This window comes from Cariama cristata, unplaced genomic scaffold, assembly GCF_000690535.1.
Source record: "Cariama cristata isolate BGI_N322 unplaced genomic scaffold, ASM69053v1 scaffold650, whole genome shotgun sequence".
In the NCBI taxonomy this organism is placed as follows: Eukaryota; Metazoa; Chordata; class Aves; order Cariamiformes; family Cariamidae; genus Cariama; species Cariama cristata.
The window spans coordinates 3241-75329 of NW_009595034.1; the positions used below are offsets into that span (position 1 = coordinate 3241).

The 72089-nt window shown below is 36.6% G+C and overlaps 1 non-coding gene across 1 annotated transcript in view; it reads right to left on the minus strand.

Moving 5' to 3' along the window:
* Nucleotides 1–72037: 72037 nt before the first annotated feature.
* TRNAM-CAU overlaps nt 72038–72089 on the minus strand; it is a 72-nt gene continuing 20 nt past the window's right edge. The window contains exon 1 of the tRNA in view: nt 72038–72089. This exon is cut by the window's right edge and continues 20 nt beyond it. This is a non-coding gene — a tRNA (tRNA-Met).

The window sequence follows — 72089 nt, forward strand, 5'->3', positions numbered from 1 at the left end:
CTTTAGTGTTTATGATAATAGCTGTTAATTATGATTCAAGATATTTCACATGAAAAGTCAAACCCTAGTAACAAGAAGATTTTCTTGCTGTGTTTGTTATTAATTCTTTGCTGATTTGAAGTGTGACATTATGCAGGTTTGTCAGATTTTAAAAGACATGGATTAATGTTATCTTCATGAAGAAAACAGGCTGGTTTGTTTTGAACATGATAATGGAATGATCCATTATATAGAGAATTTCAGAAGACTAAATGATTCTTCTGAGGAGAAACAAATAAAAATCCAATCTATAGATACAGGACAGTGGAAAAAACCTTAGATTTTCTCATTTCCTATTATAAGTGTGCATAAAGAGTAGAAAAGGGTAGGAATTAAGATGTGGATAATTTTGAGTGTTTTGGATAAAAAGCTTCATTCTAATCTGTCACTGTCTTCTGTCTTACCAAGCGTGGATCTTGACAGTGGTTTAATGCAAATGTGAATGTTGCTACTGTTCATTGTACATACTATGAATGAAGAAGCTACTGTAATTTTAACGTTGGCTTATATGCACAACCGTATTTGTACTACGTGTACATATATATATACAGGAGGGAAGGGGAAGTAAGGGGAAGCTTATGCTATTTCCAGTGCTCTCTGTCTACGTAAACTCAGAGTAAAAGTCCAGATATTATTTCCATGAATGCTGGATCAGGGTTCTAGCTTAACTTCCATGGCTACAGGGAAAACCTATATACTAATAGGGAAATTCATATAGGACTTCTTAAGCAGAATATTGATAATGTTTATCAATGCTGCAATTTAGAAAAAAGATGACAGCAATCAAAGTCAGGTTAGAATTCCATTGAGGAAAAAAGTGAATATTGGTTTAGAAACTAAAATAAATTATTAAATTTCTGCTTTTTCAGGTTTCTGTAAAAATATAAATGTAACAAATATTTCCACTGAATGTCATAGGTAAAAACCTTTTTTTTTTTTCCCTTTGATTCATGCTATACAGAAAGGTGAGGAAGTTACCCAGTCACACTGAGCAATACATTGCTATTAAAATATGAACATTGCATAGGTTTGTAAAATTTTTCTTGTGGCTGCCACAAAGTTTTATTTTAAAAGAGATCTTTTATTCTGACAATAAACCTTAAAACCCCCATGAACTCAGAAAAAAGTATGAAGATGTTAAAAAGAAAAACGTTGTTCAAAGGGGATGAGAAGTACCAGCTGTAGGTCATGTAAAATGACTGAGAGTTCATGAAATCTTACTAAGTGAAAATCTCGTAAGAAATAAGGTATTTTGTAATCTACCTCCTAGCTTCCTAAACAGTGAAAGGATTGACTGGGTGAAGCCCAGTGTTTCAAAAGCTGTTGCTTTACTTCATCTCAAGGTTAATTACTTTTTCCAAAACTAAGTTTATTCTGCTTTTCAGTTCAATTTTCTTGAAAGCATATTGAACACAACACCTAAGAACCCAACTGTATCCTCAACGAAATGTGGTGTTTCATCAAGTCCAGCGTTGAAATAGAGTAAGTCAAACATTCCCAAATTCAACCCTATAAAAGTACTTTGTCACACTATATTGATCTTGTTTCCAATTACAATAATTAAAACTCAAAAATCACATCTACATATCCTAAAGAAGCTTCAAACAGATATAGCAAAAAGACCTTTTGCAGTTTTCCAACAGTCTTGGGAAAGACATTTCTTGATGAACAGAAACTTGAGTAAAAAAAAAAAAAAAGGGAAAAAACAAAGGACAATAGGGATACAGTATTTCAGCATAAATAGATATGTACTTTAGACTAGATTTTGTGCAATTTCCTTGGAACAGAATTTTGTATACACATAATTTTAAATTCCACAGAGTCATGAGTCTATAACAGGGAAAAACGATTCAGGTTTGGTTGGTTGGTTGTCCTTTTTCAAACTTCTAATGGTTTCTACAATGGAAAAAAGATTCATGATGAAAGACAAGAACTATTTAAAAAAAATAATCTTACTTTCCCCCCCCAAAAAACAGAAAAAGTCTCAAAGAACTGCTATACACAGTAGATGAAGTTTCAGAGATGAAAAGGTTATTTACTACTACTACTACGACTAAGTGCATTGTTTGCTTCACAGTAGTGCCGCTCTTCATTTTCAAAGCACCTGCAGGCATTTGACCTTTATTTTCCAACAATCGGCTGAATTTCAAAAGAAACACTTTGAAAAAAGTTGGAAGGTATCATCACCAAGAGCACATCTTTCCTCATTGAGAAAAGTGATTTAAAATGTAACTAATTAAAAGCATTAATCATCTTCCTGCTCTCCTTTTTTTGTCCTTAACTACAATGCAATCATTTTAGTGATTGATGTCTTCAAATTTGTGTGTTCAACTTAGTCATATGACTAAAAATTAGTTAAGTGATTATTGGATAAAAAACACTTCAATGAATGTTAGAATATTATCATGAGATATATTTTGTGCATTCTTTCAACTGTTATAAAGTTAAGTGAAAGTTGTATTAAATTTTCTCTTGAAATACAATTGCTAAATAAGTTCAAATGTAATAACTTGTACAGAATACCTGCAAGTAGTATATGTAACATACTATTTCAGTATCATCATAAATTAAGGTTTTAAGGATTTAAGGTTTTAAAGTATTGATGAAATGGTTAACGCCCCAATGACTGCTAGCCACTATTAGGACTGAATGTTATAGACAACTTCCAGAGAATGGCTTTGTCTCCTGAGTAGTTCTTTCCTTTTTTTTTTCTTAATATGAATCACCTAATAGTCATAGCACTTTTAGCATCCAGGAAAAATCTCAGCTTTCCCTTATTTGTCCAGAAATACATCGCCTCCAGTATTTATGCCTGTTATCTCCATTCTGCTCTCAGAGAGAAGAGATTCCCACAACTTCTACTGTAAAATGCCAACTTCTAATTGCTGCATGCTGAGAAGGTAGATACAACAACCACTTCTCATACAGTTCAACTGTTTCTCTCCACTGAGTTGCCCATGTCCATTTTGCCCATGATTATGTTCAAGCAAGTTCTCAAGCTACCCTCTATTACAGAGTTGATTTGGTTGGAAGAGACCTCTGGGATCATCAAGTCCAACCTTTGTCCTAACACCACCATGTCAACTAGACCAGGGCACTAAGTGCCACGTCCAGTCTTTTCTAAACACCTCCAGTGATAGTGACTCCACCACCCCCTCCACTGTACAAAATCAGTGAAAGGCTTTGGTAGAAACAAAAGAGAAAGATAATATAAGAATCTCAGAATATTTTCTTTTGACATTTTCAAATTAAATACATGAAATATAGAATACCAAAGAAGCTCCTGCAACATTTTGAAAATTTATTTTTTCCAAGTATATTTTTCCAAATGTTTACTTCTAATTATTTTTCAGAGAGAGTAATAAGACTTTAAACTGCCCCATTAAACTATACAAGTAGACTCAAGTGTGTGTGCTTACATATGTTCATATTATTCACTCAGATCAGCTAAAAAATTGGAAAAAAATCTCAAAATGTAATTTTTATATAATCTACATTTTTCTTTGGTATTTCATTTTGGTCATAAAATCGAAATGTACATTCTTTGAGTAGATGGGACCTGAAATGGAATTACAGCATTGCTGCAGTCAGCCATGCTGCTAAAAGATTAGTTTTATATTTCTTATTGAGTACACACCTTTGATCACATTAGTAGTCTCAGGAAATAAAAAAATACTGTTATATTATCATCTAATTCTTAGCAATTAATTACATGCAACAACAATATGAATACATTACTAAACTAATTCACAGAGCGTACAATGAAAAATACCAACAAGCATGTGTGGGTATTGACATAATGTGTGGTTATTGACATAAAAGTAATTAATAGTTTTAAAATAACACCATAAAATCTCACTTTTTTTTACTTTATTAATGCTACAATCATATATATAACATACCTTTTTCTCTCATTCTATCTAATCATCCAGTCACTCAATTTTGTTTCAAATATAGCTGATGTAAATATTGTACTTCTGTATACGTGCTGTGTCTTAACACACGCCTATTTATATATATTACAACATTTTATCAATGTATAGCACATAGATTTTGTATAACAGATATAAATATATGAAATATAAATACATAGTATTAAATTAAATTTAAACTAACTCTTCTTCCAAATCTTTATAAATACCCGGTATGCACATAAGAATGATTGCATAAGCATCCAACATGCAGTCATATTGTGCAAGTAATTTTGCAAGAGAGAATGCTAACATTTAACAATCTATCTCATGTTTTACAAGGATCAACCCAATGAGAATTTTGTTATATACACATGTAAATTATGGAAAATAAGGACAGACAATGAAAATACAGGAAGACCTTTAACAACAAAGTGAAGTGTGATTTTAGGTAACATTTACTTCCAAATACAGGAAAGAGCTTGACTCCATTCCAGATTAGATGACATGTTTATCTTACCTTGTGCCCTCCTGGTCCCCAGCAGTCTTCGACTTACCATATTGTGACCTTTATAATAGCCTTATAGAGGATCAATCAGGCCAAGACAGAACACTAATACAAAGAAGTATTCATTATTTTATATTGGCTTAAACTAATAGGCATGACAAGTAAAACACAGGTGATTGATTTTGTGACCTTTAAAGTGTTTTATATGTAAAGTGCATAAGTTTCAGCCATACAAGATATTTAATGTTAAAAATGAATTTTAATATTTAACTATATTTGTTATATGCTGCCAGTGGGACTCATGATTCATGACAGCAAAATCTACTATTTCATCCCTTTTTAATGCCTCTTTTCATGAACTTCTCTGATACCTTTCCAGTTCTTTAAAGTATAGTGTGAATATCCAAAGAATAAGTTCTCTTTTAATAGCTATTCATTTTACGTGACTATGTAATGAATTGGAATCAAGCAAAATCAAGTTCAGGAATTTTTCAGAGGCTAACTTTCCAAACAGCTATATGAACTACTAATGTATCTTTGGGATTGAATACAAAATGACAGCACTAGAAATAGTGTGGGAGTGGGAAAAATAGGTGGAAAATGCATGTTTTCCTGTTTTGACAAAAATCAGAACCTGTTTCAGAAAGAAATTCATGATCTAACTAATATAAAGAATTCCTTGAATCTTTATGTATTTGTTCACTACAAAAAGTAAGTTTTATTACCCACTCATAGCTTGTTTATAGGAGACTTAGCTAAGATTTTCTAGAGTCCACTATGGTTTTAAGTATGTAAAATGATGGAGATCAACTTTGAGATGTGAATCAAGGGATCTGGTTTTCAATTACAATAGAAAGGTACTGACCTTCTTAAAATCAAATGTATTTGTAGGGTCTCCTGTCAGATGCTCTCAAGTTCAAATGCCTCTTCTTTAAGTACCTTCTCTTTGAGGATATCAGTTCTAAGAATAGAATCAACTTAAAATCACAGTGATTGGAAGCAACTGTTAAACCTTCTATTTCAAGTCTGTATTTCAGTGTCCTTTGCATGTAGTTCTTTTACTCACTTCTATATCCCATGAATCTTAACTTTCATGATGTTCAGTGCTTTGAAAAATCTATAATTGGCCCAACATGTCGCTACCTTGATTCTGCCTAGAGACAAGAATATGGATCTAATCATGAAGCAAATAGCCAATAATTATCCTGTTTTGCTTCCTAGGGTCTTCATAGTTAAAGAAATAATTTTTGGATTTTTTTCTACAACTTCTGTGAATCTGCATGGAATCACCCTGATATATATCTTACATTTTTTGATGCATACATTTCAAAAGTTTGTCTTTTTTTTCACTCTCTAGTGTCAGCAACTATTTACCCTTTTGATGTTTTCATTAAATCAGTGGAGTCTTTGTTGTGTTGAAAATACAGCACTTCTTAACAACAGCTTTGGTGGGTCATTTCAACACATACCTTATCAAACAACACCAAAAAAAAGTGACATGGCCACAGGTTAGAATGAGTTCTTCTAGCTCCTGAATTATAAGTTTCTCAGACACTAAGATAAGTTGTGGACACAGAATGAGATTGTATTTATCTTCAAAAATAAAAACTGTTCACATTTATGCAAAAGGAAAAAAATTATCACTGTAAATATTTGGGAGACTGGATTTAAGTGACTTTCCTGAACTTTCTTATCATTACTTTGTGCCAATGTTCATATTTGTAATAAAGATATATTACCATGTCAAGCAATAGGGGGTAGCCATACTGCATAATTATACAAAATAAACATACAGTTAGCAGTTCTGACATTTAGTTTGTGAGTAATTCTTAAATCATAAATGCTAGAAATTGTGTTAAATTTGTTGATTAAACGCCACTTCCTAGGACTAATTGACATGCCCCCCTCCTACACAGTAGTGAGAGAATATACAAATAGCACAGGAAGCCTGAAAGTTCCTATGTTCATCCTGTTGGATGACTAAATGCAGAAAAATAAAGCACCGCAGGCAGTAGGGTGAAATTAGCATGATTTTCTTCTTTCTGCATCTCCTGCAACTTTCTTCCTCCTTTGCTTTCTCTTTTTTCCCTGATTTTCCCTATTTGAAGTATGTTCTAGTAAAAACAAATAAACAAAATCAGTAACTCCTTTCTTGAATTCTGGCAGGATTTGATCAGAAGAATTATTAATTGTTGTTCCTTTAGAAGTGGAGAAGACACGGGGACTTCTTACTTCAACACGCATCTTCTATTCCCTATTGGGAAAAATAAGACTTCCTGGAACTCCCCGTTGCAACTATTAAGTTGACCTGTCCAAGCTATCTTGTCCTAAGATCCTGCTCTCTTTCAAGATATCATCACTCTTCTCATAGTAGCCAAACGTTATATTTTCAAAGAAGAATGTGTAGCTGCTACACTTGTACATTGCTAGATCTTCTAACAGGATGCTGAGTTAACTGAGTATCCCTTATCATCGTTAACCTACTATTATTGCTATCTGTAACTTTCAGATCCTACAAGTAAGAGTAATGACAGCAATTTTATTTCTAGAAGAGTTAATTTGAAAGATGGTACTTCTGGAAATGACATAGTTGGGAGTAGTTTTGATTCCTGATTATTACAAGATCAGAATGCCCAAATGTAAGCATCTGAACAATGCAAGTGTTATTACAGTTATCCACGTTTTTCTTAGTATCTTAGTCTGTGTTAAATTAAATTCTTTAGTCAGTTCACACTTGAGTGTAGGCTAGAGGACAAGATTTTTCGATTTTATCTTCTTTAAAGAAATACCATGAAAAGCATTTTAAAAATCACTGTCATTAGATCACACAATGTATGATTCGGCAGTGCAAATCTTTAGTGCCTCTAACACTAGATGATAGTAAAAAAAAAGCCTGAGGACTGATGTGTGAGGAAAAACTTAAACAAAAAAACAGAAAAGAGAACAAAAAAGAATGGTAAGGGATCATATCTGCTGTTAAAAGATCTAAGTATTCAGAAAGATATAAAATCTTGTTCATATTCAAACATTCAATATTACTATAATGTAATTGATACTTCTCCATATATGATGCAGTTTTATCAAAGAACAAAGGAAATAGTCATGGAAGAATGAGTAAGACTTTCAGTGTTTCCCCAACTGCCATTAAGATTCAAAACCAAGATCATCTTGACACTGCAGATCATTATCAAATATACGATGCAAATTATACTAATAATAAATCTTTAGTTTTACATTTATATGTATATGTTTATATAGATGTAACACATACTTCCTCTTTGCCCATAACACAAGACTTTGGGCATAACAACTCCAAGGAATTATTTTTTATTGTACATTTGTTTTAGCTGAAATACTGGTGTGCCTCTGCAGCATAAGTATTTCCTGCACACAGAGCAAGTTCAAACAAAACTGTCAGGGAGACCCTCCCGTCGAGTCATGAGGTTCAGAGAGGACCCCTTTGCTCTCCAAACTCCTTCTCAGAGTCTAGGTGTGGCTGAACCCACTTCTAGTCCCAGACATGGTCAACAGCTTATGTCTAAAGAATTATATATAGGCAATCAAATCAGGCAGATGGCCAACTGAGAAGGGGAATTTATTTGTCTAACCAAAGCTGAAAATCAGGATAAAAACAAAATGTGCTCTTGACCAAAATAACTTCACACTTCAGCAAACATTAAACCAAAGGTTCAGGATACCATGTGGAATTCATGTACTACACAGCTCACTAAGGAATTCCTAAGCTTTGGAATGATGATTCAAAATGCACAATCACTCACCTGTAAGATGACTCTCAGCCTCGAGGAGTTTCCTTACCCAGTGTCCCAACCTAAGGGGAGAGTCCCCAACTGCAGACCTACTACTCCAAGGAGGACCAACTCAACACAGGCCCCCAGCAGGGCTCCATTTATCCTGTAGGCTAAATCTGATCTGTGGTCATAGATGGTCAGTTGTCTAGAAACTTCTCTTGACTGAGGCATTTTATTGGCTAAGGGTCCTGTCTATCAACTGGGGGGGGCCTGCCTTTCCTGTCCCCTGGCTTAGGGGTCCATCAGTTGAAAAGTTTCTGATGTTGTTAAGGGTGGGGAGTACACCTGCCACAACTTACAGAAGCACAGTTTCAAGAAACAATATGGTGGTACTTATTCCCTTTATTAGTCCTGTTCAACACGATGTTTTCCGAAAAATAAGAACTGACTCAGATGTTTATTTTGCCACCTTATCAGAATAGATCTAGATCATGCTGTCATGGGCTTTAAAAGAAAGGTTGAATATTTATGACATATACATATATGTTGTGTAATACATGACATGAAGTATGTGGTGTATCTTAACCACCTTTTCATCCATATATACTTGCATATCCACGTATATATACATGTATATGTATGCATGTGTATATATATGTGTCTGCGTGCAAATATATACATATATATGTATGTCTATATACATGTGTTTGTGTATGCACACAAGCTGGTGTGTGCATACACACATAATCACACTTATTGCAAATACTTTTCTACATCCTTCTACAATTCTTATTTTTATCTATTTCCAAAGCCTGGGTGCCAAAAAATCACACAAGATATTTTCTCAGGATTTTTGGCAGCCCAGTTTCTACAGATTCAAATGCCTTATTTGGGAGTCTCAGACGTCATCTTGTTTGTATTATTAGTTTTTTTAATTGTAAATCTACATAACCTAGCACTGGATTTTTCTCTTTACGAGGTTTATTATTATTATTTTTACTTGAATACATTTTAAGTTATGCAAACTGAATTTTACAAACCTAGAAAAATTCACTCGTTATTGATTACAAATATTACTACCAGGTACTTTTGGAGAATAATAAATTTGAGGAAAACCTGGAGAATAACCTCAACCAGTGACTTTTTAAAATAATTTTCTTAAACATCATGTGAGAAATACCTATTCACTGTATCTGAAACAACATAAATTTTCTGTAACAAGACTGAGAGCACTCTCCTGAATTTCAAGGTGAAAGATTGAGATAGAATTTTCAGAAAAAAACTACTACTTATATTTGAGATAAAGCTGATTTCGTAACTTTAAAGTCAGCATACACCAATTGTGTAGTTTATGACAATCAAACCATTGGAAATAAAGACTGAATCTCTTGATGGTTTTTCATCTCTCTTTACCTAAAAGATTAACTACAATAAATAATTAAACAAAGCAACTATATCTAAGCAATCACAGATAAAGCTAAAATAAAAGTTCATATTTGTGCTAACAGTATTTCTGTTGAGAAAATTTAAGTAAGAAATATCAATTAGTCATTCAAGAAAGAAAGAAGTATAGAATAATGCAGTATTGGAACAGAATGATCCACCCAAAATCATGTAAAAAGGTGACATCAATCTTATTCAAAGGGAAAAAAAAGGTTTTAGTGGTTGGCTATGCCTGAGCTAATCATGATAGGCTCCATTCACAGTCAATAGAGAGAAATAGACGGTTCCAGGTATGATTCATTTCACCCCAAATGAAATGTCTAAAATTGATCAGATTAGCTGTGCCCTAAAAGAAGCTTCTTTCTCCATTAATCAGAAAGGGCACACACAGAGTCTGGCTTAGCTGTCAGTGTCTACAGTGTGGATGGTCAAATATAACTGAAATGTAACGCATCAAATTTCTGTAATAAATTTGCGCTGTTTTCCATATATCTTGTCAGATCCTATTTTCAGTAATGTTTTAATAGTAGTATACTAGTTTAACACTGATTAAGTCTCTCAGACTGAATAAAATGGCATTTTAAATTTACAAAATTGTGCATAAGCCACTGTCTGAAGAATATGCCATATGCTTAGTCACATAACGTAACTGACATTTGCAATAACCAAAGTTATACTGATTTTAGCAGATACTCTTGTAAACTACATTTAAGAACACTCAATGCACCACAGTTTGCTAGAGAACTGATTTCCCTCGTTAACTGGTTGGGGTTGTGCATACGTTTGTTTTTTTCTTTTTTTTCTGCTGTTAGCAAGATACTATCTTTCTTAGTGTCTGTGTCTATCTAGAAGTTATCACCATGATGTATGAGTGTACTAGACTAATAAGGAACCATTGATTTATAGAACAGTGTGGCTATAAAAAACTTTAAAAATTCATTTTCAAAACTGAGTTTACCCTCAACATGCCTGAAATTTGCAATCTTTGAAACTGGATGTATATAGAAGTTGTCCTTCAGAGATTCAGGACACAAAGGAAAATTAGAGTAGCTGTAGAAAAGTTACGTTAATTTAAAGTCTGGCTTAACTCCGGGTATTTGGGAATTTCATTATATTAGAAAATGCTTGGGGGGAAAAAAAGCCTTTTTGGGTACTAAGTAGATGCTGCTTTGTTCATCTTTAAACTTTACCAATTTTGGTTTAGTCTGGTTATCACAGTGAATACCAGGTGGGCTGGTTTCAGTTACGTAAACATAAGTTTATAGGGTCATTAATGACTGATTAGACATTCTTGGGGCTTCCAGCTGCTGCTGCTGAAATCTGTTGGCTTGCTTAATTCACACTTGCCACGTTTGCCAGCCCCACATCTTTGATCACTGTAAATGTCTGTGAATCAAGCTGCATAGGAAAAAATCAGGTTTATCTAAAGGTTGCCATCTAAAGTCAGGCATCTAGTCTCAGTTTGTCAACAGGAAGAGAATTTAACTGTGCAAACTGTTAATGATCAAAATCTTTTTTATGGGTAAGGAGGAATCACCTTATATATACAATCAATAATTTATTGTTAGTATAATGGAAATTTTAACAGTCTAATCCAAGAATCATTATTAGTTCAGATCCAATTGTTACAGAGAAAGAAAGAATAGTTCTATAGAGAAAAAGTCTCAATAAATGCCCATGATTTATAGTTGTGGGTTCTCTAGTGTTAGCCTGTACCTCATCCCTTATCATCCCATAGCTGTGTTCCTCTGCACCACATCCTGTGTCCCCACTTTTCAAGGCCTCTGTCATAGTACCAGGCCTCTATTTCTTTATGCTATCATTAGGTTAACATCTTAAAATATTGGTGGCACTGTTTATGAGATATGCAAAAGGAAACCAAATTGTCTGGTCAATTAGAAAAATTACTTTCACAGATAAATCAAGTGAAACAAAGATGCAGGCAGATCAAGAAAAGATCAGACAGAGCAGGTCCGACAAGCCTGTGTCCTGAGGCTTTGTACAAAGCATATGTCCTATTACTAGCAGTGTCAATATGATATTTCAAGCTACAGGGTAACAAAACTTAAGTTTCTAATGCTATTTCAGGTACTAAAGAACATCCTGCTTTCCTCCAGCTGTCTGGAGGAAAGCATCTCCATTTTAGATGCCCTAGGATGTCTGAAAATGGAAATTTGAAGGCCAGTTAGAATACTGATGATGACAGATATGCTACGATCTGTGTAAGATCCATGTTCTGGAGCAGCAGCTGGAGACCAGGTGGAGTTCCCTAAGGCAGCTAGGATGGCATAAAGTGCTTATGTTAAACTTGTTATATATGCAATCAGTGAAGAAGAAAGCTCTTCTAAGATGGCAGTTCATCCCAATCAGAGATAAATTTAAAGTGAGGAAGTGACTTACAACAGTCTGCTCTCTTCTGATTATAATGGGAGAATACATAGGTATCTTAGACTTGAAAGTCTAACTTTAAGATGGCAAAATTAAAAGAGAAGAAATAATAATTCTTGCTGCAATAGCAGCAAAAATTTCTGAGTTGTCCTTCATTATGTGTTTGCTCCACCACTATTCCAACTCTTCAGGGTAAAAGACTTCTCTCTGAAGTCACATGCTTACACTAAACTGGCAAAACTTGCAAACACAGCACAGTGCCATGCTAGTAAGTCTACTAGTCTTCAGTCGGTTCCAGAAATAGACTTTATGCCTTGTTGAGTACTCTCTGTATAAGCATACCCCCTCTTTTTAATTCTAAACAATCCCACTTGATTACATTTTTCTTTTAAACATAAACTGAAAGTGTGAAATGCAGACTTTAACTGTCACACTTCTTAATTAATTTTCCTTTTTCATGCTTTGTGAAACAACTGTTTCAGTCCTAACTCCCTCCTGTTCCTCACTTCAAAGAGCTTCTCTCTTAGAAAATAAAACAAATTCTTAGACAAGTGGAGTAGTTAAACTAAAGCATACTATACAGGTTGCAGATAATGACATTCAAAGAATTTCCTCTGTAATCATCCCTAAATGGCTGATCAGGGAGTATATATGGAGGGGAACTGATTAAATAATGAAAGCTATCCTTCAGCTAGTATAGTTAGCTGAACTGAATTAATAATAAGTTACTCTTTTTGAGTTCAACAAAGATACTAGTCTAGAGAGCTTGCATCAAAGATCAGCATGCTTTTTGGGCTCTCTGAAGTCCATTTATTGTATTATGGTTCTGAATGGCTTGCTAACTGTCTTTTAACTATAATGAGGATGAATTCTGGGTCCTCTAAAGTAGGTTTTGGGTCAATTTTTAAATTGTTGTTATGGCATCATGAATTCCCATCATCAGGGACACATACAGGCTTTTAAAAAAAGACATCTGATGACTGCAAGACATATTTTGAGTGCCTTGAAGATTCTCACTGTAATAATTAGTTGTATTTGATATAATGAGCAAATGGCTAGTTGCTGTCCTGCACTATGTTTTTTGTAGCTTTATAACCTGAAGGGAGACTGGGAGATTTAACTTATGGAAATTTTATCTTAAAGAGGTTTTTTTCTCTGAGCAACCAGTATTATATTCTGACCTCGGTAACACCTCCAGAAAATGGATTAATACTGCCTGATTTATTAAGCAGTTTATGCTTATCCTTTGTTTTATTCATCTGATACCTAAAAGAATCACTCCTAGATATGCTAACTAAAAATCTACCATTGGATCCAGTACACCTAACTTGCCTAATTTGAGACTTACGTACAGAAGTTCATTTATGTCTGTAGTAAATTTAAACTAGTAGGTAGGCTTCTTCTAGGATTTACTGACACTGGTACTTAAGTTCAAAAGGCATCTCACAAGTTGTCTTGGAATTTTCCTGAGAATATAACTTCAGATACTCATGCGCCATATTATGTGGAGAAAGGCACAAGAATAATCATTTGCATGCTAACCTAGCAGTAGATAATGCTCAGGAAGTCAGAGAAACTGGTTGTATGTCTGCTTTAATCTAAAGGAGCTTGAAAACATTTTTTTATGTCCTAAGAAAGTACCACAACCACCTTACCGCAGAATATCCTTGGTGCCACCATTCTCTATTCCGCCTTCTGAAAGCAAACCATTGTGAAACTAAGAATGCAAAAGTTCAGATACAGAAAAAATATTTTTATGACAACTGGTTGAAAAGGGAGAATGAGATTTTGTATCTACTCTTTTAAGGTTGGGGGGGGTGTTGGTTGTGTTTGTTTGCTTGTTTAATTTATGAATATTCTAATATTTAACATATATGAACATCAAATAGTTAAATGACCCTTAGAGGAAGTAGATAGGGTATTCTCTTGAGGCTGAGGTGATCATGATATTGGCTTATCAGAAAGTACACATTTCAGTCAAAAGGGGTGATTAAAACAGAGAGGAAACTGAGAGAAAGAGTTGAAATTCAGCATGATAATAGAGGCTTCAAATACACAAGGAATTTGTTGTGGCAACTGGGTGATCTTTCCAAGGCTGATAACTGAGTTCTGAAGGCTTTGTACTTCTAAAAGGTTTTCCTTACAGAAAGAAGTAATTAGTAATGCCTGGCTTATATATGCCAACTAACTATATCAGGTATTGAGGAAGGCAAGGTCTGCAACAGAAAATGAGAGCTAGTCTATCTTAACTTACTCAGTCACTGGAAAACAATGTTAATGGGGTATGCAGCTTTTCTTTTTTTTTAAAATATTCTTTCACTTTTCTCTACTTTTTTTTGAAAGCTGTTACATAACACTTGGAGAAAAGGCAAATTGAGAACAGAAGTGTTGGAGAAGGTAGTCTATTCAGGAGATTGATTAAAGCCAATGCATTTCCTTTTTGAAATTTCTTTTCTTCATTTCCTTTCCTTTCATCTTCCACATGTTCCTCTTTCACTGTGAATTTAAATTCCATATAGTACAACACTACTTTCTGTCATATTTCAGAATAGGGTAAAGATATTCCAAATTGCAAGTCACAAAATGATACATAATTTTTTTGTGTGTGAAAAAAATATATTGTACTTTTGAATTAATTTCTTTAAAGTATACTGCTTTCTAAAGTGCCTCCTTTTTGTGATTTATTTTTTGTCTAAATTGTCTACTGTAAAAGATGACACCAGGTTTCCTGGAAAACAAATAACGTTGATACATTGGTAACTTTGCAAATTGTTTTCTTAAATATCACAAAACTGTGAGGTGAGCCTGATTCTGATGAGAATGGACTTTTTGAAGTAAATCTTTTGGAGTCAATATTTATTTTTTCATGTTTTCCAGCTGGTAGGACAAAGCATGATCCATGGGTACCAGAATACCCAATAGACAAAAAAATCTGCTGAGTTCATACAACAAATAAATGTTTTATAAAACTACTTTGTTGAAAAAGTGGACTTTCAGAGATTTTCGTCAGTTCAGTCAAGGACATGACTCAAACACTTTACTGACAAAAAATACTTTTTACATGAAAAACCATTCTCAAAAATAGTATATGTCCTATATCAGAAGCAAAGGTTAAACTCACAAAGAAAATCAAGCGTCAAGAGGTTAAAATGTTAGAGACAGATGCTCATGTCTTGTGGCTATCTCTGTGGGAGGTAGGGAGAAAGAAATCCTTCTCCTCCTGTGGTTTAACAGCTTTGGAGTTTCTTTCTGGCCATTATTTCAGTGCTAAGAGTGAATCTTTGCTCTTACTTTCAAGCTCCTGGCTTTATCATATGTGAAACATTTCTTCTGCTTACCTCCATTAGACTTTGGCAAACTCCTCTGCAAATTTTGCTCTGTGTAAAGAACTGTTCCAGAGCAGAAGTCAAGGTCCTGTTCCTTGTGATGGCCTCTAAATTTTCGTCCTCGATTGAGATGATGTACATTGATGAAAGGTACGTCATGACCTCTCTAAGGTGGTGAGAAGGCAAGTCTTTGTCTCATAATGGAAGAACTAAATAATTTTGAATGGGAAAGTTTGGGCTGAATTTTTGGATACACAAAGATATTACTAAGAAGTGGCTTTTATTAGGCAACTGTTGTCACATTAGAATACAAGCACAGCATGTAAGAGGAAGGAAAAGAAAACAGAAGAAATGCAACAGAGAAAGATAAAAGAAAGGTAATGTGCATCAAAACAATGCTTTAAAACATGCTGTGAACTGACCTTTTCCCTAGTGTGTCCTCATACAAACTTTACTAGAGATCAAACCTGTAACATACTGTGTAGCAGTAGTGATGTGTGGGTAGCACCTGGATGCTTTTCCAGAGGTGAAAAAAAAAATGTGACTGATGCATTTTACAATAGTGACCTAATCTTTAATGAAGTGTATATTGACTTTTCATCTGCATCAAAACTGTAAATATTACTGAAGATGCAGCATAATGAGCGGAGAGTGATTTAAATTATATAAAACCAGTGTGAATTTCTTAATCGAATGAAGAACTTACCTTTTAATTATGAGAGCACATATATACCACCAAAACTGGTATTCGGCTTAATGGTGTCTAGCTGTATGGTAGTGGCACAACCTCAGAATATGTCAGGGTTTGGAATAAAAGAAAGAAATATGAATTTCCGTTCCTCTATTTTGTCTTTAAATGTTACCCCAGAAGCAAAAAAGAAGATATGAAGTTTGTGACATATCTAAATGACCAGAAAATATTGGCTGTCATAGACATGAATGTTTTCTGTTAAACTCTGGACTAATGAAGAAAAGGAAGCATTGTTGCAAAATACTGTATTGCACTTGGTGAATTAACGTCTTTCTTAATTCTTCTGGTTCTACTTTTTTCTCTTTATATCCTTAGAGACAAAGTTTGGTATGATCCCACAGAACTCATTATGTCTCCATAAGTGTGCATAAGAGTACTATGACAACAAAAATAAATTAATTTAATCTAAAAATACGGTTAAAAAAATCCAGTCATCTGGGTCTGATTTAAATTAAATAGACTTATTTGTCAATTTTAATTTTGAGATAAGGTACACACAATGCTACAGAGATTTGATTATCTCTTAACAATCACAAGTTTCAGCACTTGGAGCCCTCAGCACAGGAAAGACATGGACCTGTTGGAGCAGGTCCAGAGGAGGGCCACAAAAATGGTCAGAGGACTGGAGCACCTCTACTATGAAAACAGTCTGAGAGAGTTGGGGTTGTTCAACCTGGAGAAGAGAAGGCTCCAGGGAGACCTTATTGCAGTCTTTCAGTACCTAAAAGGGGGTTTATCAGAAAGATGAGGACAGACTTTTTAGCAGGGCGTGTTGCAATAGAAGCAATGGATTTAAACTAAAAGGGGATAGGTTTAGATTGGACAGAACAATTTTTTTTTGCAACGAGGGTGGTGAAACACTGACACAGGTTGCCCAGAAAGGTGGTAGATGCCCCATCCTTGGAAACATTCAAGATCAGATTGGATGGGGTTCTGAGCGATCTGATCTAGTTGAAGATGTCCCTGCTCATTACAGGGGGATTGGACTAGATGACCTTTAAAGGTCCCTTCCAACCAAAATAGTTTTATTCTGTGTTTCACCTGATGACTTTAGCTTGACTACTGTCAAACATTTGAACTGAATGCATGACTTTCTTTTTAGATTCTTCATCCACTAAGGCCATTATACAAATAAGTGTATCTCACCATCTACTAGCAGAATATGTAATTTCAATGAGTTTAAGAGTCTTCTCCTGGGCTAGCTTCAAAAACTTATGTAACTGAACTGAGATTTTGCACATCTAGAGAGTGTTAAAAAACCTGAAACATTTTTAGAAAATAGAACATGAATTCAGAGCTTAAAACCATAAAATATTCACATTTTAGCCGCTATAATCTACTCCCTCAAAATGCAAATGTTAATACTGCTGTAAGCAAGACAGTTGAAGGTTGTGAGACAAAGTTTATACAGAAAAATAATATCCTTTATTAGAAAAAATGTTACGAGTGGATAAAACAGACTTTTTCATATGCTATTTCTTATTCATGCTTGGTGCTTGCCTTTCCAGCATGTAGTTCTTGTTTCAGTCCAAACAAAGCTGTTTTTTTTTTTCTCCTAAAGGCACTATCTCTTCCCACAAGCCATATCTCATGAAATATGTGAGATGGCAGCAGAGCTGTCTCTGTTATAGCACAAAAAGTTATAATATGTTGATGGTGTAATATACAGTAATGTTACAAGATGAAAGATGCAAAGTATTGCTTTTAGGTTGCAGAAATAAGTCAGGTTTCATGTCTTGGGACTTAACTCTAGTGTACAATAAGCCTGTGTAGGGTCTACCACTCTCCCTTCTTTGAAATACAGTTGTTGGCAAAGTCCTAGAAGCATAAACCACAATGATTTTCATATACTTCCTGACCATTAAGGAGAGATTGAACATAAACACATTCTCTAGCTACTACCTTCATTGTGTAACTACATGAATTATGAATCAGTGCCAATGAAAGAGAACGACAGCAGGTTTGCTAAGGTGTCCATCTCAAGGGCCATATTTTCATTCTGGGTTTAGCTGTACCACTTGTGTCTATCATAAACTCAGGTATCCAGCTTTTAATATTCTAGTTGCTTTGTTGTAAGGTGCCTTTTGAAAGTGAAAAGAACCAAAAAGGGACCAGCTAAAAAATCATAGACTTCAATAGTATGAAGTTTAACTGTCCCCAGTGATAGCCTTAATCTCATGCATCTGAAGGTCTGCTTCCCATGATATTGCTTGCTATCCAGTTACCACACATGCACAATTTTATTTTATGCACAATTTTCCCTTGATGATTTGGTCTTTTTATTAACTTTTTTAAGTTAATGGGAGACTTTTTAATCACTTCAACAGACCTTCCACAGATTAGACTGAGCACAGACTCATAAAAGGCAAGAAAGTCATCAGGAGGAGTCAGCATGGATTCACCAAGGAGAATTCATGCTTGACCAACTTGATAAATGTCTGTGATGAAATGACTGTCCTGGCAGATCAGGGGAGAGCAGTGGATATTGTTTACCTGGATTTCAGGATGGCCTTTGACACTGTCTCCTGTAAGGTCCTCATAGACAAGTATGTTGATGTATGATCAGTGACATGAAGTCTAGTTGGAGTGTGGTAGCTAGCAGTGTACCCCATGGGCCGGTATTGGGTCCAGTTCTGTTTAATAATCTTCATTAATGATCCGGATGATGGGGCAGAGTGTACCACTCAGCAGGTTTGCCGACGACACAAAACTGAGAGGAGCAGCTGCTATGCCAGAGGGTCGTGATGCTGTCCAGAGGGGCATTGACAGGCTGGACAAATTAGTCAACAGGAAGCTCATGGAGTTCAACAAGGGGAAGTTCAAAGTCCTGCACCTGTGAAGGAACAACCCCATGCACTAATATATGCTGGGGCCTGCCCAGCTGGAAAGCAGTTTGACAGAAGAGGCCCTGGAGGTCCTAGTGGATACCAACCTGAACAGGAACCAGCAATGTGCCCTTGCTGCAAAGAATGCAAATTATATCCTGGACTGCATTAGGCAGAGCATTGCCAGCAGGTCGAGGGAGGTGGTCCTCCTTTATTCAACACTGGTGAGGCAGACACCTGGAGTCCTGCGTCCAGTTCTGGGGTCCTCAGTACAAGAGAGACAGGGACATACTGGAAAGAGTCCAGTGAAGGGCACATGGGTGATGAGGAGACAGAAGCAACTCACGTATGAAGAAAGGATGAGAGGGCTAGGACAGTTCAGTCTGAAGAAGAGAAGGTTCAGGAGGGACCTCATCAACGTCCATGAACACCTGAAGGGAGGTTCTAAAGAAGATGGAGCCAGGCTTTTCTCAGTGGTGCCCAGTAACAGAACCAGAGGCAACGAACACAAAGTGAAACACAGGAGATTCCATCTAAACATCAGGAAATACTTTTTTCCTGTGAACGTGATTGGTCACTGGCACATGTGGCCCAGAGAGGGCCATTCTCCCTCTTGGAGGGAGGTTGTGCATTCTCCCATCTTGGAGATATTCAGAAACTGTTTGGACATGGTCCTGGGCACCCAGCTCTAGGTGGTCCTACTTGAGCAGAGGGGTCGAACAAGATGACCTCCCGAGGTCCCTTCCAACCTCAACCATTCTGTGATTCTATGGTCTAAAATCAGGATAAATACAGAATATTGCCATCCACTTTTTGTTTAGCATGAAAGAGATTATGTAAATTTACAGTGAAATATTGTTTTGAGTATTACAAAATAGATTTACGGTTTGAAAGTAGACATAAAGAAATACAAGTGTCATTTTATTATTAAAATTTCACCCTTGAAATATATCTGTTCATCACCTCATCTCAAAATTCTGTCATCTGTGTTCATTGAAATGGACAGTAAATAATTCGCTGTATTGTCTATCTTTTCTTTATGTGTGGGATTTTTTTTTCTCATGTAAAGTTCAGGAAAACAAAATACTAATGTCACTTACATAATTCCAGGAGAAGACCATAATGATATTGCTGGATTTTAATTAATCCTTATTATTTCAGAATTTTTGCATAAGAAGAAAATAATTGTGCACTGCTATCAATTCTCATTAGAAGTCTTTCATATGAAATAGATATCATGATTTCCATTCCTTTATAACATGTAAATTAAATTAATGTGGTCCACAACCATACACTGTCCCTAGTAGCTATCTGCGTTTTGATCAGCTGGACATTTGTTGTTTATACCTTGATAACCTGTTGGGAAAAACCAGAATTGGCTAAACTGTTACAATTCAAAATAAGGCATAGTAGTACAATATATGAAATTAGTATCTGATTTCACATAATGGACTAGGCATTGAAAAATTCCAATACCTCATTTTTGGACACAGATTTTAATGAAACAGAAGCTGGCACAATATAAGTCAGTATGGCATGATTTCTTAAACATAAGGGAGATAGGAGAGGTGAAATACTAAAATCTCAAGATGTTCTCATTAGTCTGAAGACTGAAAAACTATGATTATATTGCATCACTGTAATCTAATCCAAGCAGAAAGAACGCTCTCAATTTGCCAAGCACTTTGAATAGCAAAGTAAACCCCTCATTTGCAGAGAATTGCAGAGATTTTTTTTTCACGTTACTTACGTGAGACAAACATGCCATGTTACCAGTTTTCATTTACAGTGGCCTGACCTGGAATGGGATCTGTGTCCTTGAGCAATGCATCTGGGTGCTCTGAGCAATACATAGGGCAAGGTCACTTATTAATGTTCCTACATTAGTAGGAAATACTTCGTTTATTTGAATCTCCTCTACCAAATAGAACAAAAAGATTAGGAAGTTGTTAATAAAACATTATCACTGTTAAAGAACAAGAGATATTTAACACATTTTATTCTTACTGACAGGAGAATTGTCTTCTCTTATGGTGTTGTGGAAGGAGGGATGCACTTCACTCATAAGAGAGAAGTAACAATATGTTTAAAACAATGATTTAACAAAGTTTGATAGTAAACGGCAGTGGCTTAACAAGATTGATTATTTGCTGTATAGAGGACAAGGTCAGACAAAACTGTCAGGAAGGCCCTCCCATTGAGTCACGAGGTTCAGAAGGGACCCCTTTGTGTTCTAAACTCTTTCTCAGAGGGGAGTCTAGGTGTGGCTGGATCCAGACTTAATCCCAGACTTGGTCAACGGTTTATGTCTAAAGGATTATATGTGCCCAATCAATCCTTTATATCACTGTTGCAAGTACTAATTTTTTACACGGTTTTGGTTTAACAGAAATTTAGGATTTATTAATATATTTGTACAAGATTAGGGTGTGTAATTCTTAAGAACATTTAATCATCAGCCAATTTAACAGAAAGATTCAATAGAATTTGTTACAATCAGAATAGTGACCTCGTTAAAGATTTGAGAATGGCAAGGTCACCTGAAACTTACAGTAGGGTTGCACACACAGATGGAAATTAAATCAAATCACACACAGATAGACAAACAGTTCTGAGTCAAATTACACACACACACATAGGTTAACCTATGATTAAAATTTCCCTTTTTGTGAGTTTCATGAATTACTCACTTTTGTATGCTGGCATTCATCTATAGACAGTCTGCAAACCTCATGAAATCAGTCCTTTGAGTCGTTGCAAAATCATCAATAAGTGATCTTTCAATCCTTGTGAAATTTACCCTGATAATCATCCCAATTCAGGGGGAGATACTGGGTCACACAGCCTGCTGTGGTCCCAGTGGGCTCAAGTCTCACTTTGGATCGCTGTTTATAGGATCTCAGGATGATTGACTTTTAGTCAGTATTTCGCATTCTGGCCACAATTTGTGCTGAGACATCTGGTATACCATTCAGGCCGAAGACGGCCCAGATGTGGCCAGGGAGTGCCTGACAGCTCAACCTCAGGCTACTGCACTTGTAGCCAAGGTAAGAGCACAATGGGGGCTTATCCTGAGACCTCAGAGTGATGGCTCAGGTGTGACTAGAGAGTGCCTGACCCCTCAACCCAAGATAAGACCACAATGGGAGCATGCAAGGCTTATCCTGAAATCTGAGTGGGCAGGAGGACTGTACCACCACATGTGGTTCTACAAAATAATTTGTTCTAAATTATTTTACTAGAACACATTAAAATTCTCTAACTAACATTACTTTATGCTTATAAAATATTATATCTATTTTTGTTATTTATAGTAATATTCATTAATTGTCATGAATTGTTGTATCAGTATGGTTTTACCAGTGATCTTTCTTTCTTTAATACCTTAATGGAATAAAATGTAATGGAAGTGAATATAATTTTGAGATGCATATAATTTCTTATGAGCAGTAATTAATGATTTTCAGGCAGAGATTAGGTAATGATATCTGAAATTTATTGTATTAATGTTGGGATTCATGTTGCATTGCTAAAGTGGTAACAGACCCTCACTAACATTACTGAGTGTTTCCGGGTATTATTATTTATTGTTTTCAGTTATTTATTCTTTCAGTCGTTTATCCTTCTCAGCTCTTCTTAAGATCTTTCAGTTCTGTGCAGTAAGAGATTCTAATAAATCTATTTTTCAGTTGCTTGAAATTGTCTGGTATTTTCTAACCCAGATGACTTTATGCTGAGTTTGTTTGTTTGTTTATTTATTTTCTGCAAATGTAAATCAAGTAAAACCTTATGGTGTCTGCAGGAAATATAATTTGTCTAGTTCAAGTCACCTATTAAAGACACGTATCTCCATTGACAATGGGGAAAGCCTAACATGGTAACACTGCTCAATTTAAAAGCAACATTTACATTTTTAAAGTTAGAGAGGACGAGGCCGTAGTCAAAAGGCTCAAAGAGAGAATAAAGTTATTATGTTTTAACTAGTTGAGTATTAGCTGTGCAATCAAATTAAATTTATTTCCTTAGCACTACAACCAAATAGTGTTAAACTGAATTCTACCAGTTAGAATTTGAATTGACTAAGCGCAGATAAATAATTATTATAGCTCAGTCCTTACTGGAGACTGACTGTTAAACAATTTAAAGCTACAATGCAGACTGTCTGCAATATTTGAGAGAGTAAAGGAGCTTTTCTTTAAAGCGTGGTTTCCAACTTTATAGGGTGGATTGACAATACACACCACAAGTGACAGATGGAAGCTGAAATATTCTGTGCTGTCAATAATGATCTTCCAACTGGTACTCAGGAGAACCAAGAAGAAGAAAAGGAAGGGTGAGAAGATGAAATAGTTGAGGACAGCCCTTAATACATAATTTATATAATTTTTAAGCATAATATAAAGTAACAACAAAATAAATGTGTGCCAAAATACCCTGTTTGATTTAGTATTTCAAAACTTCTAAATTACTAGATTAGCCATAAGAAATCATCATATTTTCTTATCTTTTAAAAATTTTTAAGAGTAAAATAATTATATAACCCATTACTTTCTAATTAATAATTAATAGTACTGTAGGAACAGTCTGAAACAAAACAACTGCTAACAATGAAAATAAATATTTAACATTAATTCTAACATTCAACTAAATATTGTCTTAAAAAATTGTGGTTGTGCAAGTAACCAACTGACTTGAGCACAATTATAGTAAGTCTTTGCAGAAGTAGTCCCTAGGTACTTTTTTATAATTCTGCATCTTGAATAAGAAAATCTATCTTGAAGAAAAAGGACCCTCAAGTGTCACTGTAATCCATTTTATTTATCCTTTTCAGGTCTTCTTAAGGTCTTTCAGTTCTGTGCAATAAGTTTTTTCATATCAACTTCCCAACTTTTTGTTTTTTTCTTTTCAGATATAGATAATATTTTAAACCTTTATAATCAAGCACAAATTTTTCTATATTGTCAAAAGAGAAGTTGTGAGAGTTGGTCTTCTTTAGGCTCATGAAGAGCTCTGATAACCTCTTAAAGCGACATCAAGAGAAGTTTAAAAGACAACTGAGCCCTTTTTTTACCTCAGTGGCAGACAGCTATGGCCACTGGTTATGGCTTGGGAGTTTCAGACTGAACATTTTAAAAAAAAATTGTTAGCAAACTAGTGCAGAGCTGGAGCAGCTTGCCTGGAAGTTTATGGAAACTGCACACTTGGAGGTTTGCCAGGCTTAGAAGCCAGTGACATGGCCTGATATAGTAGCAGTAGGAAGTAGGAAGTAGTTGAGACGCGGGACCCTTCTATGATTTTAAACAGGTCCTGTTATCTGTCAGGAGACCATTCACAATGCATAAACCTTAGCTTATTATTTAGCTTTGATTTTCTAACAAATCAGGTTATTCCAAAATGAAACTGGAGTTCAGCAACGGTGACAGTATGATATGAGGAATACTGGGAATGATATTGCATGATTTCTAACTCCTTTCATTCCATACAGTTCTTTCAAATTATCTTGTCAGGTTTTGAACCCTCAGGGTACTGTACCCTCAACATCATGATGCACATCTTCAAGATGAGTAAATCATACTCTGTCATCATGTAACACAGACAGCATACTGGTACCTACTACACCTCCCACATATTATTACAGGAGCTTTAACTGAAAAACAGAATAGTTTTCATCATGACCTAGCTGTATAAGAAGGCTAAATGTGGCCGGATGCTTAACATTGAGTAGGTGGATGTCATTCCAAATCAGTTGGTTTAGAAGCTAAGAATTACTTTTCTGAATGGATACTGTTAACAGAGTGGGTATAGAGTACACCTTATATTGTATAGAAACAACACTGAGTTTATGGCCATAAAGTAGTCAGAAACTCCCAGCATCTGCTTAACAGATAGTTCATATACTTGCATGTATACATTGTAACTAAAATAAATGGGCAAACAGTACTATCACCAGATGATTCAAGTGGTCAGAAAGGGAGTCATCTCAGCTAATCAATTAAGGCACATATTACCTCATATATATTTAGCTAACAAGACTAGGAAGAACATTGCTTATTATTTGTCTGTTTCTCTCTGATAACCATAAAGGGAACTTGGGAAGTTTATCCTAGATTAATATCTAGAGGTAACCATTAAGGTTTTAGTTGCTCCGTCTTTGGTATCTAGTGCTGAGACACTGTAAAAGGCTGCCTGGTGCAAAACAGACCCTTTGGAAGACATAGATGATTCCTTGCTTAGGATTAGCTGAAGGCTAGGTGTGATGCTTAGGGTATGTCAAATGTCACTAGATGCTGGTCAGCCAAGCTTTGTACCTAGGAAAGGAATTAATCTTGTTTATTGTAGGTCACTGCAATGTAGAAGTTTAAATTCTCATTATAATAAATGAAAATCCAGTCAATATAGTCAAGGGAATCTGGAAAGCAATTGATCTCATCCTAAAGTAGATAATCATATTTGGTCAGATGAATCAATTACCTTAGGTGAGATACGAATCATTCTCTAGACTCCATTGAGTCCATTGACTAGTTTTCCAGTACCCATAAAGAAAGTCTAGACACCTTTCTTAGAGGCACATCTCTATACCTAAAGTTAGATGTGATGAATCCCACCCTAAATTAAGGTGAGATAAATCCCATCATCAATAACTGAAAGTAAAACTGCTATTGATAAACATTTGAAACTTAGGTATTATCCTTCCTGATTTAGAATATTGCTTCTGATGACATACCTTTTTATACGGTTACTATTGACTACACCAAGTTTCATGAGAGTATTTCCAAATTGACAGGCATGCCCTGAAAAATCCTGAAATGAAAATGTAAGCTGTTATCAATCTTTGCATTTGATAGCTTGGAATATGAACTGTGATATTCTGGAATATGAACTAACCTGCAAAGGCATATTTTCACTGAGAGAAAAGAACAGAAATAAATGACGTACAAGTATATGTTCTATTCTGCCAACCGTTCTAAAAGGATAGTAATGTCTGAGAGATCAATAGGTATGATGGGAAAAAGCAATAATGTCTTGAAATATCATGGCTAGATTTATCAGATGATATCTGTAAAAGCTCTGAGAGTACAATGTTTGCACTGTTTTCACGTACCAGAAGTTGCCATTACTGACGACTGAACAACTCATAGTCTTTTGCCTATGCTTACACATCTCTGCTTTCTGTGTTATGCTTTATTTTGTTGTAAGAATCATATTTAAAGGCTCAAAGTCCTTATTCTTTGAGTGGAAGAAAGAAAGCAAGAATAACAGCAAAAGAAAAAGGGCAAGAAGGATAGAGACAGAGAAGGGAGGAAAGGGGGGAGAGAGAGGGAGGGAGGTAGGAAGGAAGGAAGAGAGAAAGGAAGAGAGGAAAGAAGGAAGGAAGAGAGGATGGAAGGAAGAGAGGAAGAAAGGAAATAAAGAAGGAAGATGGAAGGAAGGTTGGTTACCTGTGTTATATAGAACATTTTTTAAACAGTTATCATAATCAAATGTAAGACTTGGACAGACATTATTATTCCAGGCTGGACATTAGAAAGAACTTCTTCACTGTTAGAGTCATTAAGCATTGGAATGGGCTCCCCAGGATGTGGCGGAGTCACCATCCCTGGAGGTGTTCAAAAAACATTTAGATGTGGCTTTTCAAGACATGGTTTATTGGGTTTAGCAGACGTGGTGGCATCGGGTATACGGTTGGACTTGATGATCTTTGAGGTCTCTTCCAACCATAATGAATCTATGATTCTATGCTTAGTAGCCTATGCTCCTGTTTAGTTTCAAAGCATTTAATGAATATATGCATACATATATGCATAGATAGTCTTTGACATAACATATATAAAGAAACAGTTATTGTCTAACTAATAGTTTAAATTCTGAAACTTACCTGTATCTAGTATAACTGGCCTGTTCCAAAAGCCAGAAGAATTTGTGGGCATCTTGCAAAGCTCTTGAAAGCGGTTTAATAAGTTTTTTTTGATGTGGAAAATACAAAATATTTTTTTAGTGATCTGTCTGGGAGAAGTCTGTTGTACCAGCATTATTTGAAACTAGGTCTATTTGTACCTCAAAGTAATCTGAAAAGCAGAATTGCTTTTCCAGTTGCCTCAAATTGTTTCCCCTCTGTTATGAAAAAACAGGGCTTTAAGAAAAGCCAAAACAATAGTAGTAACTGAATTAAGTTCTAAAAATAAAATATAACTTCAGCAAAAATGTTGATAGCATGAAATGAGAAGGTCAACATAAATTAAACAATATGTGTTAAGAGAGTCTTGAAAAATTTGTAAAACAAAGCAACTGGAGATGGGACTTGATAGTCTAGGCCTTCTGAAGTGGCATTACAAGTTCAAGTGTTTATATCTGAATGATAGAGCAAAAGTTCCACTAGTACATTAAGGCTGTGTCTCTAAGTTAATAGGTCTAAAAAATATAGTCTCAGCATGTGTATTCAATGCTTGTATCTTGCAATGCTGCCTAATACCTTATACTTCTGAGAAAAATATACCTTTTTGTCTTTTATAAGTTCAAGAAGTGTTGTTCACTTGAACTTACTAACAGTGATGTCTCATGAACTTATAGAAATATAAAACTCAAAGTATTATTTATGAAGGCATTTTTAGAACATCCAGGAATGAATTTAGATAATCTGTCAAGATAGAGTTTATTAGTGTTTGTTACTGCCTCTTTATCTTCTAATATTAAATTTAAATATTGTATTACAAATTAAGCTGGATGCTTCTTGTCACCTCAGAACATGTTGATCAACCTCCTGCTTATGTTTGCTTTTAAATGGTTGAATATTGCTTTCCTATCTTCCCGTCTCTTGACATCAAAAATCTAATTCTTTCAAACTGTTTTCACTCAGCCTGTTTTCAGAATCTAATCATTCTTATTACACTCTCATGGAATTTCCACAGTATTCCCAAACCTTATTTAAATAAGGCCTTGTCTGGAGGCCTCGGCACTGTTGAGGAGTGTGGAAAAAATACATTCAAAATATTTTAGAATGAGTTGCAATAAAAATCACTTTGCAACAAAACATCTAAGACAACAGAATTAATAATCTGGGACTTTAGAAATCCTCTAGTGTACCCAAGACGATTGCTGAAATATATGACACCAGATGTTCTACCAGAGTAGCAGCTGAAGGTCAGAAGACAATCCCACATGTATGTCTTGCATCTAAATCCTGTATTCAGAAGGATTAGTTCATTGAGCAGCAAAAATTTAGGTGCCTAATAGAATGAAGCTGAACTTCATGTAAACGCTTCAATGTTTGGATGTATAAGTATGTGTCTGAAATTAAGGAAGATAACCAAGGCAAAGAGAGTGAAAGTGTCAGTGAAGAGGAAATAGAATTATTTTTCTCTGCTGGATAGAGACATGCAGAGCAGGCATGTGATCTCCATCACTCCAAGTAAATCTGGTATTCATCAAACAAAAAGGGAGTTATGCATTCCCTAAACCAAGATAGTAAATCAGATCTCAGTATCTGGGGAGGAATGTCACAAGGACTTAGATGCCCACAGTTAGCATACCCAGAAGAAACAGGTGGCCAATAGCTGAACAGTCAAAGACTTCCTTTGGAAGGAAACACAAGCATATAGATGGCAGTTTGACTAGACTGAATTTGATTCACATAAACAATGAGAACTACTTAAGAGATGCATATAGAAAGTAAATTAGAGAGAATCACTTACAAAGTAGTAAAATAAATTATCTAAAAGAAAGAAGGAGATGAAGATACAGACTCATGAGAATGGCTCTAAAATGTAAATTTCAACCAACTCAATGGCTTGGCAAGTAATATCTATTGGAAATTATTTCTAAGTGGAGAAAGAGACCTAGCAACTCCTAAAAGAGACCATACTAAAGGTACAGATACAGTTGTCCTGGCACTTTTTAAGACAGGAAGGGGTAAAGATAAAATAAACAATATCTGCATTTGGAGAACTTCAGTAAGTCAGAGCTTGAAACAGAACAATTCAAAAGTGGATTCTGGACACACTCATAGAAATGACAGAAAACTTAGATGTAAAATTACCAAGGTAAAGGCATGAAACAAGATGCAACTGTCAAACAGCATAATTGAAAATATAATGGTTCTATAAATACATTGAGAAGGAGATGGTTAAAATTATAAAGTCTTTATTACATGGACACTCTACATCTTCTTAACACTCTACACACTGGAGGGAAGCAATGCCATCCAGAGGGACCTAGACAGGCTGGAGAGGTGGGCCTGTGTGAATAAATTCAACAAGGTCAAGTGCAAGGTCCTGCACAGGAGTTGGGGCAATCCCAAGTACAAATACAGGCTGGGCAGGGAACGGATCAAGAGAAACTCCAAGGAGAAGGACTTGGGGTGCTGTAATGGGAAGCTCAATGTGACACAGCAATGTATGCTGGCAGCTGGTATCTTGGGCTGCATCAAAAGAAGAATGACCAGCAGATCAAGGGAGGTAATTCTTGACCTCTACTCCGCTCTGGTGAGGACTCCCCTGCAGTACTGCCTTCAGCTCTGGGACCTCCAACACAAGAAGGACATGGACCTGTTGGATCAAGTCCAGAGGAGGCCGTGAAGATGATCAGAGGGCTGGAGCACCTCTCCTGTGAGGATAGGCTGAGAGTTGGGGTTGTTCAGTCTGGAGAAGAGAAGGGTCTGGGGAGATCTCAGAGCAGCCTTCCAGTACCTAAAGGGACCTACAGGAAAGCTGGGGAGGGACTTTTTGCAAGGGCATGTAGTGATTGGACAAGGGTCAATGGTTTTAAACTGGAAGAGGGAAGATTTAAATTAGATATTAGGAATAAATGCTTGACCATGAGGGTGGTGAGGCACTGGCAGAGATTTCCCAGAGAAGTTGTGGATGCCCCATCCTTGGAAATGTTCAAAGCAAGATGGGGCTTTGATCATCCTGTTCTGGTGGAAGGTGTCCCTGCCCATGGCAGGGAGCTTGGAACTAGTTGATCTTTAAGATCTCTTCCAACCAAACCATTCTATGATTCTTTGATTCTGTATCTTCTTAACGTAAAAGTGGTAATTGTGATAGATAGTAAAATAATTACATTTGCAAAGAACTACAAGGAAAGAACAGTATAGAGTGTGTGCATAAGTTAACAGAGACACAAGGAAGGTATTTCCTGGCAGGAAAACTATTAGAAATTTACTATATAAGTTAGGAGAAATTTAAGAAACAAGTAGATGCAATATCTAGTAATTAAGAAAATGTTGAGGATGGAAGAGGTCCCTGAAGAATAAAGAGCAAACACAGTACCTATCTATGAAAAGACTGAGAGAAAGCACTCATAAAGCTGTAAAACAATGAGCCTAATGCTGATTTCTAGAAAGATAGTACAAAAAATTATTAAACAAGTGTCCCATCCCACTCAGTGCGTGAGGGTAAGGTTAGCTTTAAAATTCTCTGCGTGGTAATCCAGAGTGATGACAATCACTCTAGAGCTTCAATGTCACATGTGTACTGAAAACTTGGCCAGATTACAACAGATAGTGACTGGGCAAAAGTTATGATTATGCCACAACAACAAAGTCACAGCAATACTACCTTTATGTGCCCAGAATGGAATACAGAAACAGAGACAGGGGGTGGGGTGGGGTGGAGCAAGAGAAAGAGAGAGATATGAGAGGGAAAAAAAGAGAAAGGAGGAGTACCATCACCCTTGGATCCAGTGATGGTCTGTCTTTCTTCTGGTTGTAGTCCTCAGGTGGTGGGTGTGCACGTGGCTCCTTGAAACTTCTTTTTTTATAGACCTTGGCTACATCCCAGAGGAGGGGATTTACCTCGGCTGACGCATGCATAATCTTTGCTTCGAAAAGTTCGAGAAGTGGGTCTGGGGTACCTGGGGAGGTCCAGTGCTCATCTAGCCCCTTCCCCCTTTTTCTTTCTGCATGATCGAGGTATGACCTTTTGTCTGTACAGTTGCAGTTCACTGGCCCCTACATGCAAATGACAGATGTGGTATCTCCATTCACAGTATCTCATTTCACAGAATAGGGGAGCTGGTTCACAACGTGATGCCCCTCTCCACCCTGTGTTAGCCCACTTCTGCTTGCTGGACAAAACTTGGTTTTGGAGCAACGTTTGAGGTATCCCCATACGTTAATCCTTTCAGTCTCTTACAACAAGCAATTGTTACAAGCATCTATATAGTGATAAAGTGATAAAAACCATCTGCTATGGATTTGTGAAGAATAGATTGCGTCAAACTAGATTTCCATCTTTGACAGGGTAACTGGTATAGTGGGTAAGGGGAAGAAGTAGATGTGAGAAATATTACGTTTATTAAGATTTTTTAATAGATGTTCTCAAATGACATTTTTGTAAGAAAATGTGAAAATATGTATCAGACAAAATTACAGAAATGTTATTCAAAACCTGGTTGGAAAACAGAATATCGCTTAGAAGGATTATTTCTATTACTTGATTTCCAAAGTCGTTTAGTAGCAATATAAGAGAATTATCTACTACATACTCTATTGATACTTATTGTGCCTTAGTCCACTCAGAACAGGTCTGAGCGCATGCTATAAAATGCAAAATGGGCATGCTGAAAAATATAAAATGGACACTTTTAGTGATACCTCAGCCATTATGCCATAGTTGTTTATATTTGTTTTCTTCTTCTTTTCTCTAATTTTAGTTACCATACCAAAGATCATCTTTTCTTTGAGATAAAAACCTGAAAAACTCTACTAATCCCTGCAAAGTGAAATTTACTTTTTTGAGACTTCAATACTTTACAGGTAATTTAAAATAAAATATCTATAGTTTTTAAAAGCAACATAAATGAGCCGTTTCCTATTCAGGGACAATACATAAAGCATTGATTCAGGAAACTGCTCAATTTTTTTCCTCTTTCCCATTTAAAGGATAATCTGTTTTTATCAATGGTATGTTGATGTTTTCCCTATACCATCCCAGCTGTATTACTGACTATTCTCAGGGATGTAGACCTCATGTTCATTCATTTTGTGGACTTTTTTACTGTTTTCCACAGCTATCTGTATTGTGACAGGAATACCTGTCAGAAATGTTTTGTTCTTTTATTTATCTTAGATCAGGTTCTTGTCCCTTGGTGTTATTTAGTGTTTTGCTGTTTTGCCTTTTTTCTTTTGGCTGACAGTCATCAAGATGCTTTGCTCCCCAGCTCCAGCAAGTTCCAGGTGTCTTTAAAAAGTCTGATAGGGTCAAAACAGATAGCTGATCTGACTCTAGCCATGGCCCACCAGCTGTTTTGCTTCTCTGGGATCCTAGAAACAGCATGTTCTCACTGAGCTTTGTTATTTTAGAGAAGAATTCAGGCAGGAAAGGTGTTGAGAATTTTTTCCTCTGAATTTCCTTCGTAGCAGTAAATTCAGCTGCCACCAGAAAATACAAGGATATTCCTGTCACAATACAGGTAACTGTGGAAAATAAAATGGATTATATGAATTGCAACACATAGCTGATGAGGCTCAGTCAAACTCTAACAGGAATGTCTTTATTATTTTTTAATATTAAAGAAAAAAGGTAAGACATGGAAAAAAGAAAAGTGCCATCATATAAATGATGAGCTAAAATGCCAAAGTCTGGGTTATTTGGTTATAAAAAAGCAGCTGGTACCATCTGAGACACGTTTGTGACCTGAGACATCCCTAAGCTAGCTAATATGCCAGAGTAACTACAGGGGAAACACCGGGCACTGCAAGGTTTCTTAAATAGATTTTGATGCCCAGACTGAGGTGGTCAGACCGAGGCCATAGCTCCCATAGAAACCAAACCCAGAACCCATACTGCTGAGCATTTTACAGACATCACAGGCCACTGCTGCACTATTTCTGACATCTGCATATTCTCCCTGAAATTCAAAAGACCAGTTATTTGAGCCAGTTCAACTTGCAATACATTTAAGGGAAAAGATCCCATCTGCATTTTCTCCCCTTTCTTTCCCCCTCTTCTTTCTTCTCAACAGTAAATAAGGAAGGAAACAATACATACAATGTGTTAAAAATGAGGGTGTTTGGGGCTGAGTGTGAGCACTAGCCCAGTTTACCACAAAGATAAGTGCAGAAGAGATATTTGAGGGGAAGAACATAAATCTTTTTTTTTTTCTCTTTAACCTTCACATTGGAAAATGAACAAAGAAAAACTACCCGTCTGATTACTCATTTGAACTGGATAAGTAAAACTGTGGACAATTCAGAGTCCCTACTCAGCTCTTTACCCAACCTTCAAAACCTGTTAACAGAAAAATTACTTTGTTGTTACTGTTTCTGTTTTTGAGGGAACTGGAATAAGAATAAATACTTTTCCAGCTCTGCTGTCTTCTGGTTGCAATAACTGATTTAAATTGGCTTCCTGCTATGGGAAACCTAAATGAAAGTTAAAGTGGCTTCTACATTTGTGCTGCTTTAACTTTAACCTGAACGGGTGTGTATAACACTCAGCAGGAGTATGTCTTGTTTTTACCAGCAGGCAAAAGCTGTTTATAAAATGACATTTTCAAGTGTGATTAGAAATTAAGGTTTTTAGAAGTGAGAAAAAAACAGTTAGGAGTAAACTGCAGGTCAGATTAATGTGGTCATTTAAGAAGTACATTTCTTGACAGAATGTTACTCTTCCTGCTCACAGCAGGCTGACAGACTAGATGTAGAGAGAATAATAAAGTTTTTTGTCTATGTTTATGTCCAGTATAACACAGCTAGACTGAATAGAAAGAGAAAATGATGTGCCACTAATCCTCAAGAGAAATGGCAGTACAGATATAAGGTGTCAGGAAATTGTCCCCTTTACAATAGAGAATTTAGGTTTACTCTTCTGGTAATCTACCTGTATTCTATGTAGTACTTGTTCACGAAGCATGGCTATTCTATCTATTGCATTTCATAATTCCTAAAACAGTGTATTCTCTTTTCTGTCTCTTGTTCTCCTTCTACCATCTATATTCATATTTTAATTTCTATTTCTGTTACAAACCTAAAAGTCTCCTATTGTTTAAGATTATGGCATCTGAGCAGGATAAGTAGCATGCTGAGTAACCAGAGATTCAAAAATGAGTAGCATGGGAAGCATAACCTCTAGGCATCATTTCCTCTCTGTTTACAATGACACATGCTGGGAGCAGCCTAGCCTTTGTTTCAAGTCCTGAACGATGTTGAAATTCATTTCTTTGGATCTCTATCAATTACTGAACCATATACTTGTAAATACCTCTTTGTCTGTCTGTCTGTCTATCTACCTATAAATATATTTGTTACGTGTATACAGACACACAAGCATACATAATTTGTATTTCTATGTATTTTTCATAGGTATGTATGTATATACACAGATATTAAAATATTTGACTCACAAGTAGTGGTATATGATATGTTGTGTCTTTGTTTCCTGGGATATGTTCATTTCCAGATTGGTACTTTCTAGCTAAACAGGAAAATAGACATGATTTTCTAGAACACTCACTGGAAATATTTTTGTTTCCTTACATTCGTTTACTTTGAGCTTGGTCAAAGCTGAGATGTTTAAAAATGTATGTCTTGTTCTAGGGAGGCATAATATCAGTGGTGCTTCTCATTGCAGTTTCATTTAATAATGAACTATAGTTTTCTCCTGCTTGCCATGCTACTGAATGTAGCTGTGTAACAAAGTAATTATTTATTATTATCTCAAATTAGCATGTATTTATGATATGCATATATTTTATTACAGCTGGTCTTTTGTCTTCTTTAACTGCAGTGCAGATACATAGCTAGTAGACTGGAATTCATTTTTCCCAATATCATGATACATTGGTTTGTGTTCTGGGACCTTCTCATGGGGAATTTATCTGAATTTACTTCTATAATCTAATATTGCATTACAATATGTGAATGAAATATTTATATCCCCTCCATGAACTTAGCTCATATTTATGAAATAAATAATTTCCCTGTTGTCCGTAAAATTTCCCAGTGCTGTAAGTCCTGTAATAGAAAACTACAGTGGGTTTTTTTTTCAGTAATGGAAATATAAAAAGCAATACAATTAAAAGTGCTAAGGTCTAAGTTTAGATTAATGAGTTTAGATCTTTCATAATGAAGCCAAGTATCTAAATTAAAAGTTGAAATTAATTGTAAAGTACTGAACCAATGACTGTACAAGTAAGAGCTGATCAGATATCTGAAGACACCATATTAACCAGGTGTAAATCCTGCTGTCGTGCTAGAGTGTCTGCCTCAGAGAAACCAAGCATACTGGTGTGCTGTTGAATGCTCAGTTTTGCATGAGTTACTGCAATTGTACACAGAACTGAATGCCATTTTATTAACCTCTTGAGCACTTTTTAGAATATGCAAAGGGTGTAGCCACAATTAACTCACAGGGTTCAACCAGAAAAGATAGTCTATAACTTTAACTCGTTCATCATCTGGCAGGACTGGAGGGTATGTAATCTTTTTACAGCCTATTATTCCCTGCAGATTGCTGGTTAACATTACACTAGCCTTGACTACTTTTTAGTGATATAGTGCTGTGTTAAATGTTACATTGCATTATGTCACAGCCATAGGCTGGTACAATGTGAAACTGGAAGGGTTACTTTTACACATTTCCTTCAAATTAAAAATTTTCAATCAAGGAGCTCAGTAAAACATGTAATAATAAGAAATATAACATAATGATATGTTTCTAGTGTAAAAAATATTTTTGAAAAATAATTATTTCCTAATTGTATTTGACATAGTATAATTACAAATTTAATCTCGCAGATCTTACGCTGCTGCTATAATAAAGTTACTCATTTTCAGAGCCATTAAGTTAACCACCTTCCTACTATAATGAGAAAGTCAAAGTGACCTTATATCAGACAATATGTGAAGTACATTGATTCATAATTTTCTACTTTAGGACATATCCCATAGCATTTCCTCCAGTTGTATAAATCAACTAAGCTTTTACTTGACATCCAACAGCATCCAACTGCTGATCTAGACAAAGGGAAATATGTTGTCACATGATATTTGTGACAAAGTATTTTGGAAACACAGATATGCTTGACAGTATTCGATCCTTTTTTATGTCTAGGGATATGTTTCTCCTGACTAGAACAAAATAACTCATTCATACTATAAAGGTATATGAAATGTGTGGGCATTGACTTCATTCAGATTATCTGATAAAGGATATTTTCCATTCAGTAGGGGATAATAAGTAAAAGGGGAAGTGATAAACAACACACAGAGACAGTAAACCACTAGACAAAGCTAACAGGCAAAATCCCGTCATTAACTGATAAACCATTAAGGAAAGTTTAGGGGAAGGAGATTGAGGAGGAACAAATGGGAGGAATAGACAGAAAGAGGGAAAAAAAGGGGCAGGTCCGGTATAAAATGGGGCTGGTCAGCACACTTGTCTGGCAGAGCCCTGCACCTGATCACCCCAGTCTGTCCTATGTTCTTATTAAATTTTCTCGTAATCATCTCTGAGTAATCTCACTCCCTATCCCGTGTGTGTCAGTGCTGCAGGGGCTCAGTGCCTGGGGGGACAGGTGTGAGGGGACTGGGTGCCAGCTCCTGGAGTCAGACCCCCTGTTCTGACTGTGAGCACACCAGCCTGTGGTGTCAGCTACTGGAGCCAGTGGGGTCTTCAACCTCCAGCCACTGGGGTGGGAATGGTGTGTGTCCCAAAAAACAGCTACTGAGGGGATGGGTATGAGTAAGGCTAGTGAGGGGCTCAGTGCCAGTGACTGGATTAGGGCTGTGGGTCACAATGTGTGTGTTGGGTTCTGGCTGCTGGGGGCAAGTGTCTGTACCTGCCCCAAACTGGGTGCGCAGGTGGATTTGCTGGCAAACTCCAAACTGAACCAGCTGGGGAGTAGGAGGCCCTGGGTCTGGGTAGGGGTATCAGGCAGATGGAGAGTCCGTGCTGGTGTGGGCTGCCTGTGGGATGAGTGTGTGAGTGCTGCGTGTTTGCAGCAAGCATCCAGTGGGACCAGCTGGCAAGTTGGGGACCCGTGGGGTGGATAAAGCAGGCTGGGATCTAGACAGGGGTGCCAAGCGGGCAGAGGAACTGTGCTGGTTCTCAAGGGATCCACAAATGTGTGTGTGCTTGTGAACCTGGGGAGTGTGGTGTGTGTGCTGCACCAGTGACCTTCTGCCTCTGCCAGCCCGAGAGGAGGAGAGGACGTGGCCGTCTGTGACTGTGTCTGGTGTGAGTCCTGAGTGTGGGTGCTGATGGAGGCAGCACCTTGTCTGTGGCTGCGTATGTGACCGGCCATGTCAGTGCTCTCTGTGTGTATATGGGATACACATTCAGCCTCACTGCTGGTTGAACCTGCAAACAGGAAAGTAGCAGCTGCATCCATTGGCCTTGGGTGGAGATTCCACGGTCTCAGGGCTGGGCACAGTGACTGGGCAGGTGGTATCCCCAGGCCCAGAGCTGCTGGAGGCAAGCTTCTAACATCCATTAACACATGCAAATTGAAATGATAACTTTCATATCTATTATTACCTTATACTAGATTGCTACATACTGTGTCAATGCCATTTTTTGTTGCATCTGTTATGTATTTGCTGGTTGCAGTCAGAGGTCACAGGATAGGAAAGTCATGTTAGGTATTGAAAAGTCCAGAAAACATTCTACATATGCAAAACTAGATTATAAATTTCATAAAAATCACATGCAATCATAGATTACAAACCAGGAGATCTTTTAATCAACTTCTACTTCATGGAGAATTTCATTTGAACCAGTCAGGGGATTTTCATTACACAATAATTAGATGTGAAAAAGCAGCGTTATCTGCCTTTTAGGGAGTTATAAGAAATTATAAATCATGACTTTCACTTCCTTTCTAAGCCACTGCTGACATTTTTAGTCTTAATGTTCCTTTTCTGTTGTTTTATGCTGATCTGAAATATATTCTTACTGTTCCACAGCCTAAAACAGATACAGAGCTTTTTAGACTGTCTGGTTAACTGGAATCAATTAATTTTGTATAGAGCAAATCTGTACTAATGGGAGTCACCTCTGCAACCCTTTTTATTTCTCTGTGAGGCTTTGCTAAGTACCAATCACCTTCTCTATCAGTCTATTTTTCAACTATTTACTGCTGCAAGGCTAAAAATTTTGCAGATGGATTTGGCTACTTTACTACAGTAGGCTAATCAAGTTATATGAGGTTCAATCTAAGTAGGCTAAAATAATTTAGTTCGTTCTTTCTGGTCCATGTGAGCAATTGATACAGACATTTTCAAATTTTAAAAAATTGATAGATTGCTCTTCCAAAAATCAAATTGTTTAACATGTGATAAAGTTCTTATCTGAAAATGCTGCTTCTAAATACACAGTGACATTGTGTGTAAATAAACTTGAGAGTTAAATTCCAATAATGTCCCCACCCTGAAATCACCTTAGCCTGTTTCAGAGGTAAATCACATATGTTAGGGATGAAAAGAACATTTCACCTTCTGAGATGAAAAGCATCTACCAGACAATGGTGTTGAAAAATCATCCACCCCATCATGGAAAGCAGAACTAAGGCTAGTCCTGGTTTGTACATGAAGGCCAGCATCCTGCTTCACCTGCACTGGTTATTGTGGAGCGCATTCTTCGCAAGAGGAACTCTCTTGTTGCATACTCATGCTGTTAAAATGCTGTTTTCAAAGTGCGTATTTCTCTGCCAACACAGTACTTTCATCCTTCACTTTCCTAACTTCCTACCCAGCTCCTTACATGAGTCCAGATAAACTTCATCTAATGTCATTGATTTTATGCTACTAGCACATCCACAAATGGATTTATGAATAACTCTAAAAAGAATATCATAACTAGTGAATTAATTTTTCAGTCTTGATTTGTTACTTGAGAAGCTGTCTATACTTACTCTGGAAGATGTAGAGTTATATTTTGTGGTGCTTATAAGATTGATTTTACCTGAATCTAAAATAACCTTTTTTTCCTTTGTTGGGTGGAATTTGTTTCACCTTTTAGGGAGAAATTAAGCAACGAATCTAAGTGAAGTGTTGTAATTCCCTTTATCATCAGTGGAGGGATGCAGACACCTAGAAAGGGCAATTAATCCCACTCAGATATATATCTTTCTTTGAGAAATAATCTACTTGAAATTAAATTATATTAACTACGTTGCATTCACTGTTACACAGGTTTTGCTCATGGCAGCGGTGTTTACCTTGTTGCAAATGAGGCATGGCAAAAAGCTTAGGGTGGTGTAGCCATCAGTGAAAGAGGAACTGGCTACCTCAAATTGCTCTCCCGGTGTGTGCTGTCCCCCTTGTCAGTAGTACCAAATCCTCTTTGAAATGCTAGAATTATACATGACTGTCATGTAGTTCGTCAGGCACAGAAGTGCATAAAATGAGCCAAAAGATTCAACTCTGAGAAGCTGTGTGGATTCTAGCAACTGTGTGAGCTGTGAAGAAGAAAATAAAGGAAATGCTGTTTTTATTTAGAATTTTTTTTGTTGTACCAACTCTGAAAATTAATCGAGTCATGTTCTAATTCTCTTGGATGTGGGTAAATACAATAACTGTTGTGAATGGTGACTGCTCATTGCAGTGTTCAAATCGGTATCTGTCTGAAAAGATTTCATTGTATTGTAAATAATTTTCTCAAGCAGTGTAGATCACTAATTTCCTTTGGAAGCGAATCAGCCAACATGTTATTCAGAACACACCTGGAGGGCAATTTGCTTGACTCAAGTTTTGTGAAACAGAAATGACACAATGTTAATTTGCCTTTAAACTGCTTGCCAGTCTAAGAATTAAATAAGCAATTGGATGAGACCAAACTGAATTCATTGAGATATCAGCCATGCAGTCCACTTATTTTGCCTGTTTCTGATATAAAAGATTTTTATATGAGAGTTAACATGTTCACATTTTGCACACTTGGCCTTTTCAGAAATCCCAGTGACAAATTCTTTGCTGATTTATATTCCACTCTACATTTGAAGGAAATATGCCTATGGAGTTTAACTCAAAATGTTTCAGATTTTTTTGTCTCTGCATTGTTACTGTTTTTATTACTTTACATTATGACTTAGTCTGTATGTGGCACTGGGGGAATATGTAGCTCTGTAGAGAGGTGTATTTACAAATAAAGCCTATATGAACACTCAAGCTCAGGAGTCGATTAATTTATGTGTTTACAAACATTTATATTCCAATACTAACATGTAATTTATTACTATTAATTTATTAATTGATCAATTAATACATGGCAGCTATTTGCATAAATAGGATCTCAGTCTCTGTCATAAGTACTGCTAGCAAGAACTGTAATCATAATATTTATTCTACATTTCAGTTTAGCTTAACTCAATTGATTTGGGTGATTGGAACAGTCTCTGGAATGGTTTATCTTTCTCCAGTCTTCCATCACAGAGGATTTCAGTGCAAAAGTTAGTACTCTAAATTTAACTATGATGCACCCATACCAGATTATCTTTCAAAAGCCACTGTCTTAATGCTAAGGGATAAGTGAATACCACCTCCAGCATCTCCAGGCCAAGGACTCCTCTTTCCCATCCTGGTGCCTGGAGACCCAGGGTCTCTGCCCAGGCTGAGGGATGTGCCTGATGCTGTCTGTTTGACCAGTAGTGAGACTAACACCCCACCACCCCACCCCCCGCCCCCCGAGAACACTGACATAGCCGGTCACATACACAGCCACAGACAAGGTGCTGCCTCCATCAGCACCCACACTCAGGACTCACACCAGACACAGGCACAGACGGCCACGTCCCCTCCTCCTCTTGGGCTGGCAGAGGCAGAAGGTCACTGGTGTAGCACACACATCACACTCTCCAGGTTCACAAGCACACGCACGTTCATGGATCCCTCCGAGTACCAGCACGGCCCCTCTGCCCACCCAGCATCTCTGATGACACACAAAATATTGAGTGGAAAGATATCAGTGCAAACCGCAACAGGGAAAAAGTTTCTACTAAATTCGCTGTATTATACTATGTAATGATCTAACATATGGAGCTACTATATACTTCTGGATGACAGACATCTGTTGAACAAGCTGGTTGATTGAGACCGTAGAGGAAGAGTGCTGTATCTCCAAGTTATATAGGAGGCAAGAACAGGCTTGGATGTGTTCATTAATCTGGCGGAGAGAGTGGATCATGATCTGATACCAATTGTCCAGGGACAAACCCAGGATCTTTCTCATGTCTCTGCTAAGATTAAATATAGCCACTTAATACAACAGCTGCCCCCTAGTACATCAGGATCTTGGCAGGAGGTAGGATGAAGTAAGTTCATTTATAGATTAAACAATAGCAATTGAGTTATAAGGTATTTCCTGGGCCTCATTGATCACAAGGAAGGAAATAAATGCAGCTAGTCATTATTCCCAGAAAACTGTTGTGGTGGTTGTATTCTTTTCTACACATTTCTAAATGCTTCATGACAAGGTCAGATAACAAGTACATGCATATCAGGATGATAAGCATCTTAGAAATATTTATGGTAGAGACCCTGAAGGTTGTTGTTACTATTATAAGGTGAGAGTGAAAAAATAATCATCTAAGATATGTACCTCTGAGATGGCTCTTACTATTTCATTGGTATGTATAAGGCCTTTCTAGAAAATTAGTGTACCATTTACTAAGCAACCAGTTTCCGTGAACTATCTCTCTACATTCCATTCAGCATGTAATTAATTTTTAAACATCTTTTTCTTCCTCTTTATTTTTGTATTGTTTCTGAATGACAATTATTTTACAGCTTGAATAAACATTAGCTAGATTCCTCAAATTAATGTTTGTGTATATTTTCTGTTTAGTTTACATACTGAATGTCTGACTATATCTGTTTCTACCCTTAGGTGCATGCCAAGTACCACATATTATTTTTCCTGCTTGCAGAAACATGATTTATCCATTGATTGGTGCATAACCCAAAATTATCAGTAGTAGCAGGTAGGAACTGAAAGATCGTTTTATGATTCTGGAATTCTAAAGCAAAAAAAAAAAAATTCTAACACTCTTAGTAAGTTCTTGATCCAAAACCATTGAATGTAATAGAAAGTCTTCATTACTGTTAATAGGAGGGACAGCAAACTTAAAGTGTGTTAGAGGGACAACTGTACAAAGCAAAGGCAATGTGTTCTACCAAAAAAAACCCCAAAACCAAACCGAAAGCAAACCCAACAAAAATTATGCCAAAATGGAATCTCTTTCCCATTTAAAACCTAGAGATATTACAATTCTTTGAAAATTAAATTGAGTACGTGGTTTTGTATATCTGTCTTTGTGTTGGAGCTTGTGGTGGATTGATTGCTTTTAAACTTAACTTGTGCTGTATTACATTTGGCTGAAACACCCTTGGGAAATACATTTCTGATAAACAGGCTACAGTAGAGATCATATTTAGGTGTACCTGAGCGTAATATTAAAAAAGTGTTTGTTCACCGTGTTTCTGGGAGATAGGGTTGATATCACCATATTTAGCAGCCACCGACAGAAATGTTTTCTATTCATTTTCTTTTCAAATCTATTAATCTTAAACACTGCAATACTCTGGCAATGGGGTCCATAGTTTAATTATACATTGTTTCAAACCTTTTGTTTATTCCTATGGCTGGATATTCTCTAGTTCTTTTTTTAATTACAAATACTGAGTAATCATCCCTTATTCATCATCTGTACCAAACCAATCATGGTTTTGTAGGCCTTTCTCATAGCTGCCCTTAGTCATACCTTTTGCAAACTGAAGAGTTCCTAGGTTTAACCTTTCTTCATACAGAGATCAATATCCAAAAATGGGGAGAGAGAGAACAAGATGGATATCATTCATGCTTTAAATGAAAATGTAATTAGAACTGACATAAAGCTGGTCTCACTGGGAGAAAAGACCTTACTGCAAAGAACCACACAGAAATCACAACATTCATGGATTCTGGAAGTCTATCCGCCTGATTTACTTTCTCTGAGACTTTTGTAATCCAGCTAAGTATGTTTGAGTCGGGATGATCAGAAAGGAATGCAGTATTCAAGACTTGGATTTATACTGTAGTACAGTGAATTTTCAACTTGTTCCAAAACCTTTTACTAATAATTCTGATATTCTTTTTGCTTTGTTTTGTCTCTGCTGAGCACAGAGTAGACAATTTTGGAGGATGATCCACAGGTCATACACATCGTTTCACATCTACATGGACTCCACTATCACTTTCCTGAAGAGACAGCAGCTAATTTAAAGCATGTTACTCAATAAGAATACATCTGCATTGTGCAAAACAAGATATGAAAATCCTCATGTTAATGGAAATGCAACACAAGAAATAAGAGAGCTGTGATATGCATAAGGACTCATTGTCCAGTGTTAGATGCAGTACATTTGTATACCCTACCTGTGATCACAGAAGTAATACTTGAGAAGGTCAACTGGAGCAGGGCCTACAGCCAGCCTTATAACCTTAGGTCCAATGTTGAAAGTTTTACTGACTTTCAACTAGATTTGGAGCCTCTGAACAGCACTATTCTTGGATTACATGAAGTTAGCAGCTAAGGTCTCTGTAGTCGTGACTGTGGAGGTGACTCCTAATTAGACCTTTTCACCTATAATCCCACAGAGCTCTCTTTTAACCTGTGAAAGTGAACCAGGCACACTCCTTGTTTTGGGGGCTGGTTTATCTGCTGGCTTGTTTATAAAATACATGAAGCTGACGAAAAAACGGAGCACCCACTTATTAACCAGGCAAAGAATAATCATCACCAAGAAGGAAGGAAAACATCTTTAAAGTTAGCAAAAGTTAATTTACTGAATTTTAACAATATATTTGTAATGAAGGGCTTTTAAATTGTTTGACTTTGGGTTTTGCTTATTTGTTTGTTTCATATTATTTTATAAAATAAGAAAGTTCATCAGAGCAGTGATAATCTTCTATGCTGGCAACTGACCCTAGAGATGCCATAAAAGCAAATTTCTCTGACACTTAGGGCAAATTTATGAAACTTGAAGCTCACCTAAATTTTCTGCAGATTTCTTGCCATTTGACAAAGCAGATGTAAAAGGAGAGATTCAGTCCTGCTCTTCTCTTTGGCTTTATACTTTGAATGGGGAGAAGTGAACCTAGAGACCTAGAGGAATGCTTAATTAAGAACAGAGTATTGTAAAGCATGCAAGAAAATAAACCAAAGGAACAGATTTCCTTACAGGGAAAACTTCCTATGGAATCCAGTGATGAAAGTTATTACACATTACTGAAATTTTTATTTATAATTATGCATGCGTACAATTATATCCAATTATATTAAATGCTAATAATTATATTTAAACTTGTATTTTATAATTACATTTAATATAATATAAATGTGATTATAATATATAATTATATTTATAATTATAATCATTATTATATTGAAATATTGTATCCATTCTTACAAAAAAGCCAAAATACTCACAAATTCATCAGCATTCAAATAACATTTTTAACTGGTCCATGATCCTGTGTATTAATCTGAACAAATGTTAAAGAACTTTTAAATTCTGGGCCAAAATGAGAATTGCATAGTTGGAGGGCAATAATAGTTCTGTCACAGTATGAACTGCAGGATTTTGATTTTACTGAGGGTCCTGTAAAAAGTTCTTCTTGGACTTTCATAGTGTGTACTGCCAATGATTTTCACCCTGAGGATTTAATAGCCCTGTGTGGCATTTATGGTCTTTTTACATCAATTTCTTGATACATAGTGTTTATTCTGTGTATTGCAGACTCAGTGGTAGAGTTTATTGCAGCCATCATTTTACATGTCCTCAAAGTGTTTCAGCTCCTTCTTAAGTACAGTAAGAAAGCGTATATTTAGCATATAGATTCTTGACTCCTACCATGCTTGTTTGACACAACGAGCTATAAAAGATGTTTTGCAATAGGATATTTGAGCTCTACAATTACATTCATTTATGTCAATGATGATATCAGGAATATATAATCTATCGAGTTACGCTTTCTTACTATTGAGAATAAGTTACTTACTAAACCATTAACCATTGAGACAATAGATTGATGTGAAACACTGATTACCAATGTGTCTCAACATGAATGTTGATAAATTAGTCTATAGCCACAATTGCTGCAAAGGCAGGTACCTTCCTGAAGGTATCCAAATATTAAATTTCATGTAGCAGTTTTGATGATTTTAATATCCAATTCATGTCCAGTATCTTCTTTAAAATGAAATAGCTCATGAGTTTCCTTTTTTTTTCTTTTTCCAAAATAGTAAAAGCAATTACAGTGGTTGTCATTCTTATAGAATAATTGCCTGTCAAATTTAATTTGAAAAACAAGTCATTTTAACTCATGTAATTCTTACATAGTTTTAAAATCCCAACACCTCTTTTTAAAGTTTTTTTTAATCAGAAATAGTGAGATTTTCCTAATGTATTTTTTTTTACATTTGAATGTGAGGTATTGACTTTCAAAATAATGAGATTTTATCTTCACAAGTTAAGATATTAAAAATATACTACTTCACAAACCCATGTAACTTCCTGATTTTTCTATAGAGCTACCTTTCTATAGCTGTACTGGAAGTGTTTTTCCTAAGATCGGACGCGTGAAATACACAACAGTATAATTCATATGTGTAGTATTGTCACTCTGAGACAGTTGATAGGAGATATCCAAAATCTGCACAACAGAGACCTACTCAAACACTGCTATTTCAGAAATAATGGGTTTATGTCTGTGGACTGCCTAAAGTACAAGGAATAGGAACGCTATCAATCTGCCATATGGCTGTGTTGCAAAATGTTGCTACACCAAGATGTTTTCAATTCCCTTTATTCTTTTAAGAATCACCACCTGTTAATGTATTTTGTATGTAATTGAAAGTTGTTTATGCTCTTCTCCATCTTCAGTCTGGTAAGAAAAAACATCAAAACAGATTTACAATGATTAACGATGGTGGAATTTGCCTTCCCTGTTTTCTTCTTGAGTGAGAATTTGTATTAATCTGGAGGGGTATAAGAAAGAAAGCAGCAATGCCTAGAAAAACATGGGGGCTGTGATGTGTATCTTGAAACAGGTGGCAAAATTTGTTTGCAGAAGATATGCACCTTCTCCTTATCCAAAAGTTATTTACTCTCATATTGTCAGTATTTTCGTAACTATTACTCAATGTAGCATGTATGTTGAGTGTTTAAATTGAGAGTAAAATGAACACCCTCCTTGCAGGTACCTCAGCAGCCTCTTCTACAAGAGTAACTTCTCACAAATTCTTTAGAATCATGTATTAGGAGCTTTATGAAATATTATTACAAATTAATTCTCAAATGTCTTCTTAATGATTTTCAATTTGTTGATGGGTTGTGTCCTGAACCATATAATTCCTGGAGCTAATATTTTCAAAAAAGTTTTTATTCTCTCTGCCTAGGTATTTTCACTATCAGTGTGTGGTAGGTTGAGCCCAATCAGCAGCTAAGCGCCCACCTGGTCGCTTGCTCAGTCCCCTGCCCCTCAGTGGGATGAGAGGTAGGAATGGAAGAGCAAAAGCTGAAAACTCAGATTATGAAGCTTAATAGGTGAAGCAAAGTTACACAGGCAAGCAAAGCAAAATAAGGAATTAATTTGCTATGTCCCATCAGCAGGTAGATGTTTAGCCACTTGCTGGAAAGCATGACCTCAGCACGCATAGCAGTTACTTGGGAAGCCAAATGATGTAGCCACAAACATCCCCCCTCGTCCTCCTCCTTTACCTGAGCTTTTATTGCTGAACATGCCATCATATGCTGTGTGATATTTCTTTGGTCAGCTGGGATCTGCTGTCCTGGCTGTGTCACCTCACAACTTCTTGTGCACCCCCAGCCTACTAGCTTGGTGGTGGGGTCAGAGTGAGAAAAACAGAAAGCCTTGACACAAATTTAAAACACAGCACCATAATTCTGCCTCAGCCAGAGCCAGCAGACCGTGTTAATGGCTCACTTGTCTTTGAGTCCTATTACACTGCTGACCTAGGTCCCTGCCTGGGAAAATCCTACTTAATAAAAAAACCCCCAACCTATAACCAAAACAAATGTAAATATTTGTTTATTTTCTTTTAAACATTTTATCCTTCATGGAGGTATTTACACAGAAGGAAAATCTGGGTCAGCACATCTGTGCCTGTCTTAGCACGAAATCCTGTTTCCATAGAAAGATGCCCTGGCAGGTTACTTGCTAATGTATACATTCATACACACAAACATACACATATATATGTATAAATTTACATTTGTATATACACAATATATGTATATTTTTATATAACAAATGTTGTTTACTGTTAGTTGGGGGTTTGGGGGGATTTATTTTTTTTTTCCATCAGCTGGGTTATACCAGAAGAGGAACAAAAAGTAACTAAGGACCAATATATTCAATGGCACCCAAAATTCTCCATTATTTTCAATATTTTATGCTTTGTAGAGATAGGAACTTATATGAACTGCACAGTTTTGAAGTCCACAGGCTCTCCCAGCTATAATTGCTTCTCAAGATAAAGAATTTTTTTCTCTCTGTGTATTGGTGCTAACTGTACTGTGAGTGAAAGGAATTTTTACTTTTATTGGGGGATATAAAAAGGCTTTACGAAATCACCTGGCCTAAATTATCCATGGCATAATTGCTAATTGATTTTGCTGCCTCTTGCAATTGTGTGTAATGTCTCTACTTTGGTCAGAAGTTGTAGTCCACGCATTATTTTGCAAGGAAATGAACTGAATTTCTCTGGTAAACTCTGCAGAATATGATGTAATATATATGAATAATGTAAGTTCAGACACATGGTTCTGCATTCAGCGAGATCTGAATTAATATAATAAAAATGTATACTCTTCAAGTAGGTTTTTAGTGATAAACTGCAACAATTTAGAACTACTGTGTAATCACCTTAAAACTGTTGCAGTCTTTGGTTGTGTAATTGGCTTTTTGTTTCTCAGCAGACAGGCTGTAAAGCAGTTTTGATCCAGAATATGGATGTACACAGACTATGCACAGGCAGAAGATTTGCGCAAAGTGATATGTACAGATTGAAAATGCAGCCGATCCATATTTACAGTGGAATCTTTACGCTGTTAGTCACAAGAAAACAGACATGTTGATTACTGTCAAACTCACAGGTAATCTTGCAAGTTGAAAAGGTTCTGGTTTTGATGCAGAATGGGTATGATGTCCTACATTAACCAATAGTGCTCTCTTTGGGTCTGATTCAACCTCATTGACCATTAAAGAGGGAGTGAATTTTTAGGTTTATTTCAACCACAGTAGGGACACATGATCTCTCTGGAAACTGGCTATCCTTGATGTTCTCAGTTCTTAAGACTTTTTTTCTAGTTTTCTAAATATTTTTCCTTGTGTTCTGTGGGGCTTTTTTTCTTGTATTTTTTTAAAGAGTTGTTGACTTGATGAAAGGAATTCACCATATTTTTAAGAGTTTGCACAAACTAAAAGAACAAACCATTTGCATGTTAGAAGCAAAAAATACAATGTCAATTGTTTATTCAGATATTTCAAACAAATACATGAAAAAGATTCACTAAACCATTTCACATTGATCTTATATGCACATTCATGCAGTTATACACTTATATTACTGGGTAGACTAATGGCATTCTGTAGATCAGAATACCCTTTACAGGCATACTCTTTACAATAAAAGTGCTTAGAGTTTCTGTCACATTAGTTAAAATTAGCATAAAAGTACAAGAACGTAAATTTGTGAGAATATGGGCATGAAATCCAGGCCTAGATACTAGAGGCAAGTATTTTGTATGATCATTTCACTTCACAACTAAGGGCTTTTTTTATGTTATTCTTTTGTTGGGAGTATATTCTTTCTGTGTTGTCTCATAAGGACTGTCTTTCTCAAAAGCTTGTCTTTGTGGACATGTCTTATAGTAAGTAATGCTTTGGGGTCAGTAATCTCTTATTAGCAGTTTGAAAGCAAGGCCACACTGTAAGTTCACTAAAATCTATAAGCTATTAGACCTAAATGGAAACGCTAACCAGGCTAGGAATACAAGCAGTCACACAGTTGTGTTTATAGTAAGTCGAAATAGCTCCTTGTAATAAATTTGGTTTCACTAAATAAAATTATATAGCTATAAATAGTGAAGAAACAAGTAAAATTTTGCGGTAGTCACCAAGTGAAATATGTGTTCGAGATCTGACTTTAAAATTAACTGCTTTAAAAGGGTACATACTTAACTCTTTTTTTTTTTAAAAAAAAAAAAAAAAGATGACCTTATTTGATTATTGGAAATGGCATTTTTTACATCTTGCATTTGTTCGTAATTAATATAATTAGAGTCAGACACTGAAAGAACTTCTGTGCCTCATAATTGATTCACTGCTCATTCCAGTTGCATCTGTAATTTTAAAAAATTTTACCACAGACATCTGCGAGATAATAGCTGTGTGTTCATTCTAAGGCAGTCTGTCCTAAAGTACAAATCCAAGCTGACTCATTGAGATCATCATATGAATTTACGAAATTATTCTCTTGGAATATAGCATTAGGAAATGTCACAGCAAACTAGCTCGCTCACACGTTAACTATGTCTACATATTAAAGATGGGTAAGGAGGCAGTGCTTAGATCCAAATGGGGTTGATATTACCATTTGGGGTTCACTGATGCCAAATCTTTTGAACTTCTCTAATCAAATTTTGCCACCATATAGCAAGCGTCGGTTTTATCTTGTGGTAATCTGACTTTCTTGCACCAAATCTCCAGTGAATACAAATAGAAACTGAAAAAGTATCATTTGCTTTTGGATCCAAAATAGAACAGAGTTAGACTAATGTTGAAATTTTACCTGTTTGCTAATAAGTACTGAATGGCAATTGTTACAGCAAAATTGGTGGGGAAAAAAGGTTATTTGAATCCCAGGACAGGAAATCTAACAGGTCATATTCCCCAGGACAGAACACGAAGTGTCTTGGCTGTTGGAAGATTTCTTCTGAGGAAAAAGTACTAGTCCACACTGATTCCTTTCCAGGGACAAAATCTATGCTTACATATAGGTGTGAGAATCTCACCCAAACGCCTGACAGTTTTCCTGCTGTTTTCCCATGTGGATACTGGCAATGTGCTATGTACTGCCATAGTCAGATCAGAAGACTTCATAACACCTTGGGTAATAAGGGAAGGAGTATCAGTGCCTGGGTGCTCTCACGTCTCTCAACTGAAAGTTTAGGCTCAGGCAGACACTAATGAACAGGGAACAAATGTGCTACTGCAAAAGACAGAGCTAACAGTTTCAGATTTCTTGGTTGCAACAGTATTCTACTGTAACTATTTTTTGCTTTATAAAGCAAAGGGACTGATAGGGAAAATGCTATTTTAGAATTTGTTCTAATCTATATAGAAATACTGACAGAGAAACTATACGTATAATGTGAGTTGAATAAAAATTACTTAAAAGTGAATAATGATGACTTTTCTAAGGAATTGATGTTAGAAAGGAAGAAGAAGAGTAAAGATCATATGATTCAGAAAAGCCAGCATGGGCAACTCGAGGAAGTAAGAGACAAGAGAGAGAACTGAAGGTATGAAGGAATGTGAGAGAACTGACCGTAACGGAAAAGTTGAGATTATATTCATAATGGCAGACTATCCCATTGCACAGGAAAGATAGGAAGTGTATTAAGAGAGCAATGCAGGATCAGCAGCTCTTCAAGGATGTGAAAATAAATAAATGAAGAATGGAAACAAGGTAGATGTCTAAGAATGTGTTTAAAGAAGAGAAAAACATATTGGGATAAAATCAGAGATGCTAAGGTGCAAAATGAGTTTCCATTAGCAAGCAACAGAAAAGCTCTAGAAGGAAATTAGAATTAAGACAAAAAAGAAGCAAGGATATATAAAAAACACTGAATTAGGTAAAGTTTGAGACCAATGATGTCTTCCTTGCTTTAAAAAACCAAACAAATAAATAAGCTCTCCAAAACCTTGTTTTAGCTACATATATAAAGAAACAAACTTTATGAAGGGTTATGAAGTACAGAACAGAATACAGAAAGAACACATGATAGTGTATCTTTTTATAAAGTAGAGCGGGCAAATTCAAGTTGTGCAACTTGGCTGAATTAATCTGGAATTAATTTTACAAAATGTCTAGACTCCTGGAAAATTATTCTTAGGAAGTTACGGGTTTCAGAGTTCTAACAGGAATAAACTTAATATCTAAGCTCAAAAAAGAAGTTGGAAAAGAAAAGATAAAAAAGAACCCAGAGCATTTATAGCCATGTTAGTCTAACTCAAATTTCTGGCAAGATTCTGTAAAAAATTATTAAGAAATCAATTTATAAGTACCTCAAAGATAATAAAGTGATAAAAATGGTCAGCATGAGTTTGTCAAGAACTGATCATGTCAAACTAATCTAATTTCTTTCTCTGACAGGCTAACAGGCCAAGTGAATAAAGAAAAAGCAGTAGGTTTGGTACAGCTTGACTTTATTACATTTTTTGACACTGCCATGCATGATATTCTTATAAGCAAGCTAAGAAAACACAGTTGACGTATAATCACCCATTTAAAACTTACTCTGAAGAAGTAGTTATTAATGGCCTACCTATGTCCTGGGAGGGTGTTTCAAGTGTCATTCCTCATAGATCTGCCCTGGACCTAGTTGTCTTTGATATTTTCATTAATAGTTGGAATGGATGAAATATGTAAATGGATGACATTACAGTAGAAGAGGAGGCAGTTATTTTTCAAGGACAGCTTAAGACTATAAGGTGATTTTGACACCTTCCTACAAAATTCAACAAATTGAAATTCAGAGAATTTAAAATTTCAATATACTTTTCAGTATGCACAAAACATATTGTCTCACTACCTGCTATGAGTGAATTGAAATTCAGAGAATATCAATCAGATAATACAGAGAAATGCTATGATTATATCAAAACTTAAGGTGTAAATTAAAAGTGAGAGTTAACTGACTAGGTAATAGATTTTTTTTAAAAAAAAAGAAAGAAAGAAAAAACCAAACATGGATCTTAGCCTTGTAATGGGTTTGAAGCCAACTATGAGTCAGCAATGTGAAACAAAAAGAAGAACCTAATTCTGGAATATATTCAGGCAATATTTCATGCGTAAGACATTATGGTGGTAACAATTCTCCTCTCTGCAGCACAGGGGAAGCTCTGGCTGGAATTCTGCTTCTTAATACCCACAGATAGTCATCCACAATTTATAAAACCAAATCTTCAAGATTGCATTCAGACAGAAGACCTTTGATCTTCTGTTGTCTTTTTTCACAGCAGTAATAAATGATACCACCTTTACAATATGCATCATGACTCGATAAATGGATTTAGAACATCAGTTGTAGTATGTTATTTTTAAATTTTTTTTTAATTCTTGGCTAGAATAGTGAGGTATTTATGAATAATGTTGCCACATTTCACTAAGCTAGAAACCCTTCCTCCCAGTAAGGGTGCCTAATTTGGATTCCATAAACTCATAGTAGGCAGTGAGACAGTATGCTTTGTGCATATTGAAAAGTAAATCTGTGTACAGGACACATGCTGACTCAGAAAGACCTTCTAGCTTATGAAGCCCAAGAAAATGAGATATATCTTCTCCCATTGCTTCGTGCTATCATTCATGTTCCCACTTACTAAGGCACAGGATAAATGAAGGAGTGAGAGCATTATTGTAGAGCTTCTTAAGAAGCTTTAGTGTACAGACATACTTATTTCACTCCAGATATTTAAAGAGCTGGCTGAGCATTTGCGTGATGTTCTTTAAATGCTAAAATAACTATAATAAATCCATGTATTCAGTGTACTTTGTAATAGCTCATCTGACATGTTGCACTTATATTCCAATAATTAAGTTTATAAATTTTCAAGCAATTCTACTGAATTTTAAGCACTAGTCCGTCCTGGGAACTGAACAGCCACTCAACTTCTGGAGCTCTGCTGACAAGGCAAATCCAAGGCATGTAGTCACTTGAATAGCTTATTAAACTTCAATCATAACCAATTAGGAAGGATTGTACTGTTCCCTACTCCTATTGGTAAATACTCATTTATTTTCTAGTCTCATTTACTACCTTTTATATCATTATTAATAAGCTTTCTCCTCTGCATAAAGCAACATGCCTGCAAAAACAGATGAAAGGAAACAATGAAATTCTTAGATTACACATGCTGACATTTAAGGTTTTACACAATTTTATTCACTGGGGCTATGGCCTTGCACTGTCTTGTACAGTAGAAAGAGTAAAAATACTACACACTTTCCGGTAAGTACAGGGAGGAAGATGCAGGGTGGAGAAAAACACTATAGGGGCTAAAATAATTCCTGCTCTCTGGAAAACTTAAAGTTTTGTCCTCACACAGCTAGAAAAAGGAAAGGGCATGAATGCTAAGAACTGAAACAGCAAACAGTAGCTGACAGTGGAAAAAAATAGAAAAAAAAGTTGCAACTTGTTGTTTGAATTGGTATTCTGTGCTCCACACTGCAGAAAAATCTGGTCTCTCCATTTCTTCTTTGAAGGCATCTGCTCCTGCATGTTAAGAACAGTCATTGCAGTGGTGCTAAAAGCAATCTTATAAGAAGGACATGCATTAAGTCTGATATCCCCTCCAAACATGTCTTGAATTTGGAGCCCCCACCAGACATTGATGTAATTTGATTTGCCCTGAGGTCTGGCCTCCAAAATCTGCTCCAGATGTGGGGTTTCTCTAAGGCTTGGCAGCTCTATGTGATACAATGTTTGAGGCATCAAGGGTGTTTGAAACGATATTAGATGCCTACGCATAGGCCTATGCCAAAGTAACTGAATCATGCCTAACTCTTTTCTAGGACTCATCATTCTTGTACCAGCTATCAGGAATGTATAGTTTCCTAGATGAGGCAAATATATGGCACATTTTTGACACCTAATCTTTGAATCACAGCAGTGTCTGAAGTTTTGTGCCAAATTAGGTTCTTGTGTAAAAGTTATTCAGGAATGTTCTGGCAAGAAGGCTGTCTTTTGAAAACATGGATTATTTAGGATGGCATAGAATATTTCAGGATTATTTAAATTTGCCCAGTCTCTTCATTGAGGAAGTATTCTGTGGTGATAGGAAGGTATTCCATTAAAGTGTTTTCCAAAATCATGGTACAGATTCCAGTAAAAACCCAGAAAACTAGGGAAAGTAGACTAGGATTGTTAAAAGATTGTGAATTGGTATTAGCTTCAACTCCTTCACCTTATGGATGTCCTAATTTAAAAAGAACTGTTCTAGCACCATTATGTATCTCTAGCCAGGACTCTCGCACTGGTGTCTGTTGGAAAGGTTGCACTCTATATAAATGAACAAACATGCTGAGAAACAATTAAATGGTGGCAGTCCTACCAAAATGCCCACTTTCCTAACCCCTGACATACAAAATTAGCCAATCATTCTCATTAGCATAACATTTTTTCTTACATAAATAATCCAATAGGACAGCCTGATGGCTTGGGTATTGCAGCATGTTATGGGAGATAAGAATTTAGCAACAGGCACACTGAGTTACAGTAAAGGTCCAGGTTGCTGACAAGCATAAGATATTGAAGTATAAGATGAAGGCGACTGCAGTGCATTCCTTCCGAGTGTACTTCTTCACCATCTACAATCTATGATATAGAGTTGGAAACTATATTAGTATTAATATGTTTAAATGCCTTTCATGAACCTTTTTGCTATGCATTCCTTTGATCAGATTTTGAAAGAAAAATACTCTGACAATGAACTTGTGGTTTAATTAAGCAACATGTTAAAAAACCTACTTTGTTTGGGATTTTCCATCTTAAAATTTTTATTTGATGAACTCTGGCTCCTGTGTTTTGAGAAAAAAGCATTCTTTTTCACTTAATAATGTCATTTATGACTCTTCCTTCATTACTTCTTTTATGAAGTGAAAAAACTTAGGTAAAGATTCAGTTCAGATTCAGGACACATAAATGGAAGGGTCTACATCTAGGAGTAAACAGGTAAACTAGACATGTATACACTTGTATACATGAGTTACCACTAAACTAGGTGTCTAAACACTGTGGAGATCTACATATGGCTCAATGGAACTGCACACACAGAGGCATTGAGCACTACTTGTGATGCTTTGGAGTTTCTCACTTGGTTTCCAGCTGCTACTGAGGAAGGCACGAGTTCCATAGGTATCCCCTGTCATATTTCCTAACTCTATGGATGTGCCAAACACCCTGAAGAGTCTAAAATTACACTAGATGCCTACAGTAAGGCTCTATCTATCTAGTTTAGGATGAGCTAAATTATTCCTGAGTTGCACTACCTGGGCTGACTACAGGCTCAGTTTGATTGCATGAACTTAGGTTTCTAGGGCTATTTCAGATGACATAGGGTATTTCTCAGATATTCTCAACAGGCAGGCAGATATGTTGCAGGATTGCAGAAGTTTATAATAGACCTGTGTTTTATAGCAGAAGTTTAGATATTTAGCTTAGAAGTAGACACTTAAGTAGAGACATCAAAACATAAATCTTAATCTTGAACTGTGTTATTCCGATAGACTATTTAATCACTCTTAATAGGAACTACTCTGTCTTCAGTGAAACACAAGTTCAGATCTTGACATTACAAACAAGGACATCAATATCAGACTTTATTTTCCTATATGTCAACTAAGCAACTGGTTACAGAATTATTTACTAAACAGTGGTTAGGTACTCAGGGTTTTCTGCTTGGTCAACTTAGAAATAAACTCAAGAAAAAAAAAATCTTGTAAATGTTTTCAGATAACTTGACCCTTAAATCTGGTTTTGGTGTTACTGGAATGTTTTATGTATATTGCATATTTTCTGGAGCCAAAGATCAAACATTTAATTTTGGTTGAGATAAAAATTTAAAAGTTACTTCAGCAAGTTGTCAACACATTGATTATATTTTCAAGGCTACTAACATTTGAGTAGAACACAGATTTTTTTTTAGATATGTGTTATACATTTAATGAATCACTAAATACATATTAATATAATAATAAGCACAATTAAACCTAGAATTAGGATGCCTAAATTCATAGCTGTAATTATTTTAAACACTAAATTCCTTCAGTTTAAAAAACTTTTTTTCTTCTGTGCTTCTGATTTTCAGTGTAATTTACTTCATTTTCTGGAACCACTTACATCACAATATTAATTAATCCTGAGTGTTATAAATAGTGTAAAACACAAGGAAATTATGATAAAAGTGAACTTATGGTTTAGCTTCACTGTAGAATAAACATCCTTCAGTGTCTATGGTTAATAGCTAATGAGATTTTTATTGTATGCTGCAACTTAATTGCATAAAGTTGTTCTCTTTGAAAGCTTGCTATCTACTGCACTTACATGGGGAAAAAAAAATAAAATTTTATGTGTAAACAGCCTGAAAGTTATCTGTAAAAGTTATAATAGTAAAAACCACCACCACCACCACCAACAAAACAATAACAACCCACACAAAGTAATATTTTACTATATTTTATGTAGAGATCAGTGTTTTAATTTAAAAGTACCTTACCCATTCAGGTGTGCTAATATTTTGAATAGACAGCAGTGTTGCAAGCCACAAGGTCTGGTGAACTGCACAACCTTGGTTTAAATTCAAATGGCTATTACCAAGTTTATGTAAGAAATTTAACATTATTACCACTTAATTTAATTCAATTCACTTGCTTGAGTTCCAATTCTGCCCTCACACAGTATGTACAATGTACATTTAAAGATCATGATAGTTACTATTTCACTGTTCATATGATACTAGTGGATAATAAAAAAAAAAAAAAAAAGAAAAAATAAAGATGAGTGTTAGGATGCCTTCAGCTGTCTTCAACTGATCTTAAACAGTAATCTCCCTACATTGTGTATACTGAAAGAAAATCAAGCACCACATGTTGCTGTGTGTGAAAAAATCCTGGACTAATTTTTCTTCTCAAGAAGAAACACTCCAATAATCTCTCTGAAGTTATCTGCAGCATTAACAGCCTATTTCTGATTATCAGTATTCGTTTGTACACAAGTAACAAGTGTTCCATATTCTACACTAATAGTTCAAAAATGTCTAAGAAAATAAGAAACCTTCCTCCCAATTCCAAATGTTGTAATGAAAAATTTTTGCCCCAGAAAATTTTCCTAAAAGGAAGGATGGAAGAAGAAAATGGGTATTGTCTCAGCTCCTTAAAAGTGTGCAACCTGAAGCAACAGAACCTCAGAAAAATCTTGAAGAACAGCTTATCTATACTCCTTTATTTGTGTAATACCCTTCTCTTCCTCTGTACCTCTTGCAGATGCCCTACTGTATAATCTAGTTGGGAAGAGGGAGGAAGGGGACATAGTTAGCATCACGCAAGCAAAGATTAAGAACTCCTCAATAACAGTCTCAGCCTGAGAAAACTGAGAAAATGTCTTAGTTATCTTTATCAATATTTTCCATGCCTCTGTTTCCCTGTTTTTGATGAGTTGTGCTTTCATGCATGACAACCTTATAAAAATGGTTCTTGAAATAACAGCAAGAAGGAGAAACAGATAATGCGATTATTATGATCATAGTGATAAAGAAGACTTCCTGAAACCTTACTATTTTATCTCTTTTGTAAGGAACAAAAATAGAACAACTACATAGATACGCTTAAATAAAAGGACTATTAGATGAAATCAGAGCAGAAATCCATGATAGTTTAGTGAAAAATAGTTAGAAATGGGGTTTTATTTATAAAACGTTTTTTTGCATAGCACTACCCAGCTCTGTATTATAGAACCCAAAACTGCAAATTGGGTTAGAAGATTACATGACTACCCACACTGGAGATTGCTATGTCAAGCTAGATTAGCTGAATCATCATATCCTCTTGATTGTTAAGATAGTCTAATGTGTCTAAAAATTAGATATCTAAGTCTTAGCTGAATAAATTTAGTGAGGTAACACCATCATTTTTGGTAAAATCAGAAAGCAAAGCCAAGTATTTGAGAATTACATGTGGCAGTCAAATTAAATTTCCTTCCTTGGACAATCTTGTAGACCATTTTTACCGTGTTTAAAAGTAAATCATGAGTTAGCCAGGGTGTACTTTCTTATATGTCAGATTTTAAGCTACTCAATTAGGTAGAAGCAAATATGCATTCTTATTTTTTCATTAGTGTTTAATCAAAATTATGTCTCCCAATACTGAGATTAAAATTCTGTGCTGCAAATCATGATGAACTGTCAAAATTCAAACCATAGCACAGAAAGAAGGTGGTGGGATGAATGGCTATACCAACAGTTCTTCAGTCAAAGACGGAAATGAGCTACACACAGTAATAAGCATTGCACCTTGGTTGGTTGAGGCAATCCTCAATATCAGTACAGGCTGGATGGTGAATGGATTAAGGGCAGCCCTGTGGAGGAGGTGTTAGGGATACTGGTAGATGAAAAACTGGATATGAGCCAGCAATGTGTGCTTGCAGCCCAGAAAGCCAACCGTATCCTGGGCTGCATCAAAAGCAGCATGATCAACAGGTCGAGGGAGGGGATTCTCTCTCTCTACTCTGCTCTGGTGAGACCCACCCTGCAGTACTGCCTTCAGCTCTGGGGTCCTCAGCACAAGACTAAAATGGATCTGTTGGTCCAGAGGAGGACTGCAAAAATGATCAGAGGGATGGGACACCTCTCTTATGAAGAAGGGTTGAGAGAATTGGAGTTGTTTAGCCTGGAGAAGTGAAGGCTTCAGGGACACCATATTCTGACTTTCCAATGTTTAAAGGAGGCCTATAAGAAAGATGTAGAGAGACTTTTTACCAGGGTCTGTAGTGACAGGACAAGGGTTAATGGTTTTAAACTGAAAGAGGGTAGATGTAGCTTAGATATAAGGAAAAAAATGTTTATGATGAGGGTGGTGAGACACTGCAGCAGCATGCTCAAAGAAGCTGTGGATCAGTGAAGGTGATCAAGATCAGCTTGGATGGTGCTTTGAGCAACCTAATCTAGTGAAAGATGTCCCTGCCCGTGGCAGGGAGGTTGAATCTAGATGAACTTTACAGGTTGCTTCCAACCCAAACCATTCTGTGATTTCATATGGTCATGACCCAGGTATTTTAAAGAGGTGTGTGTGTATGTCACTCAGTCGCTGAGGTGAGCAGCTCCAGTGCAGGCATGATCCACAGCTGAGTGCTCTATCATGGTGCATAGGGGAGTTTCCTGAACCAGGGAAGCCTCAGGGGGTGCCAAGAGACCTGTGAGGAGCCTGCGGCTCATGTGACAGCAGCTGATGAGACCTGGGTGGGCCTAGGAGTAACAGTTGGCAAGCCTCACTCCCCTCTACAAAAGAAGCCCTAAGGACTGCGAGCGATCAGAAGCGCCATGAACAGGATGGGCAAACAGGGTGTGGCATGTCAGCAAGGGCATGCTGCAGCAGTTTGCACAGCAGTTCCCGTGGAAGGGTGTGCAGGAAGGGCACTGAAACTCAGCTGGCTTGACCAGGGAGCAATGGTATCCACCCAGCAGAAGGCTCTGTCCTCTGTAAACTCCCCTACAACTGACGCAGCATCCCAGACAGCTCCAGTGGGAACACGCTGCCATCCGGTGCCAGGCTGCAGCCTGTGCCCTACCCTTCCACCAGTACCAGATGGCACCAGTGAGCCCAGTTGTGGGAGGTGTGCCCAGGTAGAGGAACTCCTCCACTTAGTGACAGAGCTCCGGGAGGAGGTGAGTGGGTTGGGGAGTATCAGAGAGTCTGTGTGAGAGAGAGAGAGAGAGAGACTACTGGAACTGAACCCTACCTTTGTTGGGACAGGCCCAACAGGCAGACAGGACACACGATACGCAGGATGCCTTATCCTCTCTCCACCCAGCAGAACACAGTAGCTTAAGGGATAAGGGGTAATGTTGACAAGTTCCTGCCCAAAGCAGCAGGTGCGCCTCCTCCATGACTGCCCCACCTTCCCAGGTGCCCTTGTATAATAGTCACGAGGTGTCACCAAGGTTGTCAACCTACACTCTGCATCAAAACTGCTTCCATAAAGAAAAAAAGACAAGTTATTTTCATAGGAGACAGTCTTCTGAGAGGAATAGGAGGTCCAGCCTGCTGACCAGACCCACTTCTTAGGGAAGTCTGCTGCCTTCCTGAAACCCAGGTTAAAGATCTGACAAGGAAACTTCCTACTCTCATACAGCACTCAGATTATTATCCATTATTGCTTTTTCATGTAGACAGTGATGAAGTTGAAATAAAAAATGCAAGGACGATCAAAAGAGACTTCAGGGCCGTGGGATGACTGATTAAGGGGTAAGGAGCAAAACTAGTGTTCTCCTCTATCCTTCCAGTTGCAGGGAATGATGAAGGAAGAAACAGAAAGACTTAACAGATCAATAACTGTCTCTGAGACCAGTGTCACCAGCAAAATTTGAGTTTTTTTTGAGCACAGGACAGTCTACATGACACCAGACCTGCTGATTACTCCACATTTTTACTAGGAATATTTCCAAATATTTAAAAAAATATTTCAAAAAAATACACCTTTTGCAATGAAGTGATGTAATAGAATATGGAAAGTAAATAATTTTGTAATGTGAGGAGGAAAATTGCACATAACTAATCAATGTTTTGGTTTTGTCTCTAAGAGGGAGCAAATTAGTTCAAAACATAATTTGATGAAAATTTACAAATAAATAACTACATGAAAAATCTTTTTAATTACAGCTGCTATGCCAGATACAATTAGCATTATCATATGAATTTTAAATTGCTGAATAGAAGATTTCAAGGTACTATTTTTTAGTTTTCATACGATAAGGATTCCTTCCTTTTAGCTCCATTATTGATTCACTGTTCAATGGGTGTACTCATTTATTGACTCACTGCATAATTGGGATTAATGTTTCAGAAAGGGACTACCATTTGAAAGACAGTGTTTGCCCTTTTTTACAATACTTAACTTTTTTTTCAATATTCTTTTTTTGTTTGTGATTATAAATAACATATTGAGTAATGAAATGTAGAAAATAAAATACATAAAAAAGTTAAACTTAATTCTTCTCTGACCTGTTATGTAAGGCTAAAGAAATCTCACATGCTTAAATTCATAGTTAAATGCTGAGTTTATGTTAGTGGAAATTGAATTGACCAATTTGGCCCAGTGACTCTACTTACAAGAGGTTAGTGTTCTTATTACATGCTATCCCTGAAGTTTGTAATGAAAGGAAAAAAAACAGCAGTATGAAAGAAAGTAAGGATAAAGATGAAGAGCATGCAAGTAAAAGAAAATAAATGTTTTTTAAAAATAAAGAAAATAAAAACAAAACAGATGTTTGAAATCTTCACCTTTTGCGCTTAATCCACAAATTTAATTTTCTCTTATATTTGAATCACTTGAATTTCCAGGAAATTTTCCCTGATAGCCAAAAATGTTGTCATATTAATATTAAGTTGATACATTGGTTCTTAGTAAGACACTATGTTTCTCACATATAGAGGAACCATTCCTAAACTATAGATTGATGTTGATTTCATTATTTTAGAAATACTTTTATTTGTGGGTAATTTTCATGCTATATTGGCTCTTTGTATAGCTGGAAGCCATCAGAAAAATCCTAACTCTGTGTTATGTATCTAGCAGGCAGTATTTTCTGTCATTTAGCTATAGCAACAGAGTTTCATCATGAAGATAGCATTAGTGTTTGAATGGCTTTTTTATTTCAACGCCAGAAAACGTTTGGGAAGCTGCCAAAAAGATAGAAAAACAAAATTAAATTTAGTTTTTACATGGATGCTAAATGAACTAAGCAAGGAAGAATGCTCTACTATCCCTAATAGAGCAGTTCTGGAGCCTGGGGTACTATATAGTGAATGCAATGGAGGCAATCGTCACGTTTGTGAGGTCACCCTAAATCACCTGTCCTTTTGCCAGTGCTAAAGCTAGGATACTGGCGGGGGAAGACCTTCGCCATGTAGGGCATGTAGTAGGATACTTCTTACGCCCTTAAGCAGTAAGGGTCCTCAAACCAGAGTAAAAATGGCCAAGTTGAAGTGTCTGAGAGAAGACATTGAGGAAGCAAAAAAACAGGAAACTGATGGAGCAGCTAATCCTGGAAACCTGATGAGAAAATCATCAGTAGTCGGCATAGATTCATGAAGGGGAAGTCATGCTTGACAAACTTAATAAACTAAAAGCCTTTGACACTATCTCTGATAAGATCCTCAATAGAAAAGTTGTTGATGTGTGGGCTGGATGAGCAGACAGTCAGGTGGACTGAAAATTGGATGAACGACTGGGTCCAGAGGGTGATGCTCAGTAGTATAAAGTCTAGTTGGAGGCTGGTAACTAGCAGTGTACCCCATGGATCAATACTAGGCCCAGTCCTGTTTAACATCTTCATTAATGATCCAGATGATGGGGTAGAGTGCACCTCCAGCAAGTTTGCTGATGACACAAAGATGGGAGGATTGGCTGATACACCAGAGGGTTGTGCTGCCACCCAGAGGGACCTCAACAGGCTAGAGAAATGGGCTGATGGGAACCTCACGAAGGTCAACAAGGAGAAACGTGAAGTCCTGCACCTGATGAGGAGCAATCCCATACACCAATGTATGCTGGGGATTGCCCAGCTTACAAGCTGGCAGAAAAAGCCCTGAAGGTTCTAGTAAACACCAAATTGACCAGGAGTCAGCAATGTGCCCTCACTGCAAAGAATACAAATAGCATCCTGGGTTGCATTAGACAAAGTGGTGGCAGCAGATCAGAATGTCAGAGATTTTTAGACATTTCTTGCTTGTCTCTACAGCATATGATATGATCCACTTCTTAGAACAGATTTTTTTCTAATGAAGTGTAAGAACAGGAGACATTAAAAATATTCTTTATCTCTTTTTGTCCTTCCAGTTTAACAGAGATTTCTTGATTTTCCTGTTTTACATAGCAGTATGGATTCTTGTAGGATGTTCATGGAAGCATGTTGTAGGTTGAAGTATAGAAAATGACCATCTGTGAACCTTCCTGGATTTCTATGACCTTACACATTGACAGTGATTTCAAGAAATGGGATTAGAAGAGAATTGAACTCAATGAAAACTACAGTTCTTCATTCTTATGTTCACTCTCTGTTGAAATACCAAACATTGAGGCAGTAGACCAGTGGTTTATGAAGCTAGAATAAAGAGAAGCAATATGTCTGTGTTTTTAGAAGGCATTAGACACTTAAACTGGTGCTGGGATGCATTAATTTGTTTTCCTGATTGAACAATATATAATTATTGGGGGAGAGGTGAAGGATAAAACCGCTTGCCAAAGGAACACATTTTACATTCTTGAAATATCTTCTTTGACTGTAACTGATGGTTTTGGATACTTTCTCTGAAAACAAACAAACAAAAAACAAGACAACCCCACACTACCAGTGCCAACCTGTTCCCCCCTCAGAAAAAGTCAACAAATTTCTCTTCAGTGAAATCTGGAGCTTTTCCATGTCAGTTATTTGTTCTTTGCATGTAGAAGTCAGAGGTAACAAGTATCTCTGTGAGGAGAGTTTAGTAGTATCTGAAGATAAGAATGATCTTCAGCAAAAGACAGAATTTCCCCTACTTATACGGTCACTGCTAAAGCTCATAAAGAACATTTGCAGATTACTTCTAACGCTGTGTAAATAGTTGAGAGGGGGAGGGGAAAGCACAGCGGTCCAATTTGAAAAACTAAACCAACTAGATTTGTTTCTGTTTCGCCCAAACCAAATTTGTCTCTTGTTATCTGATGAAATAAAAATGCCTACACTACTCTTTTGATTAAATTAAAAGTTCTATTTTTATATATTTATTAAAATAAGCATAATTATACTTTCTTTAAAATATTTCAGCATGAACATGAATTCATTTATATTTGGCAATAATAGAACAGAGTTTTCAAACTTTTAGAACTGTTCATTTTAGGGAGAGGGAGGTTCAAAACTGATTGATGAATGTGAGGTAAACCCTTCATGTTATAGAGCACTCAAACTCTCCTGTTCTAATGAATTCATTAATACCTCCCCCTTCCAGAATTACCCAGTTCAGCTTCTAGTAATCACCATAGCTTAATGCTTCTTTTCTCTTCATATTAAACAAAACAAACCAAAAAAAAAGAAAAAAAGAAAAAACAGCAGGAAGGAAATTCAGAGAGACAAGACTGATACACTTCATAAATAAATGTGAGTTCAAATACATAGGATATCTGCAATGAAAAAATAAGAAATATAAGAGCTAAAATAAAGAAAATGGCGTTTACTGGATATATCAATGTCTTGCATTCCCTGTCCTGTAAGTTATGTTTCTTCTTTCATTTCATTTGATAGTCTCTCTCGTTTTTTTTTCCCCCTCAGTCTGGGTTTTTGATCTTCAACAGCTGGAGGCCTGAGAGGACTTTCAACCTTTACCTCCAATTTAAGGTTTTCTTTCATAAATAAAGCAAGCATGGAACCTGGAATAGAACATTGTTTGGAAAGGAGAGGGATTAAATCAATGGGTTTTTTCTTTGTTATTACAGAAAAAAAAACCAATAAAAATCCCTTTGTGTTTAATTGCAATACAAAGATTGTTTGTAAATCTAAAGAAAATTCATATATTTGAGAGTAGTATTCATGTGAATTCATTAAAATTACCTCCTATGTGATAGCAGCATGTTGCATGTGTGTAAAATAATGGCTCATTTGGAAGCTTTTTGACCCATCAACATCAGACCAACATTAAATGCAATAAAAAACAGTGAAAAGATTTGTGGCACCTTTCTGATATTCTCACCTCTAGCACAAGCTAGGTGGAAATGTGTTTACTGTACTGGAATAGCTAAGATTTTACAGTAACAATAACGTAGAAGTCAAGCAGTAACTGAAACAGTGCTCTGTTGTTTCTTGATTTGGAGCATAGTTATAGAGAAGAAATTAGGAAAATAGTTTCATTGAAAAATCTAGGGCAACTACAATCTCCAACAATTTTTTAACTCCAGAAGTAAGGAGGACTCTGAAGAACATTTTATGCAATATATATCAGCAGTGTACAGTGACAACAGCAGGAAAAAAGTATTGGAAAGGTAACATTAATAATAATATTATTAAATTCACAGAAAAATGTTTGCTTAAAACTTCAATTTGCAGCTCTTTCAAAATTGAGACCAAGCTATGAATCTATGAATGATAGATAAATTCAGTGAGAAAGAGAGGGAGAAAGGTGTTACAGAGGGCAATTATCATTTCCCAAGCAGAAAAGATTACTCATTCTAACCCAAAAGTCACACTCTAGCTTTGATAAAATGGATTAATTTTAAATCAGAGAGAAAGCAACATGAGAAAGAAAGACTGTCAGGCTAGTGAAGTCCACAAAAGAAATTACAAATACTAAGAAATGACAGATACTGATGCAATCACCCCAAACCTGATAATATGCATTATTTAGAAAGAAAATACAAGCATTATTGTCGTGGTTTAACCCCAGCTAGCAACTAAACACCACATAGTCGCTCGTTCACTCTTTCTCCCTCCCAGTGGGTGGGGAGGAGAAATAAAAAAGTAGAATTTGTGGGTTGAGATAGGAACAGTTTAGTAACTAAAGTAATTAATAACTAGCAATAATAATAAATTGTAATAATAATAATAACTGTAATGAAAAGGAATATAACAAAAGAATAAAACTGAAGAAAAGTCAAGTCATGCACAATGCAATTGCTCACCTCCTGCTGACCAATACCTGAGCAGCAATCCTCGAGTAGTGATCAGCTCCTCCCAGCCAACTCCACCCAGTTTATATCCTGAGCATGACATTCTATGGTATGGAATATCCCTTGGGCTAGTTCAGGTCAGCTCTCCTGGCCATTGTTCCTCCCAGCTTCTTGTGCACCTCCTCGCTGGCAGAGCATGGGAAACCGAAAAGTCCTTAAGATAAGTGCTACTTAGCAACAACTAGAAACATCAATGTGTTATCTACATTATTCTCACACTAAATCCAAAACATACTATATCAGCAACTAAGCATAAAATCAACTCTATCCCAGCCAAAACCAGGACAATTGTGAAACACAATGTAGGCATGAGAATTTATTAGATTATTTTGAGACATTTGTAAAGACCAGCAATCTCATAACAGAGCAGTCCAGTTAGCTTAGAGGAATTTTTCATTAGAACAAAGAGCAATACTACAGGCAGAAGATGAATATGCTACTGACCAGAAAGTAAATCAAACATTTACTTTTAAGGTGGAAATCCAAGGGGAAAATGAGTCTGTGAACCACCAGTAATAGACAAATTAGGGGGAAAAAATGAACAAAACAAGGAAAAAATCAGAACTGACAATTATGAATTTAATTTCATTAAAGGAATATATGAATTATACATATCAGCAAATGTATCTGTACAACGTATAATGTGCCAGTATTGGATGATTTTTCATGTTAAAAGAAATTTTATTGAAATGAAAATATTTCGTACCCTGTGGCTAATCAAGAGTACATTCATTGAAAAGAATCAGGTAATGTCACACCTGAGGAACTGTCTGAATAGGTCTTCCAAAGATGGAGAAATATGGCAATCAAGAAGAGCAGTGAAGAAGGCTAAATGTCTCCTGTTTCATAACCTTGCCACAGTTCCTCTGTATAAGGTTAGAATGAAAATATTGCTCTGGAAATCACTGTGTATCAAACTGCTAGAGTGCATATAGTTGCTGGTCATTGTAGGAAAAATTGTCAGAATTGACATATTTTTGACAGAATTGTCATCTTGCAAACACACCAAAAAGAATTAAGTATGTTTGTTGAGATTTTCTTCTGCTTGCCAAGTGGAGATGTTCAGGAGGTGATGTCTGATGCCAAATATATACATTTTTTATGCTTCGTACATCACCAGGGTTACGCTAGCTGCCCTTAGAACAACAGAGGATATATTTGTGCACATTCAACAGCCCCTTTGGGAAACACTGTTTCTCAAACTGCCATTTGGGCTGTAAACAAGTACACAAGGTGTTTTACCAAAAAATGCAACACATTTTTTATGTCATATAGGTTACTGAGGTCTACACAGATGACATTTCGATCTGAGTAAAAGACAGTGGAAGAGCATTACCAGAGACTCTAAGCATCATTGGAATAAAACAAAAAAATGCACAGCAAAAGAAACAAAAATGTAAATTGTGGAAACTCAAATAACATAAAAGGAAAATAAATTAACAAAAAAGCCCTACAGATATAAAACAGTAAACTGCAGCAGCCAAAAAAATCTGATTTAAAAAACAGGAAAGAAATATAAGAATGCTTCGCGTTGTGAACTATACAAAGAATTTTGTGTCCAATTCATTTGTCCCAGGAAGAAAAAACAAGAGTACTAAGATATTGGAGGCAATCATAGTTTTTACAAGAAATATGGAAACAAGAGAAATTTAAAGGAGTCTAACAGTGATGTGCTATGAAAGTACTTCTAAAACTCATTTTTCCACTGATATATCCAAAAAGAAATAGTACAGTCAGAACTAGTGGTGTTTCTGTCAAAGGCTGAAAATTACATTAATCTTTCACACATCTAGCAGCATAAGCAAATTCCAGAATAAATTGAACATTGCTATTTACTTCAGTTGCTAGACTGTCATTAAATTCAGTAACTTAATTTAATTTTAATAACTGAATGTAATTAAGTTCAATACAAAACAGTGTTTATTGTTAATTTGTTATGGCTAGCTTTACCAAGAACTAAGGTGTTGGGAATTGTATCCTGCACAAAGTTTTCTAATGAGCTATTGGGAACCAATCAAGCAAGCTAGGTAAGTACAGGTTATGCAAGGGCGATCAGATGGAATGCAGGCGCTCAAGGAAGTAGACCTTTCTTTGTCTCTTTGACACCAAGTGATTAGTGAACAAGAGGACATCTGAGTTTACTGCATTGCTTGCCTGTACTGTGGAATCATTTTTATTAATTTCATTGCTTTGGAAAACAGCTGACATTCAATCTGATTGAGAAAACTAAGATATTTCTGAACTGACTACTACAATCTTTCTTTTTGACAGCTGGTTTGTAATGAATGAAGCTGAATATTCAGCCACTCATGTTTGAAGTAGGAGCTGTGCACCTGAAACACATCTTGAACTTGTATTCCAGATATGTTTGGAGCTATGAGTATGTTAAGATTTTGCGTAATTTTAGAGATACTTCTCAAATCTTGATTGAATGCTGAACTTTGTACAATCAATTACATTGAAGGAGATATAACATTTTCTTGCTGATAATGGAAGCTGTTCAACAATTTTCATTTGCATTTTCTTGAGAACATCTCTTCCTCTGGACTGTATGCATTTCTGCATTTCAGCATTACCTTCCTTGTGATCAGTTTACCTCAGGAGTTCAAGTTTTATGATTTTTGGGGACTGAGTGAATCACATTTCCTTGACAGTGTTTATATTGCTGAAGCACATAACTACTGCCATTACCAATTATTCTAGTCATTTCTGCAGAGCATGGGCTCTGGACTGATTCTAAGGGGCCACAAACTCTTTTTTTTCTTTTTTTAAAAACAAGTCCATTTTCACAGACTTTCATTAGCTTAGAGTGAGCTATGTCTGCAGTGCAAAATATTCTTGGTCTGCAGATTAAAAAGGTTGGAAAACTAATCTCTCCACACGATTTATCAACAAAGGAGAAATTAAACTTTATACTTCCAGAACTACACCTTAATGCAGGCACAATCTGTGTGGGGCTGGCTTTTCTTTATTATTTTGAAAATTTTAGTTAATAATTGTAAGATGTCTCTTAGATTATTTTATTATTAACAGGCACTGTAAAAAGCATACCCAGAGGGAAAAAAAAAGACACTTTTTACTCATATTGATACAATCTAGTTGCTATATCTGACACAAACCACTCATACGTAGATGATCATCATAAAATCAGAGAGTTGTTTAAATTCTGTAATTGCCAACAAAAGGAATGTCTCCACAATATGTGATACATTGTGGAGACTAGTGAAATCTTCATGAATGTTCTTGTCAGCATGCAAACTCAAAGGCGTAAAATCACTTACGGTGTTGCAAAAGTTGCTTCTTATGCCTGTAAAGTCACTATAATGACTTTTGATTAGATACTCTCCTCCAATTTAATTTTTTTAGTTAAAATAAATGGATTTATGAATGTGTCTTATTTTGTTCCCACTAGCTCTTGTATTTCAATTGGAAATAAAACATGCAAAAAATTGAAGTAGTCATTTCTAGTTAAGAGCACTGTGGCACAGTATCTATCAGTTTTATTTATTTGCTGTGAGTTTACTGTGTGGATTTGGTAAATGTTAGTAAAAAAGTGACAAGGAAAGAGATGTCTGGTTTTTTGCTGGTCCTGACAGATTCACTCTGGATCATGTGGAATGCCAGAAGACAGCAAAAATGTTTCCTCCCTCAATGGTATTTGAGTGTGCTCAGCCAGGATGTGGTAGGATAGCTTTGAGGGTGGAGAGGGACAGAAAGAGGGAGAAAGGGGCTGCAAATAGGAAACTTGATAAAAAAATAGAGGAAAGGGTTTCATCTGAAGAAGTGCAGACATCTGTGATACAGAACTAATCATGAAGATTCCTTTTACAGTCAAAGGAAAGACATTAATTAGAATGTCCTAAGGTAGACATCAAAATAATTTTATGATTCACTCTATAAGCATCTGTTTCTTTCCATTAACTGAATATAGAGTTTAGCATGACTAATTGAGATGTATCATAGAATCACAGAATGTCCTGAATTGGAAGGGACACACAAGGATCATCGAGTCCAACTCCTGTCTCTCCACAGGACAACCCTAAAATTCACACCATGTGTCTGAGGACCTTGTCCAAATGATTCTTGAATACCGTCAGGCTTGGTGCCATAATGACTTCCCTGAGGAGCCTATTCCAGTGCTGAATCACCCTCTGGGTGAGAAACCTTTTCTTAATATCCAACCTAAACCTCCCCTGGCATATCTTCATGCCATTCCCACAGGTCCTATCATTGATCACCAGAGAGAAGAGATCAGTCCCTGCCCCTCTGCTTCCCCTTGTGAGGAAGCTGTAGACTGTGATGAGGTCTTCCCTCAGTCTCCTCTTCTCCAAGCTGAACAAACCAAGTGACTTCAACTGCTCCTTATACAGCTTCCCCTCTAAACCTTTCACCAACTTCGTGGCCTTCCTTTGGATGATCCCTAGTAGCTTTATATCTTTTTTATATTGAGGTGCCCAAAACTGCACACAGTGCTCGAAGTGAGGCCACACTAGTAGAGAGCAAAGTAGAGTGGGACAATCACCTCCCTCGACCAGCTGGTTATGCTGTGCTTGATGCACCCCAGGATACGGTTGGCGCTCTTGGCTGCCAGGGCACACTGTTGACTCATGTTCAACTTGCCATTGACCAGAACTCCCAGGTCCCTCTCCATGGGGCTGCTCTGCAGCCTCTCATTCCCCAGTCTGTATGTGTATCCAGGGTTGCCCTGTCCCACGTGCAGAATCCAGCACTTGCCCTTGTTAAATTCCATATGGTTGGTGATTGCCCAGCTCTCTAATTTGTCTAGATCTCTCTGCAGGGCCTCCATGCCTTCAAGGGTGTCAACAGTTGCTCCCAATTTTGTATCATCGGCAAACTTACTTAGTATTCTTTCAAGTCCTGCATCCAAGTCATTGATGAAGACATTAAAGAGCACTGGCTCTCAGATGGATGCCTGTGGAACCCCACTAGTGTTTGGTCTGCAGCCCAACGTGACCCCATTTAGTATAACCCTCTGAGCCCAACCCATCAGCCAATTGCTCACCCATTGCATTATGTGTTTATCCAGCTGTATGATGGACATTTTGTCCGGGAGAATCTGTCTCTCAAGACAGTATCGAAAGCTTTACTGAAATCTAAAAAAATTACATCAACTGGCTTCCTTTGGTCAATTAGGTGGGTAACCTTGTCAGAAAAAGAAATTAAGTTTGTTAAACAGGACTTTCCCCTCATGAACCCATGCTGCCTGGGACCAATGACTGCAATGTCTTTCAGGTGTTTTTCAATAACTCCCAGAAAAGTCTCCTCCATAATTTTGCCAGGCACTGAAATGGGACTGACAGGCCTGTAGTTACCGGGGTCACCTCTGTTGCCCTTCTTGAAAATTGGAACAATATCTCCCAGCTTCCGGTCATCTGGGACCACTCCAGATTCCCAAAAGCACTGAAAAATCATTGAGAGAGGTCTCACTATGACATCAGCTCCTTAAGTACCCTCGGATGAATCCCATCAGGCCCCACAGACTTATAGGGATCCAGCTGGAGCAGCAAATCCCACACAAGATCAGGGTTGATTGGGAGCTTATCATTCTCACAACCACTGTTCTCTAGCTCAGGGCTCTAGGGGTCCCGGAGCCCATCATTGGTGTTGAAGACCAAGGCAAAGAAAGCATTGAACATCTCTGCTTTGTCTGTGTCCCTGTTTGTCAGGTGACCATGCTCATCGAGTAACAGGTAAATGTTATTTCTGGCCTGCCTCTTACTGTTAACATATTTTAAAAAGTCCTTTTTATTGTCCCTCGCAGCACTGGCCAGCTTCAACTCTAACTGAGTTTTTGCAGCACAAATTTCCTCCTTACAGTGGCAAACAGCATCTCTGTAGTCCTCCCATGTCACCTGACCTTGCTTCCACTGTCCATATACTTTCTTTTTTTGCTTCAGCTCTAGAAGATGATTCCTGCTCAGCCAAACTGACCTTCTGCCTCATCTGCTTGACTTCTGACATTTTGGAATTACCTGCTCTTGTGCTCTTAGGAGGTGATACTTTAAAAGTAACCAGCATTGATGGACTCCAGCACCTTCAAAAACTCTTTTCCAGGGGACCTCACTAAGCATTTGCCTGAGCAGCCTGAAGTTTGCTCTCCTCATATCCAGAACTGAGGTCTTGCTGGCAGTTTTCCTCCTGTCCCCACAGATTTTAAACTTGAGTACTTCGTGGTCACTGTGACCATGGCAGCCACCAATCACCACTTCACCCACGAGTCCCTCTCTGTTAACAAGCAACAAATCAAGGAGGGCACCTTTTGTTTCATTTCCTCTATACATGCAGGACTTTATATATATATATACTCTCAGGTGATATGACTACCAGTCTAAGAGATGCCTAAGAAGAGAAGAAAGCAGATGCACCATGTCCTGGCTTGGTTCTGGTAGCAGAGGATGGTTTCGATCCATCGACCTCTGGGTTATGGGCCCAGCACGC